The following is a 72,089-nucleotide window of genomic DNA, read 5'->3' as shown; positions in this document are numbered from 1 at the left end:
ACTTCAGAATTATTCCTTGTAATTAGAGAGTCCCCCTCGAACAGTTCTACAATTTACTGTCACTTTTTATTGTTAATGTACTGGACGTTGTGTGTAAACATTTTTATAAACAGCCTATGGTGCAGAGTGAAAACATTTTGTTCATCCTACCTGGTTATCTGCACTGAAAATTTGATAGTAATGATTTTTAATGAAACAAATACAGAATTGGCTTTATACACATAGGTGGTTTACATATTTAGATAATAGATTTATAATCTTGAATGATTTACTGAACAGTTTTTTCATACATTACATGTCAGCAGGTCAGGGGTAAGCAAGTTGGTTTTTAGCTCAGATGATAAGGTAGCTTTTACTGCGCCACTCTCTCTGTATTCCTCCACCCTTCCTTCTCTCAATAGAATCAGATCCGCTGGGATTTTATTTTCTTACAGGGGTATTTAATCACTGGTGGAGGAAGAGGGATGTGGGTGGAGAGGAAGTAGTTTGTTTCCACTGTAGGTTCTAGAAACATATGCAGTGGTATTTCTTTTGGTAGCTCTTTATAAAGGACCACCCGTATCTCACTCTCTGTTCCTTCAGTGTCTTTTCTCATATAATAAAAAAATTAGTTTTCTCTTGAATCTTGAATTTGAATCAAAGCATTAATCAATTAAAAACACATGATATTTAAGATTGTACAAATTAATTGGAAGAATGACTTTCAAAGTGATACAATCAATTGAAAAAAATTAAAAATCTATGAAATAGTCAGAAAAATGTTACAAATACATAAATACGTTTTTCTAATCTTTCACTTGCCTTTTTTTGGATGAACATATAAACTTGCAGCTCTACAGGACAGTGGGGAAAACATGCCTCAATTATGGCCAATTACATTAATCAAAACACAAAAATATAATTTCTGTTGCTTTTGCACTGGAGCATGATTTTCCCTAATTTTTCTCCACCCCACAATTTGTCCTGCATGTCGATCTTAGCCATTGATAAATCCACAGAGCAAAGAAAAGGAAATGAGGTCACATTTAAAATGACAACAATACCAGCAAAACAAAAGCTGCACTAGCATGACTTAACCTGCCTCCATATGACTCTATCTGATAGACAGTAACGGCGTATAAGCAGCACCCACAGGCCCAAAGGAAATACCAATGGCCCGATGAAACAATAAACTCAGAACGTACAGTTACAGCCTGAATAGACTGACATATGGGTCTGCAGGGGAGGGGTCTCATGGGGCTTTCGCCTGCAAGACCCACGTCCACATGATGTCCTCTATGAACTGTACACTGCTTTAAAATGACAGACGGATTTTCAAAACAAGATGGATTCTGACTGTCATGTGCTTCACAAACATTTTTAACTCATGCTGGTTGTTTCTTTTTTAGATCTTAGGGATGGATATTTTCCCCTATAGGCTTCCAATGGTTCTCATTGATTTCACAACATGAAAACCTGTTAGCAAACTCTTTGTCCAAATGCTACAATGACCATTAGACAACTGTTAAAGCTGGGTTAGGTAACATACATTTCTTGAGCGATAGTTCCATAAAAACATTTCAGCATAAAGTAAATCAAGTGATCTGAGAGAAAACAAGACCTCTGCACCTTGGGACAGGAGACTTTGACCAATCACAGAGAGAGGACGTTCCTATTGGCTGTTTTACTAAGCAGCTGCATGTGCAAGACCCTTGAGTGATAAGAGTACCATCGCTCAAATCCCACAGGAAAGGTTGCTGTATCAGCATCGGCAACAACTGCCAAAGCAAACTTAAAACAGGAAGTTGCATAATAAACACACTTACACGTGCATATAGGTCATGTATCGCGTGCACATATGAAGCATTCTTGTTTGATGAGGGGCTCGGGACCAGGAGGCTCCATCCAAAAAATGTTGTATTGAACGTCCCAGGGATGAGATTAAACAATCTACTATAGTTCTATCTTACTGCAGTTTTAAGTTCATTTGATTTTCATGTCAAGTTTAAACACTTAAATCAGTGCCTCTCTAATCTGCTTCCTCACCCAAAGTATCATAAGTTACAAGTTAAAATACATGTTCGATACCCATCCACAACAATCCAATGGTGACTATATCTGCTTCATAGTGATGGCAGGATTCATTCATAAAATTTCCAAGACTTTACACAAGCAAATCCAGTCGTACTTCCAGCGGATATTTCTCCTCAGTATTCCAATATAATTGTGTTTTTTCAGTGCGTCATCAGAACAGTACAGTTCCACAGAAATGCATCAAAGGTGACAAGATGGTGGTTCCAGTGTTTAGCAGCTAATATTTCCCATTAATTGTCAGGATTTCCTGTGTCTTCATCGCGACTGCTTGGAACTGTAATGAATCAAAACATCCAAGAAGAAGTAAATCCACTGTCTCTATCCCAAGTCTGGGGAAAAGTGAGAGTCAGCACACGTTTCAAAGATTCACTGAAGACAGAAGAACAGCCGGAGAAGAGAAATGACCTGGGCAAGGACTATTTCCTGGAGAAAGCAGCTCAGAAGTCCACTAGAATAGACAACCTATTTGAATACGCTCCTTCTAATGATGTTCCTCTAAAAACTCCAACACAGCATCTCTGTGACGTTCAGCATCAATCATTAAGGAACAAAAATAACAGTCTACTGTAAATAGTCGTTTCCGCGTAAACATTATGGTCCTGTCTGCAACATTCGCTGTCTTGGGTTCCCAGATCAGATCATCCCACTGTTGTGGCTGGGCGTTTTATACACCCTTTGTTTTCACATGACTGGCAAAATAAGTCACAGTTTACTGCTTCAGAGGACTGATGCTGGGTTTGTTTGGGCTTTTCCAGCCATGAAGACACAAACATAAGACAACAATTTGTAATGTGATACAAAGACCATCTGAACTGTGTTGAATAACTGGGTCATTTATGTGCTGCTATTTATGTTTCGGTCATATAAAGAGCTTCTGCGACGATAACGACTAATTATGATCACCGCTCCTTTCACTGTCATCCAGTTTTAGTTGAAATTAAAGGTGAACTTGACACATTAATGTCAGTTTACTTATCTCATGCATAATAAAATATCTCAGTAATGTTATCTTTGATTCGGTTTGGAACACACATTTATAACAGAGAAACGTTGCAATATATACTGGGACTGGAGATAAAAAGAACTGCACACACAATGCAGCTGCATCACAGCGGTCTGACAAGGCTGTTCCATTTTGAAGGCTCCTCCAAATGCGTCCTTTCATTCCTGAGGAACTAAGGCTCCAACAGCTGGACTCTTCATGGCCCTGCCAATCCCAGGATTCCTTTCTCATCAGTGATGAACTATTTTCAAAGAGATTGTGCCGGCAATCCGATGATGTCTGATGCTTGACAACTCAACAACTCAACTCAACCAAATGGTTACATGTTCAAAAAAACAAACAAGGGGGATTAAAATGTCCTTGTTGTGTCCAATTGCAGCTCTGTTGCTAGGCAATAAAGGGACAAGTCAAGCTTGTGACGCTGATCACGAAAAGCTGATGTAGAACAGACCGCCTCATTTCAGTTTGAACTTTGAGATCTAGTAAGCTGCGTCCTATGAAAGATGTGGCCCCTGCATCGAGACACAGCTAAGGAAACAATGCTATTAGGTTGCATGATGGGAAATGTAGGCTTCCAGTGTTATGGGGTCTTGAATAATATAGGGGAGCAAAACCACTGCTGCTTTGAATTTTACAGATATATTTAAATTAGTCTGTTGTGGTAGGAGAAAATAAATTGCTGAAGTCTCCCTTTAAATTATTCTTCATCTGTTCTTGAAAAGTTGGTGTTTGTGCCAACTTTTGCAATTCACAACAAGGCTTTGGTGTTACATTGCAAGACAAACAGGTTGTATAATCTAGAGTTCTCCTCCCAGAGATCATTTCAAAGATTTGCCCCTGAGCTCTCTGCTGGGCTAATTACTGATCATCATGGGTCTCTCCCATCAGCTTTTCTACATGTTGCTGCAGCAGATATAGGAGCTCTCTGCCTGGAACAAGAAGCAGCACCTCGCGTGACTTCCACCTCTGCAGGCTGCAGCCTATCGTGCATGACTGTCTGTCATCATTACTATCTTGTAAAAACACCAAAGACAGGCCCGGGGAGGGGGTCGCAGAGGAGAAGCTTAGCTCCCCTTTGAGCGCTGCTTCACCTTTGACCTCTCACAGGAGGAAAGAGATAAACACAAGGGGGGAGACGACTAAGCTTCAGTGACTTTTAATGACAGAGCTGGTTTTGGTTAGAATAGCACTGCTGTCATCATGCAGAGACTAGATGAGATTAGGCCTCATCAGGCAGAATGAAGGAGAAGTTGTAGCCTCTGGTGTTTTTTGCATTCATCTGCATACTGTGTGTGGTTTTACAAATGCACACTTAACACTAACATCAGATGTGAATAATGCCTCTGAGGTGATTAGGTTCACAGCTTCCTGCAGTGACCATTCACAAGTGCACGACTGTTTGAGATGCAGTTCAGGACAAAACTCACATCTGAGGTCCTGAACAAACATTGACTTTTACATAATCCTCCGTTCAGTCCTCACACACAGTGATCCCCAGAAAACACTTCTTTCTTCATTAAAAGCTATTCACATTTGTTTCACTTGTTATTTTCCATAGACTTCTTCTCGGTCTCTTCATTTAGGCCAATAAAACCAACGACTGACGACAACAGCTACATGGACAGAAGCGGGCAAGGCTTTTTTAGCTGGCATGGTTTTGAAAAGCGCAGTCATGCGGGGGAACACGTAATAAGCCTCCCATTCTTTCCAAAGAAGTGCCAACAGTTCAAATGGACTCTGCAGACCCCTGAAAAGGTTTTTCCTCCAGTTACACAAAAAAAATCGGACATGCATGCTGATTCAGAATTCGGGGGGAAAATGCCCTTTTAGTGTGAGAATGGAAGGGGAGACGCCTTCACGGGCTGCTGACTACGCTTTGGCAAGGGCCTCCGAAGCACTTGGCCGGAAAAAAATAAGGCCATACAGATAGAGGTACCTCAATGAGCACTCAGTTAGTCTGCAAGGTCATTAAGATACTCGAAACACTCATTAGCATCATTCTCATGAACTTAGATGGAGAGGGCTGTTTTTTTCCAGCACTGGAAAAGAAAAGAAAAAGCACATGATTTGTGGACTTCTGGGAAATATTGGGGTGGCGGTCGGGGAGGGGGAGTTGTGGGACAGTTTGACATTTGGAGTCACCGGGGTCATTCAGTCGTAATGAGGCGCTCGCGGTCGGACCAAAGTAAAAGGGTTTGCCCCAGCGTTCAACTCTCCCAGACTCGTCGCCAAGCCAGATGACAGTTTGGTTTGGTGTTAGTCAGACCAATCACACGGCGGCAGGTTGATTCATCTCCAATGGAAAGTAATTAACAAGATGGGGCTTTACAGACAATCTTGATGTGTGTGTCTGTGTGTGTGTCTCCCTGTTACTGCATGTGGGTGCATGCACTTATCTATTTGCTCTAATTATTACATATAGATGAACAATAAAATGCAATTTTGTGACACAGTGGATTGTGAATATTTGTGGTCCTATCAACGGTACATTCCATAATTATTTTTATTTTCTTATTTGTCATGGTTGCGCTATGAGCAGTATTACCGTATTTATTTATTTTTTTTGGACACTTGGGACCGTGAAACAAAGAAGTGCTCATATGACATAAGTGGTTTAGCCATTATTAAGTTATCCTAATGTAGGAATGTGTTGTTGTGTTGAATATTCTTTCTCAGTTCCCAATGTGTTGCAGCTCACTAAACTAAACTAAACTTAATTAAAGAGGCTTCTGACTTACTTTTAGTACCTTATAGTTCTTATAGTGCCATTCACATATTATATTTGTTTGCCTCCTAGTAACCTGTTGCATGATTAGAAAAGTGCCGCAGCTCCAGCTACATACAATAACTATGCACACCCGGTTTTTATGTTCTTTTAGTTCTACAATAAATGAAAACAGCTGAACTAAATCTCAACGTATCGACCTATAGACACTCACGTTTCGTTTTATATTAAAGGTCAAAAAACACCAGGATTTTTTCAGTTTTGTCATATTGTCCTCAAAATACATTTTTGTGAGTAAGTTTTATCAGTTCTATTTATCATATAAACGTCCTCTGACATCTGCTAATCTAAACCCCACAGGCACATCAGGACCCAAACCTTTAAACCAAATCTAAGTGTGTTAGCAGTGCAGTATTCTAAGCCTAACCCTGACAAGCCCACAGAGGGTAGACTTGTGTTTAGTGAAGATGTCAGAGGCTTTCCCCTCACTTGTCACCCCTGTGATGAAGCACATGTGCGTGACTGCTCGGCACCTTCAGAATAGCCTTGGGCAGTCCCCTCTGTTCCTCTGTTTTCTCCTGAAGTTCACAGCATTGATTCAGGCAATGAGATAAGCACCGTAAGTACTGCAGAAGGTGCGCAGCTCTTAGAGGTCCTGTTAATGCAATTATAGACATAAATCAAAGCAATGGCCAATTTTTTATTTTGCTCCTGATGACATCACTTCCTGACATGGTTTATTCTGATTTCCCCTGCACATAACTATGCTCTGAATAAAATGTTGAGAATTGTTGTGGGAATCAGACGTGATCGCTGCCCTGCCAGGCTGGAAGTTCACAGTGTAACTGTACCTTTATTGTCTGAGCAAATCATCACCTGCACACACCTTCCTGAGCTCCTCCCTGACCTCCATGTTCACTCACACGCAATGAGCAATTGAGCTGTCAGTCAAGTGGGAAGGGAAACTGGTGTTGAAACTGAACTTGCTCGGAGTGAGGAGCTTTGGGGGCCCAAAGGCAGAGGCCCGTCGGTTGTGGGCCCGCCTACCCGACAGGTTGTTCTGTGGCTGAAGTTGCTGCACTGCATCTTTCAGGAAGATTATGTCAAAGGTTCTGCATCCAAGCACAAACAAGTGTGGGGCTCAGGGCTATTATTGGAGTCTGACATAGAAACTGCTTGGATTCTACTCAGGAAACAGAACTATGAATATTAATACTTGTATTCTAAGAAAGATTTATTTGAAAAATGTATATCTCTTGCAAATACTGTATTACTGTGTAAGGGTCAGTGGCCTAATATTTTATCTCCCTCTACACAGACAAATGATACTTTATTGGGCAGATTTTTGGAATAAAAAGACATATCAGATTTGAAACCCCCAAAAAACTGTTAAAATGAAGGAAATTGTATCTATTTTATATTTAATATTTATTTTTTAATCCCTGGGTGCATAAAAAAAAAAAAATCCACTCCAAATAAAGCACATCTCCCCTGACAAGCCCTTTTAACAATGAAATAGACATTTAATTTCCTGGGATATGGATAAACTTGCAGTAGATTTTTCCATTCAAGCACATGTGGTATTTTAACAAAACAGTTACACCAAGGATCAGGATCACTGGTCCGACCACTGACCCACACATGCACACACACACGGTAAATTTCCTACTACAACAAATAATAATGCAACAAAAACAACAACAACAATAATAATAATAATAACAACCATAAAAACATATATTATTATTATTATTATTCATAACAAAATGAATACAATTATTAAGATATTGTTTTTGGAATTTTGTGTTATCAATATACAATCAGCCATAGAAAATATTAGTTTAAACAATTACTGTTTTGCAAAAATGTTTCATAAGGGAGAGTCAAATGCAGCATGCTCTTTAGGTGAATAAAAGGCTGGGGGACCTGCTGGGGACTGGTCTAATAACTGGGTGCTGCCAGTGAAGGAGGCTGGGACCCGTTGTTCATTCACCAGCTTGTCTCCACCCTCACTGATCCAGTCACTGCTGGAATAAAGCAAGATCACACACTGTCACCTTGTTAGAGGTTCCTCAAGGGGAGGACGACTAGAGGCCCCTGACTCAGTAAGTTTCTGAATTTTGCTCAAATATATTTCTAAATTCTTTGTGAATTCAAAGAGGGAAGTTTTTTTTAAATTGTAAATTAAATAATACTGTTATATTTGGATTGCAATTTAAATGTATTATAAATAATCTGCTGCTGTCAAGAATTGTGTACGAAGACAAATACGTGGCTGTTTTTATGTGCAAAAATGAAGCCATAGGCCACACGATAGTTTAGTATAAACTAAGCATAAGCCTGATCAAACATATCTGTTTATTTTATATATACTCTGCAAACTATAGTCACACCATGGCAATCTAATTGCAACCTGTTCAGAATTGTTATTTTTATTTTAAATGTACAAGGTTAATGTTATTTATAAATGGGAATAGCTTACTTTTACAGGTAAGTTTGTGTAGGCTATTAGTAAAATAGGCTATATTCAAATATACATCAGAGTATTTCAGTATTTCAGTAATGAGCTTCCTATTCTAAGTTTTTTATTTCGTTGTTTTTTTTCTTTTCAATTATAACATTTACTCCATAACTAAACATTTTTCATCATCAAATCAAATATGCTGGAGGGTCAGAGTGCATCATCTTCATCATCATCTTCATCATAATCATCATCATGATAGCCGTGTTAATTCGAGCCGCTGTCCGCGGTGCTGAATCTGGATCCCCGCCCAGGCCAGATCTGAGGGGCCCGGGGACCCAGACATCATCCACAGACTGAATACAAGCACACATACAAACATAGAGAGCAAACCAGGGGGTGGAAGCAGCCGTGAAACACTGAGTGGCTGTGAGGGTCCTCAGAGCACAGGAGGGCAGCGTTGGCTGAACAGGGGCCGATGATTATCTATCAGCTTTGTTTCCAGACTCGCTCGTGATTTCATATCATTATTTTTATTATGAGAGCATTAAAATGAAGTTTGTTAATTATGAGTTAATGAGCTACAACACGGGGTTCGCCTCCTCCTGGTGGTTTGATGGGAAAACGCACCCTCTATTATAATGGAGAGAAACTACTGCAGCCTGTGGCACCAGAGAAAACACACACACACACACACACACACACACACGAAACTAAAATCGTCCATACTCGGTTTTTAGATTTGTTCTCATCCTGTATTACAATATCTATTTCTACCAAGCGATGTCCAGGCTGCATGTGATGTATATCTTCTTTTAATATTCATCCACACCTCGCATCGCCTTTTTAAAAAACTGGAGAAAATAGGTTGAATTTTTCGTTTGCAAGAAAATCTTAATAAAGTTATAAATATGCAGCTTGAACATTTGAATTTGTGAAATTTACACTTCACATCTGCGTCAAAGTGGTGACTTTAAATAAAAGTTAATTTTGAAAATTGGGTCGGATAACCTATAATTTCTGAGGTTGACTGGTGCATGTCGGGCATTATAACCTCCCCGAGTCACAATGTGACTCCGAGCCTTTATTGATGAGGAAGCCATGTAAAAATGGATGTGAACAATTTGAAATAGCAGAAATAATAATAATTATTTTATTTAAAGTGATAATATACTAACAATTATTATTGTTGTTTTTGTTCATGTTTTACCATTTTACATTTACATGTATGCTACTATACTGATACAGGTATTACCAGCTCGTAAAAAAACCCCTAATAATAATAATAATAATTGACAAAAAAATATTTTAACAAACTAAAAAAATCAATGTATTGTCAGCTATGGAAACATGAGTTTAAATAACATTAGTTTTCATTAGGGAAGAGAGGAAAATGCAGCAGCCCTTCACACAGGCAGGGGGACCTGAGTCTGGTCTAATAACTGGGTGCTGCCAGTAATAATAATAATAATAACAATGATAGTAATAATAATAATCATCACCATCATCATCATCATAATAAACATTCCGTTCATACAGATTACAACAGGGTTTCCTATTATCATAAAACATGATTTGAATTGGACAGATCTAGGCCTACATAAAACTTTGTTTTGACTGTGCACCGAGCTACCACTGTCAGTGAGTCCTGTGAGGGAGGGAGACAGCAGCACAGGGAGGTGGGTGGAGGATGAAGGTGGGTGGAGGATGATGAGGGAGGTGGTGATGGTGGGTGTGTGGGGTGACACCCTCCGCTGCAACCCTGCCCACCGTGACAGGGCTCTCTCGGGCACACGCGGGCCGTGATGCTGTGCCTGTGCGCGGATAAATGACTTGACTCGGCGAAGTGGTGCTATAAAGCATGGACAGACTGCGACTGCTCACACACACACACACACACACATACATACACACACACGTACTGTGGATGTTCAACAGGCTGCACACACTCTGAATGACTGTCTTCGTCTGTCTGGTTTTCTAGCACAGCTGTAATTGTTTTGGGGAGATTTTTCAGAATAATTACCAAATATTTTTTGGGATAAAATGTAGCCCATTCATTTTTTTTATTGCTCTTTATTTTATTTTATTTTTTGGGAGACAAAATCACCAGTAAACATTTGGGGGGAAATCAAGCTGATGAATCCAGGACATATGTAGGTATTTAATGAACTTTACATTATACTGTATATGCAGCCAGAGCTTCACCTTTAATGACATGTGCATCTAATGTGGATGGTTTTGTGACATCCCCGCTGCAGGATCCACATCATGGATGTGACAATGGAGGGGATCAACCTGTCGACGCTCAGAGCTGTGTTACTGGCCTGGGTGACTCTGCTCTTCTCCCTCCACCTGTGGCGGTGGCTCCGGCAGCGCTCTGTCCCGGGGCTGCCCGGTCCTCTCGCCTGGCCGCTCATCGGCAACGCGGCGCAACTCGGCAAACTACCGCACCTGTACTTCACGCGCATGGCACAGAAGTACGGCAACGTGTTCCAGATCCGACTGGGCAGCCGCACCGTGGTGGTGCTGAACGGGGACTCCATCAAGCAGGCGCTCGTCAAGAAGGGATTCGACTTCGCCGGGAGACCCGACTTCACCTCTTTCCAGTACATCTCCAACGGGAACAGCCTTGCGTTTGGCACCTTCACGGAAGGGTGGAAGGCGCACCGCAGAATGGCGCAGTCCACCGTGCGCATGTTCTCCACCGGGAACCCGAGCACTAAAAAGACTTTAGAGCATCACGTCCTGTGCGAGTTCAGGGAGCTGCTGCAGCTGTTCGTGGACAGGACCAAGCAGCACCGTTTCTTCCAGCCCATGACCTACCTGGTGGTGTCCACGGCGAACATCATGAGCGCGTTGTGCTTCGGGCAGAGGTACTCGTACGAGGACGAGGAGTTTCGGCAGGTGGTGGGCAGGAATGACCAGTTCACCAGGACTGTGGGGGCAGGGAGCATCGTGGACGTGATGCCCTGGCTCCAGTACTTCCCCAACCCCATCAAAACCCTATTTGACAACTTCAAGAAGCTCAATCTGGAGTTTGGCGTGTTTATCCGTGATAAAGTCCTTGAGCACAGGAAAACAATCCAGTCGAGCACCATCAGGGACATGACGGATGCTTTTATTGAGGCGCTGGACCAACTGGGAGATAAGAGTGCACTCACAGGAGGGAAGGACTACGTGACCAACACTATGGCTGATATATTTGGAGCAAGTCAAGACACTCTGTCCACAGCTCTGCAGTGGATCATCCTCATACTCGTCAAGTAAGTAACTTTTATTTTATTTTATTCAGAACTTTTGAAAACCCTGATCATATACTATTCAACATGTTGGGATATAACAGCAGGCAGTGAGCCAGGCAGCTGAGGCTCCACACCTGAGGAAGCTGTGTAGTGTTATGTAACAGTTTATGTGGGGGAGCTGGGGCACAGGCAAGTACTGGCAGCAGAACATAAAGAACTGTAACTGCACACCAGTGAGACTGAGTCAGGTGCCAAGTCAGCATTTTCACTATACAAGTATCAAAGACCTTTGCCAGATTTAAAATGAGTTCATTTTCTAATCTTGTTTAATTGTTTAATCCCATCAGTGCCCTTGGATTAAACAATAAAACCGACTGCTGTAATTCAACACCAGCCTGAGCTTCCTGTTTTAAATGAAGACAGTAATTCTAGAGGTTTTCCACAACAATGTGAAGAGTTGAGCGATGAAGGGAAAATAAATTAGGTTGTACACATGCTTTTTCCTCAGTCTGCTGCTCTGATTGAGATTAAGAAGACATGCATGTAATGTCCATCCTCTATAGTCGCTTAAACATGCTCACTGTGTACGCAGGTATCCTGAGATGCAGCTACGTATCCAGCAGGAGGTGGATAAGGTGGTGGACCGCACCCGGCTCCCCTCCATCGAGGACCAGCTGCAGCTGCCGTACATCATGGCCTTTGTTTACGAGGTGATGCGCTTCACCAGTTTCGTCCCCCTCACCATCCCACACTCCACCATCACAGACACCTCCATCATGGGCTACACCATACCAAAGAACACGGTCATCTTCATCAACCAGTGGTCCATCAACCACGACCCAGCCATGTGGTCCCACCCGGAGACCTTCAACCCCCAGCGCTTCCTGCACCAGAATGGCGATCTGAACAAGGACCTGACCAACAGCGTGCTCATCTTCTCGCAGGGCAAGAGGCGCTGCATCGGCGAGGAGCTGTCCAAGATGCAGCTGTTCCTTTTCACCGCCCTCATCGCCCACCAGTGCCACATCACCGCGGACCCGACCAGGCCGCTCAAACTAGACTACGACTATGGTCTGACTCTGAAACCTCATGCCTTCTCCATAGCAGTAGCTCTGCGTGGACAAATGTCGCTGCTAGACGAGGCTACGAGGGGCAGAAGTGCAGAGGAGGTCAAAGGCGAGCCCTCATCAGACTCACAAACAAAAACTAAATGAAATTAAAACTATAAGAAGCATAAAAAATGAAGGCTGAAACAAAAAAGACTTGTGCAGACTTGTGTCGCTCATGTTCGTGGGCTAAAACTGTATTTATAACCTGAAATCTGAGGATAAATTCTTATCCTCTAATGTTGAGAGTGATTTAACAGTTCCGATCACCGATTACTGATTTCTAAGTATTGTAGCGCCAGACGGAAACAGATGTGTTTCACAGGAGACATGGTGTGTAGTGCAGACACGCAATGTCTCATGCAAGCAGCAGTTCACCTGGGAGGAATCTCCTCCTACATCAGACGCAATATGACAAACCACTTAGGAAACATAGCATCGTCAATTGATTCATCAAGGTGGAGGACTCAGCTGCGCATCACCAGCAAACAGCCTCAGCCTCGACGCAGGCAAACTGGCCTTACAAGTCTGAACAGCTGCTGGAGAGCGCTGAGGAATTTATAGGGGACTTCATGTTGTTGTTGTACTCTCTATTAACATTTTGTCATCAGATAAGAATAAGGAAACATTTTATCTTTTCAGGAATCCCTTTAATTTAGCCACCATTTATATTCACTTTTTATACGTGGTTTTACTCCAGATCCTTTAAATGTCATTCCAAACTTCTCAGAACAAACATAAAGATGTGATATTTGAAGGTTAAACAGCCAAAACTGGAGTTTCAAGATTTCTTTGTGGCACTTTGTCACCAAAGGTTAGACCGACCATTCAGTGAATCTACATAAACAGGTGAATATGCTCATGTCTACTAACATAAACTACATATATATCTAGTTTAAAAAAAATAAATATATAGTATAAAAGCATAGTTACTCAGGAATAAGGTGTGTGAAACTGAACATACTGTTTTAGCTACAGTGCTTTGTACAGTCATATAATATATTCTGAAACCTACTGTAATCGTTTGACTGGAGTGTAAAGGGTACGCTCTGGTGTGGCATGCACCTATATGAAAATTCTATCAGTGTTATTTTGGCTCTTTTTTTTGTATACACCGATTTGTAGGATGCTGCTCTATGGAAACAACCATCACCCTTCATCATCTAATTTCCATACTCAAGATGCCAGTAACCAAATGATTTGGTCTTCCTGTTGTTCATTTACAGAAACTTTCATGCACTTGCTGTCAGCGAGACTGACGCACTGACTTTAAAGTCTTGGATTTGAGCGTTTGTTAGCGTATGACCAAAGTGTTTTGGAGCTAGAGTAGCACCCAGCAGAGTCTATACCTCTGCCAAGGCCCAACTTCAATTCAGTCAGCTGCAACAAATGTCATACAATCACATATCAGTCCTTTAAATGGACCTGATGTTAAAGAAAGTGAAAAAAATCCTGTATCCATCCCCCCGATTTGATCTGCACCAACCTTAATGGGTTCTTCACTGACCCATGCACCAGATTCTTCCACCAGGTTTTATGGAAAGTTTGTATTTCTGTGTAATCTTGCTTACAAACAAAAACAACTAACCTGAACAGATGGGTGAAAACACAACCTCCTCAGTGGAGCTAATAATGGAAGGCCAGCCTCTTCATTGAAAGCCGCAGAGAGGTCTTCCCACTGGCTCTGGTCGAGGAAAGGGGATGAGTGGTGTAGTGCGCTACCTGGATACAAGTCAGGGCCTGATGTCAAGACCTGAAACACCTGATGACCTCAGGTTAAACACTGACGACGTGTCCAGGCTGCACCTCCAGGTGTGTCATTGAACCAGAAGAGGTTATTCTTCTAAATATCACGTGACTTTAATGGATCTGTTATAAATTGTTTGTATGTCTGAGACCCTTCCTTTAAATTTAGGATGATACCTTCATGGTGATCTAATAAGTTATGATTTGATGGAGTCTAATGAATCTACGACTCTGGCGTGTTGGCCTCTGTATATGTAAGATGTAAGTGTACTGGTGAACCCAGCATGCTCACATGGGTTACTGTACCTAAGCGCTGGCATAAAAATAAAGTTTAAAAGCTAAAGCCCAAGAAATACCTCAAATCCAAACTGTACACTATCTTTACCTCAAATGCTTCTTTTTACAGAACTAAACTTAGATGAGTGAAAGGTTAAAGCTGACCTAACATTTATTACCGCTCAGTCTAGCATTGCAGTACTTTAAGCTTCTGACTACACACATAACTGCTGCTGTGAATTTTGCTCTTCTGAGTATTTCCTCAAGCCACTTGCCTGAAAGTTTGTTTGCAATATTGTAATAAACAGACACTTCCAATATTCTGGTCTCTCTGATGTTGTTTTTGTCTTTGAATGGTTAAAGGTAAAAAACTGTTTTAGCAATTTACAATTTTAGCCACCGAATATATATTCAATTTGGTTTGTTCAAAATCCCTGACACAGATGTGAGGTCGACCATCGTTTCTAACAGTCTCGCTGTGAACACAAACTAAGTGTTGGCGTCGGGCCTGGTCAGGTGGGAACAAAGGGGAAGTGTTTGGGAGATCCCTTTCCCCGCACAGTGTTTTTATCTCGCGCTGCCAGAACATCCTGTACTTGATCAGCGAGAGCCAGCCAGCCAGACAACTTTCAGAGTGCGTGACAAATTCAGATAGAACTCCAGCAGATGATTACTGATACAGCTCTGCCCACGCCCCCTCCCCCCTTTTTCTTTTTTACAAATAGAGAATTAAAACTAAAGACTAAATGGTACCAGTGAAGTCATGTGTGGCAGCACTCCAAGCATAACCTTAAGGAATGTTAAGGAAAACAAGTTTGCTTCTGTACCTTTTGGGTGAAACACTGAGTCGGAGGCTGAGCTGACAGATCATGAAACAATAATGGGCTAAAAATGACAGAGACGCTGACTATGTCGTGGTTAATATGCCTGATTCAGTGGGATAATGACTTGGGTTATAATTACAGACAATATCAAGCTTCAGGGGGTGCTGCATTTGTTGTTTTTCACTCCTTATGTTACAGGAAGTTGCAGAGGGAAGCAGATATACAGCCAGAGAGCTTTCATTGTGCAAATCACACAAAACTGGAGGTACACGCTGTTTAAAAATGACAGGAGAAACGTAATGCGTTGCATAGTTAAGCAGGTGCATTGAATAAGTTTGGCCGACACGCATGGTAAGAAGGGCTGTGGTGGAATAAGCCAGCACTGAGAAAGATAAAATATTGCATGAAGAGGTGGTGAGACAAATCCTGTGTCATTACAGCTTAGACCTGTCAAGAGCACATTAACAAGATTAGTGTGGATCTCTGTATTTAAGCCTGTTTCCTGCACTGGCTGAGGATGAAACAAGCTCACATGCAGCACACACTCACAACAAGCTGCTTCAGCTGTTCAGCAGGAGTTGTGTAACTTAAGCATAGTTGAGCTCAGTGTGTGAATGGGAGGATACATGAAGATCTGAATGAAGGTGAGCAAGATCGTGCAGATGGGCTGTTCACAAGGTTACTGAGAGGCTGATAGGAGTTCAGGAATGAAGCAGCAGTTATGAAATGTCAGCACAGGACAGAAAAACACAATTGTTGAATCAACTTTTTCTTTTTAAAATAAATTTAGTTTCTATTGAAACGAAATTGAAAGTTTTATTAAGACAACTGATTAATGTTATTTAACTTGCTTCTCACCCAATGACAGCTGGGATTGGCTCCAGCTGACAAAGATCAAGACAACCGGGACCGAAGGGCTTGAGTTGTAATCATGCCCAGAGCAGACTGGCAAAGGCAAGGCTCAGAGAGACAGGAGCTAAAAAGTGTTTTAGAAAGAGGCTGGAAAGAGGAGCTGCAGCAGGTGATGTGTTTTCTAAACATTCGAGCACGTAAACCTGCAGTGGTAACCGAAATTTAAATTATGAACCTGAATATAAGCATAATGTCTCCCTTCAATAATAATTCTGCAAATCAATAGCTCACTAACACACTGTATCTTGTGACTTACAGAAACAAAATGTGAAAATAACAATTTGCTTCAGTTTGCAGCTGAATTCCTCTGCAACACTTTTTACCGAACAAAATGTAACATGTTTATTGGTGATTTATTTATTACTTTCAATATATTTAAAGTATGGTATAAAATATAGATAGATATTAATCTTCTCATCTAGGTCTCATCCAAGCAAATAAGCGAAGTCCCTAAATCAGGCTCTGATTGGAATGACAGGAAGAAAGACATTTCACATAGCTTTACGTAATGGGTGCTTCTAATTGTTTGCCCTCAATTTTTCAGTTTTAACTTGTTAAGCACTTTGTAACTATGTTTTCTATAAAACGTATTATAAGTATTATTATAGTTATAATTATAATACATTTTTTGCCATTATTAGGACAAAATACACAACAGTCTACGAGCAAGTGGGACTAAGACAAAGTGGCATATAAGCAGAAGTCCATGAAAACCCCTAAGGAGGGTGGTGTCGTGCCTGGTCTTCTTTTTTTTCAAGCATGTGGACGTCATGAGAAAACCAAACCTATGCAGCAAGAGGTCCTGTCTTGTACGCAAAAGCATGTACAGACAATCAAGATGTGATCAGACAGAGACGTACAGAACCATATGATGCCAGTGCATAAGTATAAAAAAGTTTCCCTCATATTTAAGAAGAAACAGATGTGAGTGACTTTTGCAGCTGTGTCAACTGACAGGTTTGATTGAAGTGCGAATGAAATCAGTTGTGGAGAGGTGAAGTTTTCATGACTGCATAAACAAACACCCGTACTCATTTTGGAGTTATTTAGAGTGGTTCTACCATGGAACAAAATTATGAAACATGACCAGACTGGTGAGACGTTGGCCTGAATCTGATCCAGTAGTTAATTCCCAAATGGCCTGGCACAAAATGTGCAGTCTGGGGAAAGAGGGAAGGGATATGTGAAAACTACACAAACATTTATCCTCATGTAGGAGCGTGCTCGCTACCTTTGTTTTCGTTGATTTGGGATCAAGATCTATTTAGTTTATAATACAATATAATCACAGTACAATTTAATTACAAGTTACTGATGATATAACCTTTTGTGAGAGGGTATTCCTCCAGAACAGCAATAAAACTAACAGGCGCACAAACGAGCTCATGTTTTCAAACAAGCGAGACAAATGAGAATCTGACAATTCGAATCAGGATAGCACAGATTTAATTATAGACTCCAGTAACAATTATCAGTTACAGAACACAGCCTTTGACTGTACAGAATAATCTCTATGTAGTGTATTAGATTTCAAATAGTGTTCATTAATGTTTTGCTTTGGCATTTGGAAAAAAGAAAAATAAATACATTCATATTGCTGGTTGAAAAATTGGTAAAGTGACAAATTTAAACACCTATCATTAAAGTAATCCTTACAACACACAATTAAATTAAATCAAATGTAGTCTCATAGCTAAGACTTTACAATGATAGAAAAACAAGAATCACCCAAAACAAATCCCCAAAATAAACCCAACTTAAGGTTTCATACGACATGCATCACACAACGCTGACGACAAACATTCACATAATAATCTGGAAGGCTTACATTAAATATTCAATCATTACCTCAGATATCAGTGGCGATATCTAACCTGGAATGCATTACATCATGCTAAAGCAACAAGTGTGCCTATTTTTTTTTTAAATTAGTTTAAAGGAGAATGTCAGGTATTTTTCAAACTGGGCCCTATGTTCATAAATGTGGGTGTGTAAATAAATGGTACTTACAAAAATGTTTGGAATCGGTCCAGTAGAGCATCTCTGCTAGCAGCCGCATCTCGACACAGAGGCTACAATGCAATCTTATAGGATAACTTCAACAGCCCACAAAATGTCCGCTAAACATGCTTTTTTTCCATCAATAAAAAGCTGAAATGTTATTCTGGGTCTTTGCTTCAAGTCTGTTAACGTTACTCGTTTATCACTTTCCCCGGGTTGTTGCAAGAAGACGGTGGAGGAAACGTGAGTGCAGGTGAGAGTTGGGAGGAGAGTTTGTTTTCTACTCAGAAAAACCATTATGGCTGAATCTGTTACTGATGTGGACATGTAGTGGACATCTGATGAGCTGTCCCTGTTGCCCCATATGGTTACACTGTAGCCCCTGCGGCTGTGTTATGGTGCGGGTGGAAGGAATCTACCGTACTGATACCAAAAAGTTTTACAATTATCATTCATGTACACACCCACAAAAAAACCGAATTTCTCCTTTAACTTGCTCTCACTTTCAATGACTGAATTTACATGCAAATCAGTCTGGTTTCTTTTTAAACACCCTCATCTAATATTAGTTCTTCATTGTTCTAATCAGCCGCCATAATCATATGTTGTCACTTCACGGAAAAAACTATGTGGACTGGTCCAGGATGTTTTCTAAATTAATAGAAACCTGAGCAAAACTTAAAGTTAACCTCATCTGGGAAAATTAGATGTTGTATATAACCACAGTGAAACAGGAGCTCTCCACAAACAAACTCTTGAGCTTGGGTGGTGTGCTGAGGAAGGCTCTCTTCTCTGTTTGACATAAAAAGTTAAAAATGAAACGGATCAAATCTCAATATTAAATCGGCTTTAGATTACACTCATTTAAAAGTGAGTGTAAGGGAGCCAGAGCTCAAGAGAGGAACAAGTGGGAAATGAAGGGATTTAGGTTGCCACGCTGAAAGAAAACGTTTCCTGAAAATTTTTAAAGGAGTCGGAATGGTATGTTATTTAAAAAACGTCACTATGGGTGCTTATTGTTTAAAAATTCTAAAAACATCAAATAGAGTTGATTGATAAGCAGTAGATTAAAAAAATGTAAGGGATGACGCATCATGTCATAAAAGTCCATTGTGATATATGCATGACTTAGACTTCCGATTAATTCCATAGGGCTTGTTGACAGATGTGTATAACAGCGGTCCAGAATAAACATTACAAACCAACTGCACCCATTGCAAATAGTGTACTAAGTTGTGTCTTCCTGTTGGATCACTTCATAAACTGCAATTAAACCAGAGTGACATTACTGTCACAGGTGCTGAATAGAAGGAGGTAACCAAGCATTGTCTTCAATGAACCGCTGCCAAAGTCAACAACCACAGAACATCACATATCATGAAAGAGATCATAAGAGAACATATTCACCTACGTGTGTTCACCACATGCACACATTATTTTAGAACATGTGTGCTTAGATGTGGCCTGTGAGCTTTAACGTTGGTCTGAACGACAGCAGAGCGAAGAGGACAAGAGGTCACCCAGTGGTCAAGGCGCTCCGATATCTTTGTTTGGGTGCACCATTGTCTGATATGCTTTTGTTATTGCCACTTGAATGTGTAGTGACAGAGAGACAGTCACACAACAACAAAAAAGGACAAAAGAGGAAGGAAGAAGTCCCATAGGACACTTTCACAAAAGTGACATGTCTTTGTTGTCGTAGAAACTTGCAGGAATCAGACCTCAGAGGGATATGTGCAACATGCTACTGAACCAGATAGGAACGGATATACAGACTATCCTAACATCACATTGAATTTACTATTATCCATCCAATTTCTCTACAATCAAAATCAACAAAAACCCATCACAAAGGCTGGATGAAGATTAATAAAGAGATGGAAGAAATTCTCTCACTGATTTCGTACAACCAGGTATGTGATGTTTATATAACTACACAGGATTAGAAACGTCCGATTTAAAAGAACAGAGGGTGGTTGTCTGTTCCTGTTGCTCGCACTGGTGATAAAAAGCTACACCACACCTCCTTCCACTCACAGAGTGAATTAACATGAGGGCCTCAGCACGCACACGCACACACACACGTGCACGCAGGCACACACACGCGCGCACACACACACACTGTGTCATCACACTCCGAGCGCTGGGCAGAGAGAGTCCAGATCCTTTTGTGCATCTTCATCCTGAGGAGAAAATATTTAAAATACAGTGAAATATGATTGTGACTGATTAGGCAGCCACCCATACATTTCTATGTTTCTATTAACGAGACGATTTTCTTGAACTTGGTGGAAGGATGCCGTGTGGGTGAAGAAAGAAGCCATTACACTTTGGCATGGATCTGGACAAAGGAGTTTTTTCACTTTCACATTGCAAGACAGGGCTTTTTGTGATATTTTCACTGATTTCCAAAGGAATAATTCACAAACCTTGATGAGAAAATCAGGCACATTAATGGAGCTGATATCTATGAATGTGTGAAATTTAGTGCAACTTGATTAAGGGGACTGTTAAGCCTTGGTGGAGGTGCTCTCTACTGAGTGACGTTCTAGTTCCTAGTTTCTAATGCATTTTGTGTTGAGAGGATAAAAGGCATGAGGAATCACCCTGTGACGCATAAACACAACCTTGCAATACAACAGTGATGGAGTCTCACCTCTTTGGAGACGGAATTCATTGAACAAGCAGCTTCACACATCTTCTTGGCTTTTTCTCTCTGCCCCAGGTCTCTGTAACACTGTCAAAGAAGAGAAGAAACACTGTCAACTTGTTGAGTCCCAGCAGGATCCGATAGAACATTATGACAAAGTTCCTGGTACTGACCTTGGCTAGATATACATAGTTGACTTTTGAATACCCTGGATGGATCTCCTCAACCTGAATACAAACAGACAAGAAATGGTTATGATTCATTATCAAAATATTCTAGCTCTTTATGAATAATGTGTGAAGGTAATTTACAAGTAAAAAGCTGGTGGTACATTATAGCTGGATTGACAGTTTGATTGTACACCTGTATCTTCTCTACTTAAATAAAGATAGTGATCTGTGTATGTATGTGTATCATCATAAAGGACAACAACAAGAGACATTTTCCCCTGACTCAACCTGACGTTCCAACACAACAGTTAGTCAAGTAAAGATAACCACAGGTTAGGAGCCAGGCATCTGCTGCTGTAACCCTGCAGGATGTGTTAAAAACTCTCTGCCAGCGTCACAAGCAACATGTCATAACAGGACCACTTAAATCCAAACGATGAGTGAGACACACAAGATGTGAGGAGGAGAGAACAGGTATATTGCCCAGAGGCAAAAACTTCCTTTCTCTGCTACATAAACATTGAAAATGTGGCAACACAGATTAAGTCTTTTTAAACAAGGGTTTGGTGTTTGGACTCTGGGCACAGGGGCGACCTGGAGACAAGTTGCAGGAGCATGCTGGACAAACAGGACACTATGTGTTATGTAGCTGCCATCACTTTTACACTTTAGGTTCAGAAGTACTTAGTTTAAACGGTTATTAAAAAAAGTTGATTTATGTCTTTAAAATATTTCAGTTTAATTATGTGCATTTATATTAATGGAATTTACATGATAACTGCTTGACACACATTGATTTGCTTTATGTGAATGTACCTATATGTGTATTCGACATCTTGATGAATTATCCAGCAGTGAGTTTGGGTGATTGTTATTCTGTGCGAGAATGCTCTGTATTTACTAGTTTCATTTTATGATTTTTGTATTTTATTTTGTTAAGTTCTGATGGCATTTTGAAGGAATGTTTGATGGAAATAAATGCCTGTAGCCAAAAGAATGCCCTGTGTTCGTGTTTTAGCTGCAGGAGCTTCATGTCATCTATCAGATCAGTTCAGAGGACGACATGAAATTAATAGAACTGTGTGAAAAACTCTATCAGTCCTAATTCGAGTGCAGTTATTTCCACCCCTTTCACAACTGGGCAACAAGTAAAAAAAAAAGTCAATCATTTTGCAGCTCTCTAAAATCAAAAGGCTTTGCCACTTCATGCAGTGTTTGTGCAGGTGTGCAGAGGTGAGAAAATACACAGAACACTTAGACGATTTATTCCAGTTTGTACGATTCGTGCAAGGTGGATGTTTAGTGTTTGGTGCAACAGTTGGAAACAAGTTTTCATTCCGATGTCAACATGCGGTGACTTGTTTGGTTTAAGAACAGTCCTGTGGTCGAAAACCCTGCAGACTGATGTGAAAAAAGGTAATTTAAACTGTACCTTAAGAAAATTCTTAAGTGCATCTTCAATTGTGGCACTTGGAGGCTCTCCGAATAACGTGGCCGCCACTTTCCTCTCAATCCAAGACAACTGTGCGACCTGCAAAACAAGCAAACACCTGACAATGACAACTCCGCAAATGAGTCTGAGAGTGAATTTACACCAGGATAAATAAATAAACACAATGTATTAACTGCCTCCTTCACATGCTGGCAGTAGCAGAAGCACATTACTGCTCACACCCAGCAGTGATGTCACAGTTGCCCCATGAAGAGACCGGCACTTTGCTGCAGCAGGGTGACGGGTTAAATCACAGGTCGAAAAACAAGATTTCAGGTGTTGTCAAGATTCTCTTTAAGACTTTAAAGAGCAGTTGTGAATAACAGTGGTCATTATCTTCAAACAACACTTTACATCTACAACTATTTTACTGCTGCTTCTCTTTAGATATGAAGTAATGTGGGTGTTATTTTTTATCTTGTGTCATTTTGAGTTTTAATGTCTTTAGGCAAAAACATGTAGAATAAGAGCTTTAGTAGTGTCCTGCCACAACACATTTTGACATCATTTTTCTTCTTCTGTATTTTACATGACCACATGATATGGGAGTTTTTTTTCCACTATCTTTATTTAAGAGTGTGGTCTTTTGGTTTGGCAGCAGGACTTCTGCATTTGTTTTTTTTTCTGCAGAAGGTCTGTCAAATCTCCCCAACCAATAGAATGCCAGGTGTAATAATGATGAATGAAACTGTCCAACCTTCGTTTTGGTTACTTTTGCATTTCATAGTTGCTAGCAACAGAGTTCCAGTGATGTAAAAAACGTAAGATCTTTGATTTTGCCGGTCCACGTTAACCAGCGATCTGTTAGACTCCTGCTCCATGTTGTAGTTTTTCTTCAAGCACCTAGGCGGGCAGCACTTGTCATCACTACACCTGACATTCTATTGCTAAGGGAAATTCAAGAGCAGGAGAAAGAAATCTGAGAGACAATGTTTAACCCACACACAGAAGCAGCGTGAGCACGAGGAGAAGAAGAGCTGAAGTAGGAGGAAAGGAAATCTAAGCACAAGCAGGGTATATTTGAGTGTGAGCGCAGGGATTTGAGTGAAAGCACTACAGAATCTGAAAGTCCTGCTTACAAACTGAAAGAACATGCTCTTGAATAAAGATAGGAAAAAAGGCCATACACGTTCCCTGTGCACTGACACTTGTCTACTGACACCTCAGAGTTGATAATAACCACGACAAGCCTGGGTCAAACATGTAATGTTCCTGTCTCACACCGTTCATCAGAGCTATGTCTAATTGTAGGTGTAGCGTTGCTTTGGCGTCATCGCAGGACCTTTCAAACAGAACCTCTGGCTGAATGCAAACACTAAATCATTGTTGAACATGAGGCTAACACAGAGAAGCCCATAAAACTCAAAGCTGGAAAATATCAGGTGTTACAGCACCACTAGATTTACAGAGTAGCTCACACCTTCTCTAGTACCGACAGCATAGGTGAGTGTTATATGATTTTATCAGGTCAATCTACATAAAAGCCTCCTTCCTTTCTGGAACTTAGTTTGACAACTGGCACCACGTTCAGTGATAAATTAATAATAAAACAACAGCGGAACATCTGTAAACCTTTACCTCTAAATGACAATAATTCATCAACATCATTCACTGTATTTAAATAACAGCAAAGATTAAACAACTGACAGACAAAGAAACAATCAAGAGCTACTTCAAAAACAAACAGCAGCACTGAAAGAACATGAAGTGAATAGAAACAGGATGTATCTCCATGGCACAATATAACATCCCAAATCGTGCAGATGGAAAAATAAACCAGAGGGAAACCTAAACAGTGGGAATGAATGGGGGGAAATTGTGGGTGGGTTAGCAAAGGGAGACAGAGGGCATGTAGACTTGTCTATAAATCCACTGTTTGTGGATGTGAGGAGAGATGGGACAGACGTGTGACGGTCACATACGGAGTAGCACCAGCGGCCCAGCAGGTAGTAGGACAACGGGTCTTGTGGCTTCAGCTCAATGGCTTTATCCAGATGATCCTGGGAGGGGAGGCAGACAGACAGGGAGAAGATTTTCACTGTTGATTCATGACACGGCTGCTGTTTCCACTGCCTTCTGTTCTGACCTGATCTGTCCTGCTTCACCAACCCACAAGTATTTCACAAACACCTCACACACACGCGATATAGCCATGCAAGCACACACTCCTGCTGTCACGCACCCTCTCTCCCTCGTTCTTTTCCCTTCTTCCTCTGACTCAAGTTTTTTTTTAAATATACATATATATATATATATATATATACACACACACACACACACATTTCCCTTTTCAGCTTCTATCTCCTTCTCTTTCACCTGTCAAGAGTTTGCATGTACACAGTGTTTAGGGGAAGCTGCTGACAGAAGATAAAATGCTACGTGCTGTGTTCCACACACATCTTATGCAACTGAATGGCCAAAGGAGTGGCTTAAGTGACATGAGTAACTATTCCCCTCTACTCTAAGTACATGGGAGGAGCAAGTATATATACACAGTATGAACATGCATTTCATTTAACAGTCACAACAAGAAACAGAATGTGCAGTCCAAGACACAACATACGACTAAAAAACTGTTGGTGTTTGACAAGAACGTACCTTGAAGATGTATCCATTCTTTATCTTGTTCTGCACAGTGTCATATTCTGTCATAATTCCACACATGATGGCATACCTGCACACAGAGCACAGTGTTGTTGATAAGGTGGCTGTAGGTTTTAGTTAGGCCCATCACTTGTAGTTTTTACATACTCTATCTGTTGCCCCACAAAAAATAAATAAACAGCACTTGAATTAAAGGAAGAAGAGAAAACAACTAAAAGAAAGTGAAAATAAGTAAAACAAGTTAGACAATAGAGCAACCTGTTCATTAGTAATATGTTGATTGAAGTTCTTTTATATTAAAAATAAACAAAGATTAACTTTAGGCTGTAATTATCAACAGAAACTCAGAGTGGGTTATTTATCACAGTCAGAGGTTATTTGCTTTTATTTATTCTGGCAGGGAGCAAGGCTGTTATATTCCCAGGGTTTCCCGCAGCGCTTTATAGTTAAGGCGGCCGCCTTGACAACAACGGCCCCCCGCCTTGACTACGTCCCCCCGAAAATAAATAAATAAATAAATATTCCGCATCCCCGCATGCATAGACAGTAGGTTAAAATAAGGCCGCATCGCAATGAGGCGGAATAGCGGCATCTGTAGGTTAAATATGTTAAGCCATCTATCATCTGCTGTAACTGCGTGGCAAGGCCAACATTTCTTTTTTATCCGGAAAGAAGCTAAATCCGACAACCGGATAACATGCCTGTCATGCCTGTCTCCCCCCGATCCAACAGGCACCGGAGAAACGCAAACTCTTCCCCCCTCTTTGAGTCCATGGAGGAGACAAACTTTCTGCTTGTTATCAATGTAGTCTGCCATTGTTGACAGTGTGCTTCTGCCAGTGTTGCATCAGAGACGTGTACAATGTTTCTCAATTCAGGAGCAGCATCCTTCCGAGAACTTGGTCTCTGCAGCCAAAACCAGCAGCATCATTCGTCCACCCTTACAGCAGTCGCTGAGCAACTGAACTACGGACACTTACTTGGTTCATTTAAAATGCTGAAAAACGTGTACCATTAGCTGTTCAGTTGATTTGAAGCAGATACTTAAATTTATAAATGAATTCTTCCAGACATTTTTTCTTCCCTTGCTGCTGCCTCTTCAAAAAACAGACACTGATGCGCAATGAATCCTGGGATACGTTGGGCCGGAAAGGATCCACCTGGTGGAGCCTCCGTTGCTCAGGAGTAGAAGGACGGATATAATCTGTCTTCAAATGGAGCCTCTGAAAGATGTGGCCCCTGTGATGTAATGACGTGGCTCGATGGTGGCTGGAGCTCAAGTTAAAAGCAGACTGGTTCTAAAAAGATTTGGAAGTGGAACCAGCTCCAAACCAGCACTGGCTACCAGGTTCACCTTTGTCAAAAAGGGGTTCATGTGTTTAAATGAATAAAGCACAATACATGGCTCCCCGTTATTTGGAACAGTTTGGAACAGCTGTAAAGCTTTTAAGGACATGGACCACCATGTGTTTGGGATCGAGTGTCTTGTACAAAGGCTCCGCTGCCCAGCTGGTTCACAAATACGAATCTTTGACCTTGCCTGACAAGATCACTTCGGTCCTCATTGTGCCACATCTTTATAATGCAGACAAACTTATTGTCACCTCAGCCAAAAAGGGCATGTTTTCATTGCTATTTGTCTGTCTTTTTGTGGAAGTATGCAACAACTCCTGAACTAATTTCATTGAAACTTCCACTTTCTTCAACAAAGGGAATTTCCCAATTAATAATTCATAAATCTTGATGAAAAAAAACACGTTATTGAAAAAACGGGCAGTGAAATTTGGCACCAGCTGGTTCACTAACAATGAGTCAACCTAAGGGGGACTGAAAAAAGAGCCACAACAGTGATTGCTTAGAGAGACGCCTCGATAGACAACATCAGCAGAGATAAGCTGCTTCACCTTTTATCTCACTCTCTAATTAATACACTGACTTGAACAGGTGGAGGGGGAAACAAGGAGTGACTTCAGCTTTGGAATCTGTAAGTCAGCATGACGCTGAGGGTTTGGAGAGGAGAGAGTTGATCAAAGTCTTTTCACCGCAAGGCTGCTTTAATCCTGCTGGTACTTTGTCAAACACCACCGAGTGACATAAACACCCTTTTATTTAAAGGATCAGCCTCTACAGAGGTCATCTGACATGGTGGTGGTGCTGATGGTAGATGGAATCTGCAACTTTGCGTGTGTGCTGAGGTGTCTGGCATGTGTGAATGGATTTTTTTAACAGGGCATGATTTGGAGGTAGGTTACTGTAGTCACTCACTTTTTTTGTGTTTGCAGTGCCTGTTCTAAACCTTGGCTTGGGGTAATTCTCTGGAGCTACTTATGAATTATTTTTTTGTCATTAGTAAGTCCTCCTTAAACAGTTCTACAAATTTCATTTTTATTGTTTGTGGGCTTGGTGTAGTGTGAAGATATTTTTATATACAGTATATGGTGCAGAGAGAAGATAGAAAACTTTGTGTTCATCGCACCTGGTTTATCTGCAATTAAGATTTTTGGGTCAAGGTTTTACATTAAATGCAAAATAATTTGCTTTATTAGTTTTAATGTGTGGCTTTAATATACAAGTTGAATGATTTACTTAACTGCTGTTATTTTTTCATAGATTGCATGTCGACGTATTTTAGGTCTGTTAAGAAATCGATACAATCTTCAGACCCAAGTTGACAACTTTTGAGCCCTTGAACATGTCCTATGTCCAAATCGCACCAAATTCGACACTGTAAGAAAGAGATTTCTGGAATTAGAAGATAAATTGATCTGTAGATGGATGGATAGTGAACAGGCACAGCATGCTCACACAAATTTTTGTCTTTCATTCTGTCAAGTAAGAAATCGTGATTTTACTTCAGTTGACAATGTTCTATCTGGTGGGTGAACCAATCTACATAAGAAAATAAAGAAAACCACACAGATGATTGAGGGGGCTGTAATTGGATGATACAGCATACAAATATCTTTGTGCAAACCCCCATTCATGTGGGTGGTGTGGAAAATGAACAGTGACAAGACAATTACCAGCCACATCACTTTTAAGTACCCTATATGCTCTGCAAAGCAAGCAAAGGCATATGAATTGCAAGGAACTGTAACTAAAAAGATCCATGTTTATGTTCTTAAGGTAGTGCAGGGTGCAACCACTCTGCTGCTGGTTGGCGCTCGATGAGAGCAGAGCTCAACAACATCATAAGAGCAGAGATGCTATCTGCCTGCAGTTGTACTGCCTGGCTTCCAATCAAAACAGACTGTTGGATGTAAAGGCTTTGAGTAAATCCATCACCGGGGACTAAATATCTGCTGAGAGCAAATAGAGCCAGGACACTTGGCTACTGCATTTCAATCTAATTTGAGCTCCCCTCATACAGTATCCAGTTGTTCCACAATCCAGCTACATAATACAATTCAAGTAAATCTGAGTGGAACACATCATTTCATTATCAAGATTTCATTTTTAACAGCTAGGGGACCATTTGTTTGATTTAACACTGTCCAGACTGAGGAGACATTCACAGGACGTACAGTCCCATCTGAACTCTCTGGCTTTTCCTCTTGTACCACCACATTTTTGGCCTTGAGTGAAATGTGTTTTACAACAATTGGATCCATGTTGCTTCTCAGAATAAAATGGAAAAATGTACACTTTCTATATAGTGCCATCATCAGGTCAAACTATCACTTAGTCCAACACTTTGGTTCGACAAAACTAATGACATCCAGTCTGAGCCATGCATTTTGATTGGTTTTAATAAGCAAATGTTAAAATACTAATATGCTAAACTAAGAGGGCAAACATGGTAAACATTACCTCTGAGGCACTGGCAGATTAGCATTTTAATTTTGAGGCATCTCCGCACGCTGACATCAGCATTTAGCTTTATACACAGGTGCTGGAATAGATGTAGACTCTAGTTTATATTGCAGTAATTCAATACCATAAATGAAAACTATTAAAATTATCCATGGATCAACAGAAAATTAGTTGACAACTTTCTAACTGTTAATGAATTTACAGAGCTAAAAACAGATAATGCCAACTGTTCCATCTCTTTACTCTGTTACCAGAATGTTGTGCAGAAAATACTTTATTCTGGTTTTTTGATAACTTGAGCAAATCATCCTGCAGATCGATTTCTAATAGAAAACCTTTAGTAGCAGCTTTATGCAATATTCTGTTCCAACTGTACACTCTTTATTCCTTGAAGTCACCCGTAATGCACTGAAAGTGTATAATGATCCACTGCTACCCAACAGGCCCTTTAAATTCCAACAAGCTGCACCACATTTCACACACCCATGAATATTAGTTCCCTAGATGTTTGCATTAAATTCCATGAATTAGTATGCCAAAAAATTGTTGAAAAAGGTCCCATCTCACAGTGTTTGATCCACCCCATGATCTGAGTATCAGCACCAAAATGTTATGGGTTCTTCTCTGACACATACCACATCCTACCACAAAGTTGTTTTGTGTAATCTTGCTTACAACAAAAATTTGAAAAAAAAAAAATACCCATGAAAACCAACAAACAAAAGGACAGGGGTGAAAACAGAACCTCTAAGGCTGTGGTACGTAATGAGTGCAGCTAGCTTTAATCTTACTTGAGCAGTTATGCTAACCAGTCAGTAACCCACCAGCATGTTGCTATATGCTGATGTGGTTAGAAGCAATAAATCTTAGCATTGTTGAGATGAGAATATGGACAAGGGCAGAATTCCACAGAGTAACAGTAATCATAATTGATATTGAACATTTCCCAGGTGTGGACTGTGGGACAGATTGCTCAACTTCATGCTACCGCAAGACATATTTCTACTTCCCTCTGATTGGCTCGCTGTCACATTATTCAGCATGTGGCAATTCTGGCAGTGTTTACTGAGAAGTATGTAAACCCAAGAGTGCCAGTGGCAGAGCTGCTCGTGATTGGAGCAGCATATAATAGTGTTGGCTCATCTCGGCACCTGGACTTTCCCCAGTGGAATTAGACTGGGTGGAGATGCCAGTTGTTAGTACATCAAAGTACATTATCCTCCTGTGTTTCTGTATTCTATGTCTGTAATTTACAAACAGATTAAGGATGAACTTTTCTGTACTCTGCAGGAGATGTTGTTTTGGTGTTATGCAACATATCTATTGTGCGTAACTGCAACAGGTCTTTAGCGGAGAGGCAGAGGTAGGGGCGGAGAGAAGTGAGGGGAGGGAGCGAATGAGGCGAAGTGATGTGAAGGTGTGTCTAGCCTCAAGGGTTGTACTTGCTGTTGTTAATCTTTTCCTTTCTTCTCAGAGTTGAAATACTATCTCTTCGCTGGCTAAGGCAAGAAAAAAGGAAATATCAAGAAGAGGAGGGAGGAAAGGTAGGCGGCGGCAAAACATGACAAGGGGGGAAGATGAGAGAAGGACAGAACACTTAATTGTGCAAGGTTAGTCCTAGTTTTTCGCAGCGGCTCAGTGAAATCCCCCACTCTGCTGGGCAAAAACAAAAGGGCCTAAGTGTCAGCTGCTTAGCGGAAACAGCAGATTGATTTCAGCCTTCAGATCCAAACATAGACAGCTCATTCAAAGGCAGAGAGGGCCGGGCAGGACTCCAAGCTAAAACATGTACAGAAACAGGAGGAGGAACTTGAGGAATTCAAGGACAACCTGTGTGAGACAATGAGTAGGAGTGTGTGAAGTGCTCTGATACACTTAGCGCATGACAGAATGAGCCGATGGTGTTTTCTTTGGAGGGGAGGTGGGATTTGAGGCCGTGTGTCAAGTGTTCCCACAGCGATGAGCCAAGGGACAGTGAGGGCTGAAGTTTACACACACGCAGGGTTTCCACAACTACTAGGAACACAATGCTGCCACGGCGACACTAACGATGACCTTGGCAAACAGAGGCACGTGTTCGAAATTAAAGTTGTCTTTGTAAGGTCGAAGTGACCCCATTCTCCCTCCGTTGACCGGGCTCCGCCACAGGCTGCCTGCTTAATCCATGGGCCTTTGTACCATCAGAGAGGCCCTATGGTCAGGGATTTACACGGGCTGAATTCCCATGGAGGGATAAATGAAAACGCACCTACAAACAAAGCCGGCGATACACGAACAAATCACAGCTTCCAGCCATCAGCCTCTTGAGATTATACAAATAGGCCTCACACTCACTGTCACGAAAGCACCTCATGTAATGGCATGCATACGTCTTCCTCAAACACACAAAACACATCTTACAGTATGTTTCTTTCTGCTTCCTTTTTCAGAATGATTTACCAGAGAGTTCTACAGCAGACATGATATTAGTGGAGAGCTTTTAAAGCATGAAATCTGAGTGAGGAGGTGTCTCCTCTACGATAAACTGGGGATAAAAATATTTAGCAGGTGACAGCGTAGAAAGCCGTAGAGATACTGACTGCATCCACCACACCAGGGAAAAGCACAGAGATTTGGTGCATGACAGAGTTGGAAAGTATGTGTAATCTCTTGTGAAGTGATGACAGTTAAACGGACTTCACATTCATTCATCACTTCAGCTCTTTAAATGGACAGTGAACAAGTTTGGCTGCGCATGTTCACAACTTCCAGCTGCATGTAAACAATTGTCAATAGGTAGGCTTTGAGTTGTTAAAGTAATGCCAACATCTATGATAACAGTCTGAGATCTGTCACTATGGCCATAGACTTGGCTCTGAACAAATAAATACAAACCTCCATAAATGAGCTTCATGGTTTCTAAAACTGTGAATGTGTACACTAGAGCCTGACGGACGCTGGACTTTTGGCAATGCCAGAACAAGCACCAATATCAATGCTACAGTGTAAAAACAAACCCAAAGAGAATACAGTAGAAGTTAATAATTTTAGAAATGTGCTACTTATTGTCAGAGATACTGGCAAGACACTGTGCACAGTTGACCATCATAATATCTGCCCTTTTATCAATATTGATCTTGAGAATGTCTCAATTTAATTAAAATGAAAATGTAGAGGAGCTAAAATCTTCAAAGAATTAGTGCATCAGTGTCATCTGCCGTATATTTGTAAGGTAATGCAAATATGATGAATACATAGACTGAATATAAAATGGACATAGAATCCAGGTCAGGAGAGTGAAGCCAACAGGGAAGCGCCTGTATTGTCTCAGATGACCTAAAGACCAGACTGACCCTGCTCCTCTTCTCAGGACAACTTGACAGAAACTCAACTGCTGCAATTGGAATAGCCTGTGAAATGGGACTTTGTCATAAAGATGTTGTTCTAGATTCTGACATTTTCGGGACACAGCTACAGCGTTTGTATCTTTCACAGAGAAACTGTGATTGATATCTGTGGCTTGCCCTGCAGTGGAACAGATTCAGCAGAGCAGGTTTGTTGACAGCCCTGCTCACCCTACCAGATACTTTGTCACTCAAAGATCTGAGGGGAAATGCATTAGGTCCCGGGAGTTAATCAGCTTCAGTTTGAAGATCTATTGTTGCTCTATAAAATGACTTAAGCAAATTTCCACAAATTAAAGTTTATAAAATCATTTTAAAGATCAAATGGGATATAAAATTAATTATTCAGGTCATGAACACTAATGAGACACTTTGCGTAATTTAAAACTGGTTTAACACATCAGTGTCACATAAAAAAACTCTAATTACAACTGCCTTTTAGGATTTTAGCCAGCTTTGTGGTACCGTGGCATGAAGACTGAGCCAGAAGGCTCATATCACATGATGTGTGAGGTTGTTAATGAACTGTGTAAAATTGGTAAATTATGACAATAACTGGTCAGAGCTAGTTGTGCATCAGTCACTGAAAGTCTATACAAGTAGTTTCAGTGGCAGAGCAGAAACCAACTTGAGGCGCATCTTAACAACATCTGTCATATTGTGACAAGCTGGGCGGCATTCTGGGAAACAGGTGATAACTTTTCTCACGGCGTTGGAAGACTAAGTAAACAGTTACCTCAGACATAAACTTCCTTGCAACACTGCCTGGCACCGTCCCCAGTCCCTGCCTCCTCCCTTCTTAAAGTGCGGCTTTACCTACTTTGCCCTGTCCATTCAACTTAGACAGTGTTTCTGCTCGGTTTAAGAATCTTACAAATTCCATTAGTGGATATAGGATTAAGCATTAAGCTTTTTTAAAGCTGTTGCTCTTAATTAACTAAACAAACACGGCCTTCTATTTCACTTGACGTCTCAAGTGCTGAGGTATGTGTATGAGCTAATACTAATTATCCCCTAATGAACAGAGCAAACAGGGCTGCTGGCTCGACCAGCCAGTTTCGGTCTGTTTGCCAGGAGAAATCTTCACACGCAAGCATACAGAAAGTAGCCACATGATCTCAATTACACAGGACACTAAATCAGGGAATGTACCAGTAACAAATACGTACACTTTGGAGATCTATCATATAAACATGCAAACACACCAATGTTAGCGGTTCATATTTCCAGGCGCAATGTTGAACATGAGGTACACAGAGCTACTGCAAGTTAAAGCTGCCTTTTATCATTCTATTGAAGCTGTATTGGGAGCAGACTTTGCAGTTGTCTTCAAATCAGAGCTCAGACTTGCATCTGGTGCAATCATCATCTCTCTATTCAAGCCAGGGATTCCATGTTTGATCAGCAGTCAAGTTTTGACATGAGCAGTGTTTCAGAAGGGGAATGCACCAATGTGGCCCTGCACTAACGCAAACGGGATTCATCTCACCAGTTCTGATGCACGGCTCTGAACAGATAATTAAAAGCAAGAGTTTTCCCTGAGTCGCTGAGCAATTGGGGGAGATAAACCAGGGGAGAAGAGGCTCAACTCATTTAATTTGTCTGAGAATGGCTTGAGGCTGCAAAATTTCCCTTAACTTAGTTTTATAAGAAGGTCCACACATAGAAATCTGTTATTCGCTGCACGAGCTACAACCAAAACCACTTTTAAGATACCTTTTTAGTAATATCAGGACAAGTCTTACAATAAAGCACAGCTACAAGATGACTCCACATTAAATACAAACATACATTATGATCTGGACACAGGGTATCACCAGAGTAACCTTAAACACTATATATGTAAAGCTGTAAATATGCACAGCTTGTGCAATAACAGAGGACCATTAATTACATGCATTATTCCTGTGCAACTGTCAGTCTATCTGAACGAAGGTTACCTAGGCTTTGTTTACATTCCTGGAAGTTGATCTGATGCTATCGGCTGGAGGAGGGGGTGATCTGCAGGACAGAGTTGTTTGGGAGGCAAGCTGTTATTATCTCAGAAATATGCACGTCTGCAAAGCATGTAGCAATGCTCTGCTGAAAACACCCTTTTCCCTCTTATTTGAAGAAATATGCAACTTTCTTTTTATATGTTGGTCTGTCTTGGTTTGCCCCAAAGTGTAAAAGACCATAATGTACTTTTAAGTAGCTCTGTCATCTACCCATGTGGGCTTTCTCAGAGTTTCCTTTTGATTTGTTCGTTTGCTAAACTCCCTAAGAAAAGCACAAGTCCACGATCCAGTCAAACACAGAGGAACAGTTGCTCCAGGCAGACATATCACTCAAAATTACAGCCCCCCCAGACCTCTTAACTAGGGAAAGTACCAGTTTTATGCTTTTATTCTGTCTAATTCAAACATCAGTGATTCCCATAATGGAGCTAAATGACAGCAAGTCACATGCCATCAAAATGTATTATCAAGTATGCTTGATTGATTTGCTTTTGAAATGGCAGCTGGAAAGACTTAAGTGAAAAGGAAAAAAAGCAGCTGTTAAATGATAAAATGAAGGAAGGAGGGAAACAGCTCAAACGTACCACCGATGACTGTCAGCACATGTGGGGTTCAGGCTCACCGCCTCCTCACCAACTTTCTTCCCTGAGAGAAACCGAAAGATAGACATACAATGATACTCGGCTGAAACACAAATTAAATGCACACAATTCACTCCGGGCATTCTTGTTTACATGACAAAAGAGGAGCATGAATTTGTGGAGTCAAAGGGTGTGTTACCTGAGAAAACACAACAGGATATAGAGTGCATAAATCAAGAAACATCACCAGGCGCTGGATTAAAAGAATAATAACAGAAGAGATATGAAATGCATTCCAGGAAGAAGGAACAGTTTTAAATCCTTCATCACTCAGTGGGAAGTGTCTCATTCCATCTGCTCTATTAACATCTGAATGAATGTTAAATATGATGCCCGGTTGCTTTAAATATCCACATGTCCAACAATGTCGGATGCTTTGACAAAGGTGTCTTTGCAGGAGGCACCTGGCCTGCTCTGAAGTGGCTCATTGATGAGGAAGGATCACAGAGAAACAGGTAAATCCAGTCTGAACCTCACAAGTGCAGAATCACAAACCATCCGCTGTTAATGCAATAAAAGCATTACTGTCCACTGCACACAGTAGTGTAACACAAGACAAGTGCATTGTCATTATAACCTAAAGGGTTAGGTTAAAGGGTCGGTAGCAGAAATATGTTTTGTATTCAAGAAGTTGACCTAAAGACTATATGGTTTATCCAATACCTATTTATGGTGTGTGGAAAAGACATTCTGTAAAGAAAAACAGTTCAGTGCTTAATAGTTTACCAAGACCTAACAATCTCAAAAGCTCAGTGTATGTTATACTGTGTGGGCTGCTTTAAAAGATCTGTCTCTGACTACACTAGATGAATGATTAGTAAATCTCTGCCTTTTACTGACTGACAAACATAGATTTCTCCACAGTCCTCTAGACCATCAACTTTAATTACCGACTGCAAAAGGCTGCACCTTGTAAAGAGGAGTTTAAAATCTCAATCTGAATTTGTTGCAGAGTGCTCACAGGTGACCCTTTAATTCACACGCACTAGGCTATAATTTAAAATAGCTACTATGATGTGGTTTGGTTTTGTTTTGACCTTTGACTTGACAATATCAGTCGATAACTAATGATCAGAGGGTCAAAAGGTGACAGCTAAATACTTTTCTTATGGTGGCACTTGGTTTCAATAGTGGTGATATTTATGCAATGAAATCAGGTAGCCTATATATAGATTTTTATAGATTTCTCTTTCTACCAAATTGACGGTGCAACACGTAAAGATAACACTCGCAGTTAATCATATCTGATCCACTGTGGGATATTACCATGGGTAATGTCCTAGTTTGGTCAACACTTACCAACATTGTTTCTGCAAATTCATTGTGGGTCACCGACTAAAACCAGCTGACCGAGGTCACCGCAGGATTGCATGGATGTGAGTTTCGTTATGAGACACTGTCATTTGAGGTTTGTCTTGTAGAGCTGTGGTTGTGACAATATAAAGTATCACCTCACATCTAGGTCAGATCCTGAGTCACATCCTGCTCTGCTCACATCTAGTCACATCACATGCTTGGTAAATGAGCAATTAAATTAAGTAGTTTGGTAAATTACCAGTTTGTGCAATGGTCTTCTTTTCCTCTAGAGTGGCACTGACATCATGAACATCACAGTAAGCTCGGACCAGCCGCCAGAGAAGCATCGAGTTCTGTCCAAACTACATAGGTACAATACATCAAGTGTTAAAACACAGAAACCTCTATGAACCGAATATAATCAGTTAAAAAGCAATTTAACCTCCTCCTCTCTGTGCCCCAAAAGTATGTTGAGACTCTCTCTTTTTTCAGATTCTGTGCCATGGTGCAAAGAGTCGATCCTCTCAAGGAGAATCGATAACTTGTCCGCAGGCTGTTCTTCCTCCCTCTGTTCTTCATCACTTAGCTCTTCATCCTCAGAGTCTGTAAGAGCAGTCATATACCTGAAAAAACAAAAAACACAGAGAACATTTCAATAAAAGAAAAGGTACAGTTTCAGTTAGCTGTCGCAATTTGCTAACTAAAGACCTTGGTGTTTCTATCACCAGGCCGGCAGATCACCATGAAATTGATCTCAGAAGCATGAATAAACAGCCTGAATGTTATCAGTTTATATAAAGATGATGGCCTGTGTCCCAGTAACTCAATCCAAAAACCATTTTCTACTTGTGAGGGCGACTTTTTCAGAAGAATCTACATTTTTACAGGTGGTTTTCTGCCAAGTTCTGATTATAAAGGATCAATCTTCACTTCCTGTTCACACACATATCATTGGTTTACATAAGTGGAAAGCTTAATTGTTTATAAATGCTAGCTGTAAAAAAAGTCTTGACGTCTTAACGTGAAAACTTGAAAACGTTTGCGTGAAGGGAGATTTGTTTGTCAGGGTGACGCACGCAATGTTCTCATGAGATGTTTTATAATACCCTTTCAACTATTGTAGTTGTAAGAGCTAACACCCTCAGCTAACACTTAAGAAGCAGCAGTAGAAAGAATAGCCAAGCAATATTAACAGTTCAGGTTTAAATGAAAGACATAGACATGGGTAAAAATATGAAAAGCCTCTATTAAGTGTTGGCAGCCGCTGCTTGTGCGTCATTGGTGGTTAAGGAAAGATTTTGGGCTGTGAGCCATGGTTCTGGAGGGACTTGTCAGAGCGGGCCATAGACAGAAAGACTTTAGGCCCAAAAGGTGCCTCGTGCTAAAGGCTCCTTCCTCCCCACCCATAACACACACCTCCAACGAAATGCCAAGTACCAGATAACCATAAACAGTGATAGAAATTTCAGTTCTGTGTATCGGTTCCTAAACTGTTCTGAAACTTATGCCGAAAATGTCCACAATCTCATACTGCGGAATCGCAATACTCCAACCAACTGCCATTGTTTCAGGAAGTCAGGCCTCCTGAGCTGTCATTACTTAAATGATGCAACAAAACTTTCAAAAAATAAATTAAATAAAAATAAATAAAACTATAGCACACATGTACATACTATAGACAGTATATATAGTTTTTTCACCTTTATTTGTGTGTTTATAAGTTAGCAGACCTGTGAAAAAAATAGACATATTACTACGAAACTAAGAAGCTTATGAGTCAGAAAAGAACCCATTAAATGTATGTGCAAATACGGACAGATTCCAGCTTTAAAGAGCAGCTTATAGATAATAGTTAAATATATTAAATACTTGTTTTTCACATTCAATAGCCTAATAGGAAACAGATAAACAGCATACCTTTATGAGAAACTAGACTTTGGAAAATATTTATTTTAATCTTCATCTGTTTTTATACCATTATTTTAGGATCATGCTCCAAAGCCTTTTTACAGTTTGTTCTCTGCACTAACTCCTGAGTAAACCATCAAACTTAGAGAAAAAGCTCAAACCATTTATTGCCCAATACACCCCAGCTTAAAACATGTGAATGGGTGTGCTTTAATGTTTACTCTGACTGCTGTGGTCTTTCTATTTAGTCTGATCACACCATATTTTAGAGCACGGCCTTGCAATACATAGACTAGACATTTAACTGTTGCATCGCAGTACTGAACTTGTGTCATTCATTCATCCCAATTCATTCATCCTTTTGTTCTTTCATTCATGCAGCAGTCTGTGTTCCCTCCCTCGCAGCAGTTATTTACTCAGTAGAGCTGGAGAGACAGGCAGCACTGACTGATCAGCGCATTCCTGTCACGCCATTCCCCGGCTCATGAATGACTTGAGTTGAAAGAGAAAAGAAGCTAAGGGTCCATTTAGTTGTGCTGTGTGTTTATGCAATGTATATCTGTACAGCAACCCTTATTAACCTTGCACTGTTACAGTGCACAGCTGTGAAACAATCGCTTCTTAAATAATGGAAGAAATTAAATTATTTTTCTTGGGATAATTCAGATGGAGGGCAGTAGAAAATAAATGATGTTCATTGTGCTAATTCAGTGGTACCAGTTTTTAATTACATGATATTTGATACTTTTGACCCATTCAGATGAAAGGAGTGGTCAAACCATGTGTTCCTTCAGTGACAAACAATCTGCCATTGTTAAATAATTTAATTGATCAAGATAGTACACATTACTGTTTCACAAAAGTGAGCGGATGTTTGCTTTTCTTTTTTGTTCTTAAACTGCTAATAAACTAAAAATAAACTTATTTCCATTTTTGAGTATTAGTGTGATATTATTAAATTACTTTTTTCTAACCAAACAGTCTTAATCCAAAGATGTTTATTTAACAAAAAACAAGCAAGCTCTCTTCAAACAAATGTTTGGCATTTTTGCATAGTAACTGTCTAAAACGTACTTCGTTATTCAAATTGATGGTAAATGATTCTCTGTCGATCAAGTAACCAATCAAGACAGGCAAGTAAAGGAATGGAAAGGAAAGTTTTATGTTGAATGTATGATATTTCTTGAGGATCTGTGAGTAAACAGCTGGTAATGCTCACATTGGCTATATAATAATAATACTTACACATATCTTCATTTTGTTTTTAACAGGCTGTGAGCTCAGTAAGTGAGATCATCCTTTCAGTATACAGACCCCAAAGGGCAATGAGGAGATCTCTCAATAGGGCTTAGCAACAGCAGTCTCTGAGGTTACATTGTTCAAAACAAACCAGTTACCATCCCAACATCAGCAGGTCTCAGAACATGCAGCCTGGTTCATTCAGTGCCTGTAGCTGTGGTGACAGGACCAAAGAAAGCCTTCTCTACAACAATGGCTGATTGACTGACCCAAAAGGCTGGACAGGGTGTGAATCTTTAATCTAACTTTCACTTCCCCACTGATCAGTTGCTGAGCCACCTGTTGACAACATGGCTGGGTGTGTGTCGAACTGTCCTCTCTTGTGGGAAGCATTACAGGTAGAAACTAAAGACTGGACGAAAAAAAATCAACTGTCGTTCATATCTTACAGATACATGATGACATTGCAAGTCAAGAATGACATCAACAATTCATCTTGTATTTTCATGCAACCGCTTTGGTTCAGATGTTGTAATGCTTTGTTCTTAAAATAGCACAAGGAAGAAACTAATTTGGAAACTGGGGTTTGTACCAACTCAGGGGTGTGGTTAAAATATATTATTATTCTTTATTATTGTAGTGGTTGTCAGTGGTTAATTTTATTAATGTTTAGTTATGTAGGATATAATAATATTAATAATATTTTAACTCTAATTCCAATGTCAGACTGAATATTCTTTAGAATTGAGTTCATTACTCTTTGAAAGGGTGTTCTTGCATGAGTATGCTAAAACATTATCACTATACCAGTGGCTTAAAATGGTTTCACATTTCACATTGACAATATCATTCATCACAATAATCTCTTGGACAAAATATCATTAAAATATCGTTAACTATATATAATAAATAATGCACTGTTAGAAGTTTCCTTGTTCAGTTCAGTTTAGTTGTTTGAGAATTTCTTTCACATCGAGACAAATTGGTATTGTACAGTGAAACCAATGTATATATGGGAACTGTCAAGAAAAGGTATAATAGGTGTATTACTGCGGTGCCAAAATGTGGAATGAAAAACGTTGACTGGTTCTGTGAAAATCGTTGGTGCAAGATAGCAACGTTCGTATCTAAGATATTTTGCCATTTCTTCTGCATTGTGAGAAATTGAGACATCCTGGTACAGTTTATGATTGTGATATGAATGCATCTGTGTGTCATAGTTGTTTCACAAAACACAACTCCATCATTGCGAAATGTGATTGATCAGCTCAGAAGCATACCATGATGGTTTCGTCAATTTAGAACCAGTTTCAAAATTGAACCAGTTCCTCATTCATGTGATCAATTGCTTGTATAAAAAAATTATAGTGATATTAATTAAATATTGGTTATAGTCAATTTAATGGTTTAAAAAGGTTCAGTTTGATTGATGCAAATCGTTTCCTCAAAAATACATTTAAAAGAGAGACTGACGTTAATACAATTTATAAAGTAATAATAATAATTTAATATTTATGGCCTAAAATTTTAATAATTTGATTTGTCAGATAATTACATGAAGGACCTTTTGCAGTGGAGGTTGTCGAACCAATGAATATGAATAGAAGACGTGGGTGGTCAGAGTCAAATTCAACAGTTATAGGTCAGACCAACTGACTTGGACGAAATAAGCATCATAATGTGTCTGTGCTGTGTACACATTCACAGCTCACTTCAATAAATGTTTTTGTTTGGCTGAAAGCCTTTCACTGAGGTATGAATCTGAGGATATAAATCTGAATGTCTTCAACACTGACAGCTGCAGGAGCAACACGTACCATCAAATCACAGAGGAAAGCTTTTAATCACAAATTAAACAATGAGCTCCTTTTTCTCTGTCTAAACATTTCTATGTGTGTGTTGATCAGGCTTGCCCGTCACTAAACAAAACTGCCGCCGCTTGAATCTGCTTAAGTCAACCACTATCCAGTGCCATAGATGCTATTTTTTGGAAAAGGAAAAAAGAAGTGGTCATGTCCTTGAGCTACAGAGATGTGTGGTGAATAATAAACATAGTGGGAACTGTTCGAGGAACTACAAGTTCCTACAACACACTTTTAAATGAGCCCTATGACAGTTTGGCACCCGCATAGGGTGATAGATGGGTCTCCTTATCTGCAGAGCTCTGAGGAAGCAGTTGTGACATATGAGGAGTCAATGAAGTAAACAGCTGGAACAAGTGGATGGGTCTGCATTTACATTACATCTCAGTAATTGTTCCTGTAGTGGTGAATGTTTCTACAGAAGTACTGCATCATGAGTTGTCTTATCAGACAAATTGCCAAAACTGGTTCCACTACCAAGATCTCGGCACACTACCAAGATCTCGGCACAGATTTGGAAAAATTGGGTTATTTAAATGATCTGCTGCAAAAATCCAAATTTAAGCAACATTCCAACACGTTGCTAAAAAGCAATTAACTCCACACAGTCATGAAAACATACTTGTATGATGCCCCCTATTGGAAAACTGCTGCCCGACTAATGATATGTACATTAGTGATATTTACAATTAACAATTAATAATTAATCAAATCAGTTGTTCATTGCTATTATAATAATAGGAGATGAAAGTTTAAAATGAGTTCAACCTGTCTCTGATGCAGCAAAATCTTAGACTGACATGTTTGCACGTTTACATTTTGCACAAAGAAAAAGATAAGCCATTCTTACTTATTTAAAATATATTATTAAAGCCTTAATTTTATATAAAAACAAACAAACTATGATCATGTCCCAGTCTTGAGAATTATGACTGTTGCAGAGATATTGTGTGGAGATACTGTGGACAGATATTTTGCTCCTAACACTTCCAATCAAGCCAAACACACACAGAGAGCCCTTTAAAATGAATGTGCTGGTTAGGGGCGTAACTGGCTCCTCTGGGGGAACACTACTCATTCCCTGAGGGGCTGGAATTTCTTCACTGCACTATTCCCACTCACCCCCAGACCCTCTGCTCATACAAATAACAGTGCGGCAGGAAGTGCTCTTTAATTATGGGAGGTGTGTGCGTGATGTGATTTCTTTTAAAGCATAATAACCCGAGCTGTAATTAAGAGCATTTGATGCAGCCAACGACTGTCACTCTGTGAACCAGAGTGAACCTGTGAACCAAACCGGCTAGAGGGCTGTCTTGCACCTCCATCTGCTCCTTTGGCAAATGAGGAGGCTGATGGTAACATAAGTATGGGCAGGGTGACTTGGTTACCCGTCATGAGAGAAAACGCATATGATATGGTGTTATTACCCATCGAGGAACTGTCTGTCTTCTTTTGCCAACAAATATGACCTGAAATACTTTTATCGTGAGAGCATGACTTCTTTATATGTTATTGTTGACACAACAATGGTGAAATAACATCTTCTGCAGGAAGACATGAGAACTCTACAGATGATACACGAATGCCAAATGCCTTGAAAACTTAAATAGGATTTTTCTCTTTTTTCTCCAGTTACATGTGTTTATCCCTTCATGCATCAGTTTGCATCTGAATTATCTCTGGAATCTTGAACACTGTGTAACAATTGACATTGGCTTCTTACCTGAAAAAAAATAAATAAATAAACACACACTCAACCCAACCTCTGCATGGAATATAATTCATAAAGTACACAGACACAGTGGATTGGATTAATCAGATGGCCTCATTAATGTTGCTTTAGTTGTAAAAATCACTTCAAGGGAACTGATCCAATATTGGAAGGACAGTGACAGAGGTGGGGAGGAGCCATTCGGGTCTGATCTAAGCTTCATTGGATGCAAGAGCAGCTGCACAAAAGGGATTTTAAGTCTTCTTGGCATTCCACATGCTCCACTCCCTTCAGTGGTCAATCCAGGTTAATTACTCAAACAGCAGATAAGGATCCTCTTCAAACCTGCATAGATCTGCATGTGCTACAACATTGCAACCTCTGATTCGCTCCCTAGATTTGTTACAATGTCTGAGCCACGTGTTGGGAAAACACAGAAGCCTGCCTTAATCATTGTTTCACTGTTGATATCGGTTTTATAACATGAGATTTGAATTGGTAGTCCATTCAAAAGGAACACATCTGTTGTTTATGTTACCCAAGGCTGGCACGGGTTCAAGGCATTTAGCTGAAGGTGGAGGCGGATGACTCGGCATGCGGTGCTCGATTAGTCTGCTGTTCTCTGCAGCACCTGAGGCTAATGTACATACTGTCAAAACTATAATTTACTGCATAAAATGGGCAGGCAAGTTCCACTAGTACAGTAGGAAAGTTTTCATCCCCACACTGATCAGTAGATGTGGAAATTATTGAAATAAAGCTAATTTGCCACCAAGAATGATTTACATGAAGAAATAACTAGGGTCTGCTCTGAGTTGGTGGCCAATGCTGAAATAGATTATAATATATCAGCAAATATTATCATAAATGTTGATGTTGGTGATCTGAAGAATGAAACAAAGATATTTTAATGAAATCTTAAAGGATTTTGCAGCAACTTCTCCTCCGCTGTAGTTCTGTGTTGACTCTTGAGCAGCAGCAGCAGTTTCTAAGTATTGTAAACAGTGGAGTCTGCTGGACAAACCATGTAATGATGACAGTGACTCTTAAGTATTACAAGCACCGTTTCTGCACAATTACCTGAAAAGGTGTATTTATTTACTATCAGCATCAATATGTGAAAATTATATCGGACCAGCCAGGCTCTAAACTTCATTAATTTTACAATTATCAATATGTAAAATGGTTTGTTTCATTACTCATCACTCTTTTGATCTAACATCTAATGGAATCTAAAGCCTAAATCTAAACACTTTATTGGATTAGATTGACAGAAAATCACACAATTCTTCTAATCTGGTCGAATCTGCTTTTGTAGCGCAAGAAACAACTTTCATCTACTCTGCAATCATTTGACTGACTGGCTGTCACACCAACTGTTTCATGTTTATGTTATTGTTTTCTCACCTCTGCTCTGTCGCCCTAACAGTCAATCTAGACTTCTATTTGGAAACAGACTATACTGAGGTGTGCGTGAGTGTAGCCGCCTCCGTTGCTTTCTATTTTGCTGTGATATCAAATTTGGTGTCAAGAATCAGGGAATTTCAATGGTATTAGTACCAACTACCAATTTTCTGCTGTTGTGTCATCCCTGATCTTTACTATGATAATGTGTAATAACTATTCATCATAGGAGAAGAAAAATACTTATAAAGCCTTATAATAGGCAGCCACTGTTGTGAGACACATCTTATTGATACTGTAGGTGTCCACCAGAGATGCACTACACTTTGCTGTCATTTTTAAATAACGGCCACTGACAGACTCACTAGGTATCTTGCAAAAAACAGAGCTGTCAGTCTGTATTATTTATATTCATGTTGTTGCATTATGTTCCACTTTTTTTTTATAGGAAAAGGTACGTGTAGGAAGGGGGATGTTCTTTTTCAGGACATCTGAGAGAGAGGAGATGCTTTCATATGATACAAGTAAAAAGTGTGTGTGTAAACATTTTCTCCTTTAATAGGAGGCTCTAAGAATTTTTTAATGCTTAGTTGAACTAATGGATTCAAAAGGGTATTTAACAAAATGCAGGTGTGTCACTGTGAGGGATGAGGATGAAATGTGGCAGTATTACTCTTGTGAATAGCTCTGAGGGGATTCAGAAAAATAAACTACTGGCATAAAATCTCAAGTGTGTCTGGGTAACTTGAAAGAACTATGCAAGGATACATATCTGAGACATTACTCCAGATTTAAAACGACGTTACACGGACCATTTAACGTACTCACCCTCCCTCACTCTCTGCCTCTTCTGAGCTCCGAGCCTCAGCTCTGGTGCCACTGATAGCGCCCGCAGCTCTTTTCCTCCGTGTTGGCGTGGTTCTGTGTAGGGGGCTGGCTCTACGTGCTTCATCACGCCCCCTCAGCTCCTCCCTGACTTGCTCCTGCAGTGTAGGCAGAGCAATCTTCAATGCCTTCATCTCATCCTTGAGCTCAGATACACACTGGAGCAGGGCCTCGAGGCGCTCCAGCACCTCAGCCTGACCCTCTGGCAGACCTGGACCGTCCACCAACATGATGCCAGGCCCATGCTCATTAGTGCGGTTGAGGTATGGCCCTGCCCAAGAGGCTCTTCGTCGTGAACTAAAGCCCTGGTAACACATCACAGCCAAACTGACACCAGCCACTCCAGCCAACGCTCCCAGAACCAGCAACTTGCCGTCTGCCTGGGCCATCCTGGATCTCTGCAAAGATCATTAAGAAATAAAGTGTTTTAGGTCATTGATGTCAAAAACATTCAGCTTAATTTCCATATACACATACAAACAGATACAGATATTTAAAAATGGATTTCACAGATAAGACATTTTGGAGGATATAAAAAGAGAATTAAATCAAGTGCTGAAAAATAGAAAAAATTGAGATCGGGGACAAAAGCCCCAGAGATCAGAGGAAAAACTATTCTCTATCACTATTTGACTTTTTTGACTGTTTAAGTTCTGACCCAAAAGACTCACCAATGCATCATCGACGCCCAAAGAGAGCATAGCTGGAAGTAGGGGTTCAGAGGGTATGACAGTCCTCTTTATTGATTTCTTCCCTGAATCAAACATTTTTTTGTAAAATAAAGAATTGCGACATAAATTTGTCTAATTTATTAATTTTATATTTCTGTATAACATAGGTAATATATTTTTTCACAGCCTATGTGGTTGTCGGAAATGATAAGCCTGGCTCCATAGCCTACTTGCTGACCCTCAAAATACTCAGGTAACAGGTCAAAGTTAATATCGGAGAAACTGTATTTGTGGCCTACATTCTTCAGAGTTTAACTATAGTTTTAATACACCTTTAATGGAAGTGAGAGTGTTTCTGATTGACTGCAAAATGAAAAAAAAGTGTGATTCAGACTTATAAACCATAACACGCTAATTTCAGTTAATACAGAGTAGATGGTTGTAATGAAGGTATAGATGGCATTATGGCAAATGTAGTCATGTAAAAGGCTTAAAGAACGTCAGTAAAATGTACAGTTGTGTCTAAATATGCAAGGTTCTACCCACCAGATAACAACTTTTGATTTTGCATTTTAAAGGTTTCATGAATGATATAAGCATGTGTAACATAAGTTATGACTCTTTGACATGTCCTATCACTAAAGATGCTTTGAAAACATCCAAATCTTACTTTCTATATTGATAGCTTTCTAATTCTTAAATTAGTTGATGAGTCAAAGGTACAATTATTGCAGGTGCTGTCACTGCTTATTTCACTGGAAACTTTAACTTGACAGAGCCTATGAGCCTGTGCTTCTCCTCTGCAAGTCAAAGTATCTGCTGTGAATAAAGCCTTTGTAAGATACCTAAACTTTGTAAGAATAAGCATGACAAACTGGAGACACATTACATGAGAAGACATAGGATCCACATTTTAAGTTGCATTAACGACAAATTTTCCAAGCCTCCTCCATGTAAATGTACACTATATATGGAAAACTATTAACTAAAAGGAAACATTAGGTATATTCCCCTTCATTTTATTAGGACAATGTTTAAATTCTCTAGTAAAACCTGTTCTGCAGATAAATTCATGTTGCACACAGAGATATACTACATCCACACTGCAGGCTGTCTTAAATATCCAATATGTGCTCATATGTGTAATGATCAATCGTCTCAACTTTTGAAAGTGTACAAAGCATGACTATTTCAAATTCCTGATTACAAGGTAACAGGTGGTGTGTAGTGACCAGTAAAGCAATCTGATGACTAGAACATGTCACAACTCAAGGAGAAGGTCAGGGACACAGCAACGTGTGGCTCCTCCAAAAAGAAAACACTAAACTCTTATCTGTGTTTATGCATCATGCTGCCTGTGTACGTCCTCCAAATGTAACTGTTGTTGTTTAAGTCGATCCAAACGTATATACAAAGTTGGAGGAACACAGCAGGGGCGACTGTGGCTCAAGACATAGGGCAGGTCGTCCACTAACCAGATGGTCAGGGTTGAATTCCACTCCCCACAATTTTTAAAGAAAATAATCAACCCCAAATTGCCCCTTAGCCTGACGACTGTGCCACTAGTGTGCAATTGATGTGTGATTTAGCACTGCAAATAAATGTACTCGATGAATGTGCGTGTGAACCTTTATATATAGTCTATGACGTGATCAGGTGAATGGCAAACCTGCCCTGTGAAGTGTTTTGAGTGGTCATCAAGACTAGACATTTACAACAGGAGATGAATAATAGCTTTTTAAATCTTATTCTAAAAGTTGTGCACAGTAATTCTAAACTTTACTCTGTCCTGCTTTGGGTTTAAGCTCTTGTTGTTTAAGCATCTACCATAAACAAAACCCTCTATGAGACAGCAGACATTTGAATGTGTTGGTGATTTCTATCGTTGTTATTGTAAAGCGTCCTTGGGTGTCCTGAAAGGCGATATATAAACCTAAGTTATTATTATTATCATTATTTATAACAGGAAAAGAGCTGATAGCATTGATGATGGGTCTGTTCTGTGCACCAGCGTTGCAAAGTACCAAGACCCTGAAACCAAAGCAGCTAAATGGAATCCAGCCTTAGTTCATGATATAACACACACCAGAGCTTTTCATCCGACGTGTCACAATGACTGCAGAGAGAGAAGCCAACACAAAACCATTCACACTGTGTTTACAAGGAACTGGCTGCTCACCCAGCTTAGATAATTGGATCAACGCGTTTCTAAGAAGGCGCATAAACTAGGCTGCCAGCAGACACTTTTTACAACGAGAGAGTCGAGCTTCACCCTTTGGCTAAGAGCTGTTTTCATCCACACGACTGGTTCAATGAGCTGCCAGTGACCCTGCTGCTGCCACCACGGTAATGCTAACACCATCACACTGAGGCTAACACTGAAAACCCAGTCACTCACCGAGGCTATGGAGTTAAAACTGTTCTCACACAAAGCACAAGCACAGCACACATGTACACACGGTTGTTATTTTTAAATACCGACAGAACAGACGACATTAGAGACCTTACTGTGCAGCTAGCAGCCTCCTCTGTTGCTTAAACAACTCTCTCTGGTGCAACCGCCTAATGGTTCCGGGCGGGATCACGCGCCACTATGAGGGGTTCCAGTGACGTGATCTTACGCCACAAACAGCCGTTCAGTGGAATACTGACCTATATTATTATGTATTATAATAGGCCTCACTATTACGTTGTGCTACAGTATTACGTTGCCAGTGTATTATATTTATAAAAGATAATGTAATAGACACAACAATTTCCCAACTGGGATCAATAAAGTTCATCTATCTATCTATCTATAAATGTGTGTGAAATCTAGTGGCACCTTCAACACGTTTAAATCTTTTGCACCAGAATTATCTTCTTTCAGAGGAGCTCTCATCAGTCTTATCGGCGCAAAACACCAGTGAATAATCTGAGGCCAAAGTTCGAACAAGATCTACCGCAGTGCAAAGAGTTTGTTGTTAAAAAGTAGCAACATAGACATGCAATAAAAACTGTCTCTAAAGGGAGTAATATGTTGTGTTTTCCTTTTAGAATATTCCCAGTCTCATCTGCATCTGTTATAGCACATATACTTATTTCTGTCTGAGTAAACAGTATAATGACGTTTCATATTACTAAGAATACATATTATACGGCTCATAATCATAGTTCCATAATAATGAGCTCAAATAGTGACTCACCCTTTAAGATTTGCTCCTCTCTCAAGTTTGTCCCTGCAGTGGACTTGGATAGAACATTCCACAGGATTTAAGAAGTTAATAAACACATGTATTATCACATCAACCTTGGACCTGCAGTCACTGAACAAAGACCTACTCTGGCAGATTTGTATTCAACACATCACATTTGGCTGCAGAGGAGCATTAGAATGGTTAACTAGAGGTTCCATATGTTCTGTGTGTTCCACATTCACATTCAATTGTGTCCATATATCTGATATATTTATCATGTTATTGTTTATTTTTTAAACATTTATTTCTTTGTAAATGATTTTCACCAGATGCTTGAGTTTAAACACTTCCTCATATTCATCAATTCATCACATTAAAACTAAATTGTGATGAAGTATGTCTGTGGAGATTCTCAGTCATCCAGGTCATGCTATATATAGGAGGCCATCCCCTTTATTTACGGATTCCCCAAGATAACAAGGAAGGAGTCCCACTCAGACCCATCAGCAGCAGCATCAACTCGGTCACATACAACATTGCCAAATACCTAGCCACCATCCCCTCTCATCTGGTTGGTAACACCCCACACCACATAAAGAACTCGCAAGATTTGAATGGAAATTAATGGAAAATCAGACGAAACCTGACGAAATCATGGAATCATATGTCACGTATGTCACATATGTCACTTTTCACATGCATCCCCACCACAGAAGCAGTAAAGACTTCAAGGAAACAACTGCGATAGGACAATACCTTTCCCAGCAGAACCAACCTCAGTCCAGCCCACATCTGCACCCTGACCTGTGCCTGACCACTACCTATTTCCAATTTAATCAGGGCTATACAGACAAAACACGGTTGTGCCATGGGACCACCAGTGTCTCCTATAGTGGCCAATCTCTACATGGTAGAGAACAGAGGCCTGAGCTCCTTCATAGTAACCACTCTCACCCATTGGATCAGATACATGGATGACTCCTGGGTTAAAAATTAAAACACAGGAAGTGGAAGCCTTCACAAATCACATCATACAGCGGACAGCAACTTCAAATTCACTCTGGAAGATGTTAATGGTCTGGCCTTCTTGGCCTGTGCACTGAATATTGAAGGTGATGGACACCTCATCATAGAGGTATATAGAAAACCTACACACACATATCAATATTTACAATCTGACTCAAACCACCTACTGGAACATAAGCTCGGGGTTATCAGAACCCTGCACCATCAGGTTCAGTCTCTGGCCACAAAGTCAGACAGTAAAAGAGAAGGAACAAACACATATCAAAAGAATCTTAAAACATGTGGTTATCCCAACTTGGCCTTTGCCAAAACCACAAAAAGGAGAAACAGAGAGGGAGGAAAAAAAGGATCAACGGACCAACGTTGTGATCCCTTATGTTGCAGTATCTGACAAACTCAGGAGGATTTTGCAAGGTTTTGAAAGATGAGTGAAGAACGCCATCTACATCAAACTAGAGAAACCATCTTTGAACAGAGGAGGACAATACTTTAAGACACTATCTTTCAGCCACATACAATACAGTCTTGACTTCCATCCCCAGGACGTTTCATTACAATTCACACCTTAGGACAGATGACTCACAGGGGGTGGGTGGGTCAATGACTCTCAATGATCTGCAAATGACTCCCAACAAAACCAACAGCAGGGTGGGTCCAGGCCTCTAAATGACTCCTACTGAAGTTAGATACCTGAAGAAGAATGCCTCTTGGATGAGAGCTGAAACATCTGAAAGAAACTCAACCCAGTCCAGCTGACCTGTTTCTAGCTCTTGGATACATTGTGATTAATAGACTGGAAAATATTCTGTCGAACAAATAAATACATTTGTTTAAAAAAAGCACAGTGACTTAGTTAAATAAATAGTTATTGTCTCTCCCTGGGGTAACCGTGTGACTTTGCAGAAGCGTGTGAACTCTAACTGAAAGATAGAAAGGTGTACTACTATGGAAACAAGGATAACAGGGAGTTCCCTTGCATAATACGATGTGGGGATCGCTACGTGCAGTTTCGACCCTGCTCTCTGAACACAGTATTGTTCCGTAACCCACAGCCTGCATTCTGCCTGCACAGAGAACAAAAAGCCCACCTGAAACCTGGAGGCATGGCAGTGTTTAGAAAAAAAGCTTGGCCAGCGGCTGTGGGTTGGCCCCGCAGACATAGACTTGGCGATAAGGGAGGCGCATCCAGCCGTGGCCTTGCTCCCATCAGGTCAAAGCCAGCAGATAAGCAGATATTGTCAACACTATCGTTTTTATCCACCCACTATACATCTGCCTGAGCTACCACACTACAGGGGGGAAAACAGCCTCAGGTTTGCCTCTGTGCAGAGAAATAAGCCCATTACAGATGTCAAACAATACATGGGAGAAGAATCGGGGTGAAATAGGGCATCACTATCAGGACTGTACAGAGCGTGAAGCCCAATTGTTGCCTGTCAGTAATGCAGGAGTTCATGTATGAGCCGACTGCCTCAGCGGAACAAAAGCAAACCCTGTTTACAGATAGTTTAAAGATTCATTCAGCCAGAAAGATTTGGCAAGTGTTGCATAACAGAACTCACAGTATTATTTAACTATATAGTGTTTGAAGGGAACTGGAACAGTCCAACCCATAGGCCTCCAGGCTCTTTTGATTTGTATCTTGTCTGCAGGCACTCGGTGTTCTTATACTTAGGCCAAACAAGAAAATCAGCTAGTTCTTCATTCACTTACAAATATATAGAAAAGAGCAGTTTATTATCTGACGCTGCAGTATCATAGCTGAGGTAGAAGATGTAGATAACTAGAAACTTTCACAACCAACTCTTCTTTTCATTAGACTGTAACATTTAAAGTTTTTCTAAAGCAATCCCAGTTCAACATACTGAAGTCTGACATAGCAGTTCCAAAACGTTGAAAGATCAAAACATTTTGCATCATCCATATCTGAATAGATTCACTCTTTTGCAAGTAATATTAATGAGGTAGTTATGTAAAAATTTTAAATTTTCCGAAATATAAGTCATAAATACCTAAATAATATTTCTTTCTATACTTTAACCATGTCATAGACTGACAACTTTCTAACTCAGTATTAATGGAACAATCTCAAAGTCAGTTCAATAAATCTACAAACAAACAAAAGTGACATTGAATTAATAAATTAATAAAAACATTCTGAAAAAGAATTTAAAAAGTTCAAAATCAGCAATAACTTTAAAGGTCCAGTGTGTAAGATTTAGGTGAAAGGGATCTATTGGCAGAAATTTAATGTAGAATAATCCTCATGATATTTTCACTAGTTAATTTCATCTAAATTGTATGAAGTGTAGTTTTCTTTACCATAGTAATATTTAAATACTTACAATATCAATATTTACATTCAGGGGGTCCTCTCTACGGAGGCCGCCATGTTTTTTACAGTGGTACAGACTGGACAAACTAAACACCTTTTGAGTTTTTGAGACAGCTGTAGCTACCACAGGCACACACATAGACACACACATAGACACACACACACACACACACACACACATACACACACACACACACACACACACACACACACACACACACACACAAACACAAACACATCCGACCTACCTTATTGAAACCCTGTGTCCCTTGTCTGACAGTCACTGTCTTGTTAGACCCAGCATATGTTATATGTTCTGAAACAAGAATTGTTACGATAACCACATAAGAACTTTCAAATAGCGGACAAGAGTTGCATAATATTATATTTTTCAAAGCATTATTAAAATATTTGCTGTGCAATGGACATAGATGAAATATAAACTTAACTATAGGTGAATGACAGATGCAGTCAAATTTGAACTACACCAATGTGTTTCAACTCAGTTATTCATTTGACTTCACTATTATCTCAAAGCCCATGTTATACTGACATGTATGTTCAGTTGAAAACAAGGGAGTGGAGGGTTCCTATCAAGTCATTTTTATATCCTTCCAGGGCTATTCTTAGTTATTAAGCTCACACTTACCTCTCTGATGCAGCCACTGGAACTGCTTTTCTTTAGCACGGTGTCTGATGTCAGATGGTTGTGATGATGCTTCTCGAAGCTGGTTTCCAAGTCTTGAGCAGAACCGAGTCCTTGCAAGAGTAAATTTTGAAAATAACTGCCCACTGTTGCAGGTCCTTTCCAAAAAAGATGCAAACTTCAGTGCACCAGTCCTCATAATTGGAAAATCCTCAGGAGGTGCACAGACAGTTCATACAACTCGAGCAGAGAGAAGTTGCTGAATCTCACTCAAACTTGTTGCTTTGCAGCTCATATAGTTGATGCAAAATGCCTGAAGCATGTTTTTTTCCCATGCAGAATAGGAGCATGCGGTGTTTGCACTAGTTACTTTTAGTTTGTCTGGTTGTAGCTGCTCCACAGCAGCAACAAGGTTCCTTCACTAATTCTGCTTTGAACGAGGTTTAAGCTTCTTTGCTATTAGCTCAGTCACCACAAACCTGCCTGAATAACATTGTCTTGTCTTGTTGGTGAATGTGGTCATGTTAATTCTACGTGTTGAGCATTAACTTTATCCAGTTTTAGTTGCATGTTTCTAGCTGTAGTGGCGTTCGAGATTGACCTTTGGACTGTGACCACATCCCAACAAACTAGAGACACTGACTTGTCTTTTACTACAGCAAAATGTAATTTTCTGTTGGAAAGTGCAACATTACGTATCTACCTTTCTTTATCTTGACTGTGTCAGGCCTCAATGAACCAGGGCTGAGCCAGAAAAAGCTGGGTCCTACTTCAGATCTGTTTCCAAGTACTGCTGTTGTATTGCTTTGAAAGGGGGTCTTATTATTATTTGGTTCTATCAGACAGCAACCAAATAAACAAGAGCCTGTCCGGACAGACTGAAAAAAAAATCTACAAGAGTATCCTATTTTCTGCTGAGTTACTTCTGCTGCAAACTGACCGGCAAACACATGGCGACTTCAAGTGGAACTGGATAAAGGAGCTCGGTCCAGTGTTGGCGATGGGGTTGCAAGACCTAAAACATCTTTCAGAAAAAGCAAATGGTTTGAAAGTTGCCACAGTCATTCAGATAACCCAATGAGGCTACTGCTGTTGGTTCATTGAGAGTCATTGTGGGTGGTTGAAACCCCCCCACCCCCCGTTAGTCATATGTCCTAAGGTGTGAATTGTAGTGAATGGGAGTCAAGATTGTATTGTTTTTGGCTGATAGGTGGTGTCTAAAACCTCCTCCTCTGTTCAGAGATGCTTTCTCTAGTTTGATGTAGATAACTTTCTTCACTCCTATTTCACACCATCTGTCTTCCCTGGTCAAAGTGTAGACATTGTTGTCTTCAAATCAATGTTCCTTGTCCTTTAGAAGTAGGTGGACTGCTGAGTCCTGACCTGTGGAGCTGCGTTCGTGAAGGGGTTGTTTAGTTTCCCCAATGTACAGATCAGTGCATTCCTCAGAGTTTTTTTGTCTTAGGGATGGACCAGTTTCTGCCTCAGTGTGTTGGTAGGCTTGAAATGGACTGGGATGTGGTCTTTGCTGAAAATCCTCCTGAGTTAAGTGGATTTCTCCTGACCTCTCCTGTACTGTCCCATTTACATTAGGGAAACTAAATAACACTTTAACAATATTGTGACCTCATAGTCTTCGATTTCCACCCAGTTGAGTTTGCATGGATAAACTGTGATACAAATGCTTTCCATTATCAGATGAACTGGTGTCAGGTAAACCCAAACTTTGATTGGATTTGATGTTGGCGTAGCTTCCACCCACTGGCTGAACCTGCACATCATCACCAGTATCTCATTCTGTCATAGTCGATCAGAACTGTCCAGTCATGCAGGGATTTTTTTCACTTTAAAATGGAAGTGGATTTTTTGGCGAAAGGGAGAAGTGGGGTTAGACCTCTGCTTCTGATCTGTTATGGTTTTGCATTGTTTGTCTGCTTGGTGGTAATCCCTGTTGTAGTTTTTCTCCCTCTTGCTTGAACCAGTCTTTTTTTTCACCATTAATATATTTCTTTCTTACTTAGGTTTTTGACTATTAATATCTTCAATATGCTTTATTGTTATATATTTTATCTTTTCTTATTTTATGGTATCATGTTTATAAATTAATATGCCTCGACTATTCATTACATTTATACACCAGGTTTATTTATTGTGCTTCCTTGTTTTATTTGGATGTGGTAGTGGTTCATCCTCTAGTTCATGTAGTAGGGTCGTTCCACAGTTTGCTTTCTGTTCCCTGATGCACCTGCATGCTCGAAATTGATCCCTCTCAGTCTTTCATCCAAGGTAGAGGTGCTAACTAGCCCTACTTATGATGGGCCTGCTCCGTGTATCTTCAGTCTTGTGGAACAGACAACAAATGATTTATTTTAGCTAAGTTTGGTACCTATTGACCTCGGAGGAGTGAGGGCCTTTCATCAGACAATCAATTATAGGCAGAAAAAACAGCTTCTGCCTAGCATTGTTCTGAAGCACAGGCAGGTTCACCCAGGTAACAGGATATGCCTCTCTCAATGTCGCAGTGACCCAGGGCTGGACCAGAAAAACCCTTGGCCCTTCTCCAACATTGTGTGTCCATTCAGTGCTGTTTTAGAGTTCACTGGAGTCAGAAAAGCAATTAAAGACAGCCCCTGGAATTATCTGCAGTGCATTGCAATATGCAGTAGTTTAAGAGGTTCTATCGGACAACAACCAAAATAAACCCCAGCCTGTCCGGACAGACCGATTATATCTGCGAGAACATCTTCTTTTATAGGGTGAGATTCTTGTGGAGTCTCCATCCATCTTTTCTGAGATCAACTCTTTTTTTCTAGCAGGTACTTCCTGCTCCAGCTGTGGTACTTCCTGTTTCCATCTATGGTATCTGACACCATTATTTCAGGGCCTCACTGCATGTCCCTTTAAAAAAAAAAGTTCACAGGCTCAGCAGAGGACATTGGTTATAGTAAATAATAAAGTAAGTTAGTGAACAATGCTGTAAATTAAATAAATAAATAAATAGTAGACTATTGTAAAAAATGTAAAGGAAGTGAGTGGCCCAGAGGTCAAAGGTTCCCTACGTGCGGGATATTGTATACATGCTGTATATGCTAATTCAAATATATATAACCCATTGGTTCCTTTTAGTTTATATTCATGTTCATTTTGCTGCAAATCGCAAAAATTTGGTCAATTAAATATTTTGGAGATATTTTTAAAAACAAAGAGCAGTTTTGGATTAATGGATTTACTGTTTATTGTACATAAATAAAATGAAATGGACAATTTAAAGAAGAAGATATACAAAATTAAACTAGAACAGTGTTGTTCAGTGGGCCCTCTCTTTTGGTTCAACGAGCTCCTAGAGTACAGACTGCCTTACATCGCCTCACTGACCATATATAGATTGCACTTCGACATACAGAAACTACAACCTACCACAGCTCAAAGAATGGTTAGAGCGATAGAGTGGTGACCACTGGTGATTGCTTGGAAAGTCTCAGACGGACAGATTACATCAGGGACGTCTTGGTTAACGATCTCTTCCTTCCTCTCTGTCCTCCTCTGCACGTATAATTAGTCATGTCATCAGACATGATGCATTCCTCCATTAACAGATACACATCGCTTACCCAACTCACAGATTTTAAGAGATCTTTGTCCCTCACAACAAAAATGAAAGTTGAAACTGGAACATTTGGTGAAAGCACAAGGTTGCCAAACATTAGACAAGAAAAAACAACTCAAACACATTCCTTGAACTTTGGTCAGCCCCCCAAGTCCTCTGCCACAAAGTCAACACACCAGTTTATAACATTTATCTTATCTGATCAGTGTTCCCACATCATTTAGCTGGAAAAATAAACTGTCAGCTGATTTTTAAGGCAAACTAAATGAAGGCCATCTGAATGACCTCTCTCATCATCATTCTTCAGCATTCAAATCCACATAATGAAAGACACTTTTTGTTGCAAACACAGCATGACCACCAGGTGGCGACTAAACAATGGGTATTGAGATCCTCCTGTGGGGATTAAGTGAGGCTGAGGAGCACAGGTAGGATTTAAACATGATGTTTGACAAGCAGAGATGTTGCTCATCATCCTGCTCAGCACATTCTGCACCGTGTGCAATAATCAGCTCCATCAGTAGTCAGCATCGGCCAAGACGCAACAACTCCTTGTGGTTTGGAATAAGCCAAAGATCAAGATAATCTGCTTTTAAACACAGTCTGTGTTTGTCGGTGGTACCAGACATGTTACCCAGGCTGCATCGTATATGAAGGTGAGGAAAGCCTGAGTCATGTCTATAAGGGAAGTTACATTACGTCTGCCCTGCTCTGGTATAAATTCACTATTGCCAAACAAGACTGATTGAATCAGGTGGGGCGGTGTGAATAATAGGAACGACAGTCACTATGATGCAATACAATAATACTATTCAACGCAAGCAGCAGCCTACATAATATAATAATAATAATTAATAGTATTATTATTTGTTTAACTTTCACACTAACATTTATTTCTATTTTCTTGATTTAACCTATTAAGATATTTTAAAACCAAACAAACTATTAGTAAGATCAGAGCAAGATTCAAAGTAAATAACTTCACCCCCCATCTAATAAGAAAGCTCATGTATAAAAATGCATCTTTAACAGATATTTAAAACTTATTAAGTCTGTTGTATTAGATTTATAGCTGTGTGCATCTTATAAACTGGCAAATATACACTATACACAGTATACACTGTCACTCTGAAATCTCTGTTCACCCATATCATAAATCAGAGGATGAATACTGTTTAATAACTGATCAATAACAATTACGAATGCATTTAAACAGAAGTTGTGGACTTTCAAGACTAAAACTCCTTTGGAATTATGTGTTTAATGGTTCTTGAAGGTTACTTTAGCCAATAAATCAAACAGATCCTTTTGAACTTACTGGGCCACTAAACCAAATCCTAGCAATTAACCAAGAGCTCAGATCTATGAGATGAGAGCTGCCGTTAGCGGGTGTGACTGACTGATGTATCTGATAAAAAGACGGTTACTCAGTTAGGGGCTTTTTCAGTGGAAGCAGGACAGGCCCTTAGATGTCGGCAGATAGAAAGTAAGTGTGCTTCCTCGCCACCAGCTTCATCGGTCTTATTTGAATGATATTCTCTATAGGGCCATGAACTCTAACCCTTTAAAAAGAGAGCTGGTCCACACACCCCTGTACTGAGGCAACACTGGGATCTAACAAGACCTTCATCATTTTAACTAAATAGTAATAAATGTTAATAAACGATAAGTCTTAAGCTATGGTCGAATTTAGGCACAGTGGTGCTTTGAGCTCAGTGCTAATGTCAGTACTTAGCCCCAAACACAAAGCAGAGCTGATGCTGATGAAAATGATTAACGATGATTAGTCTTTGTATATTTTTGAAGTTCTACTTAACATGATACTCGATTTTAGTTCTGTGACATATCAATGTGTGCAAAATCATTACGGAAATCTATCAAATAACTGTGAGATATTCTCTGGACCAAAGTGGTGGATCAACCGACAACAATGCCGTTCACGTATCAATGCTGCCAACACGTCTGGTTAAAGTCTGTGTTCTCAAAACCAGTTGCAACTTACAACAAACATAAACTAAAAGATAGCGATAGAGAAACACGCAGCTCAGAGTCTGTTGCGGCCTCCGGAGACGCTGCTGTAGAACATCCTGCAGCTTCAAAGAGAAGCCGCTTGTGTTCCTTCTTTCTTCATTTTCTTTTGATCAATGTTTAATGATTTCTACAAGGGGGGAACCAGTACGTGTCCAGCAAATAAAAATGAGTTCACTCATAGATGGTGAAATACTGTCTGCACTTAAATGTCACCCACTACTTTTAATTCTCATCAGTGAAATATCTTTTTCTATCCTGATGGGACATGGCGGTACAATGTAGGAGGTAAATCTCCAGTAAGCAGAGCTGACTGACCTCTTTAAAACAGGCGAGGGTGAAGTCATACTCATAAAGCAATCTTCAGTGAGGTTATGTCATCAAGTTACTGAAAGTTCAGTAGGAGGTTTAGAAGATGCTTTATTGTCCATGACACAATGAAGTGCTTCAGCTTCCAACACAGACTCATATTGTCTGCGAGCAGTGAGGCCTCACAGAGGAAACATTTGTGTTCTTTTGAAAGCACGAGATGGTAAAAGTTTCAGGAAGAATTACGAGGAATAGAAATCTAACATTTCATGGAAGCTCAGCAGAATAAATCTGCGTATTGTTGTATGGAAGATTTCAAACATTGCCGCTCATGATGTTACAGGTATTAAACTTTCTTCCTTTAACTTCAATTTTGTTTTAATATTATACTGAACTGTATAATTTATAATATATTATATTATAATATAATGCTATGTCGTCAATTAACAGTGTACATGGATGACGCCATTGTGGAGTGATTTGTAACAACGGATAAAAAACAGATGCTGCAGTGTGGTCATAGGAGGCAACAGCACAACCAAGAATTATAAAAGTTGCACCGTAAAATCCACAAATAAATTACAAGACACTTAATTAGAAAAAAACATAGTTTCACCATTAAACCCAACATTGCAAAATTATTTTGGCCCACATTGTCCCACTGCCACACTGTCATAGGGCTCACATACCACATGGAATGATGACACATGGGCGGGCCGCTCCTGATGTTTGCCAGATCTTGGCCACAAGTAAACCATAGCAATGCCACATGTTAACTAAAGTGCCAAAGGTGGCCTGAATTGGTTTTGTGCTATTTGGGCCATATTCACCATTTACCACATGGGCCGCTTTAGGTTCACATCCAGATTAATCGTTGCCAAAAAAAGGCCCACATTTGTTTTGTGATATTTGTGTCACATTTGCTGTTTTACAAGTGGGAAACTTAACTCACAATCAATTTTGTGCGAGCCACAAGAAGGTCAGAAGTGCTGCATAATTGCCTGACATCTGTAGGCTTTCTGGGGTGGCCCCAATGAGAAGAAACATAAACTAGTGAAAACAAGAGAGAGAGGAAATTCGAACAACTTGTGAAGTACAAGCTGAGAAAAAAAAGTAAAGTAGCAAGTGATTTTGCTTGTGAATGAGAATGTTGTTTTCAGTGTAATCTATTACAGTTTTTAAGTAACTTTTCAAGACTCGTAGAATGTTGAACCCTCAGAGGATCATGATACTTAAAACTGATTTGTTTATTTACCTATTTACAACAAATTTCAACCATCACAGGCACAAAACTACATAGTTATTTTTGGGGAAAGATGAAGGTTTGGAATAAAATAACCACTTAGCTGCTGGAGGTCACCTATAACAATAAAACATAAATATGGATCATAATAAGCTGCTTGCACAGATGACCTTTAGGGTTTTTTAAAGAGCAGACTTATACATTTCACAGAGTATAAATACAGGAAAAGAAAAAAGGTAGAGGAAACCCTTTCATGCGATGCACACATGTCAAGTCAATTTTAGGTATCAAGCACATTTAAAACATCCAGAGTTGACCACAGTGCTGTAAAATAAATACAAACAAAGGGAAATACAAAAATAAAAGGATACCCTCAAAGGATAAGCAGAATGGATAACTAATGGATGGAAGATTACAAGTCCCAGAAGACTTTTTCCCATGCACAATCAAAAGAGACTAAATTGATAGGACAGCCTAAGCATGAAATGTTGAGAGACAGTGGGGAAGACATGTTGCAAAGGGACGGGTCAGAATCGAACCTGCAGCTTCTGCAGAAAGTATGAAGCGTGCCAACTACCTCACCAGGTATCAAATAAACTTCATGTTTAGCCAAATCTTGTTTCTGGTTCAACTTAGATCTACCAAACCTGCTATAGTTGTAGTTTTTTGCAACAAAAGTACCACTAGTTTGTATACTGACTCTCTGTGTTATTTCCAGATCACAAGATTTAGATAAATTGGCTATCTATTGATTTAGGCACTTGCTTTTGGATTACCTCTCCCAGTCAGATTTAATTGTTGTGATATTGCCATATATTGCGACATCTTAGCACTTCTTGTGGTCAGTAATGTTATCATAACTGATGGAAGTGACAGCCAAAACAACAAAGGGTGAAATCCAAGTTAGAATAAACTGAAATTATGCTTTAAACATGCTTTACTGCTGTCGCTGATGCCAACACATTATAAACAGCAGCTGGATGTCTTTGTCTTGGCGATGCCGCAGTCCCGTAAATCAGCTAAAAAAACTGTGGCACAGCACATGGTAAACAATGCATATTCTTCCCTCCTCGCCTGAAGCTTCAATTTCCCATGTTTTTCTCTCGCAGGCTTTACTTGTGCGGTTGCCGAGTGAAAGCCACCACAGTGGCAGAGAGGCCCAGAATAGCCGAGGGTGGGGAGAGCCAGCCGACTTGCATGTGGGCTGCTGAGCTGTGAGCTCTGTAGTGTCTCTAAACCATCCGCTGGCCGGTGGAATGGAGGCTGCTTCCTCATGCATGCCAGTGGTCAGAGCCGGGCCTGCACACCCTAAACTATTTCTGTCCTCTTCTCTTGCGCTTTCTTTTTTTTTCATTTTCTCTCTTCCTCTCTCTTTTCTCTTTTTCTTCTCACAAATAGCCGCCTTTTAGAGTTATACAAATTTGGAAATGCAGTAGAGGCAAACAGAAAGGTGAAAGTTATGGAGAAAATGTAGTTGAAGGATAATAGTTTATATATCCCTCTCCTCTGATTTCCACTATATAATTCTCCTAAAATATGTGCAAATATCTTAAACCTGAATATATATTTTATATATATTCCCTCGATTCCCACTTTCACTATTTTATAACTTAGTTTAGAGTGTTAAGAACTTTTTTTGACTTGTTTGTTCCCCACACAGGCTGTTTTATGTATTTTTGGCTGCTGTGCTGTAACATAATACTGGTGACACAAGAATATGCATCTGTTTTTTCCCTCTTGTTGTAAACTGCTGTGAGGAAGGAAATGTTTAATTGTAAATAGCAGTAATAATATATGCAATGATTTAAATGGATGATGCTATTTCTGGATTTTAAATTGCAAGCAGTACGGGAAAAAGGATAAACACGCCCCGTGGTGCTGTTAACACCGACATTCCTGGGGCGTTACTGCAGCCGATCACACAATTATGTGGAGCTGATTAAGCCTGAATTCAATGACTAATGAATGTTTAGCTACCTCGAGGCAGGGCAGTTTAATCTGAGAGAAATGTGGAGCATTCCTTTTGTTTGGAAACTGTGAATGTGTCGGTGAACTGTGCCGCTGGGAAATATAAATTCAAAACAATGTAATGACAGCCTGTTGATGAACTCCTCCGTCATGCACAGAGGGGTATTGTTTCAGAGGAGGCCTTAAGTTAACATTTGTTATTCTCCGGCTTTCTTTGCTGACTTAAATGTGGTGTTCAGCAACACAAAGGACCATGAGTGAAATATTGCCTGTTTGTCCAGATGGATTCCAGGCACCTGGTGAAGCACAAACACACATACACTCAGTGTAGAAGAATGCTTCCACTGAACACTGTATAAAACGCAACCTGCAGCTGTATCTCCCATTCAAACACTCTCACTCCCTCTGTCTCCCCCACTTGGAAACATGCCAGCTAGGCCTACTGTATTTATCTTCTGTGCATTACACACACGACACACTGGAGAGGCCCACTGTTTATGGTTTGGTGACGTATATAGCCCACACTGTCAAATCCAACACATTTCAACCCAGAGATGCAAAGATATCATCCTGTTTTCCATCCCCCATAATGGTAAATGGTCCGTATTCATATAGAGCTTCTCTAGTCTTGCTACCCTCTCTAAGTGCTCTACAGTACAAGTCTGTCACTCACCCCATCACACACACATTCATACAGTGCATCTATGTGCAGCACTTTCTGTATCACACATCACTCACACCGATTCAGCCTACAGGGGAAATTCTGGGGTTCAGTATCTTGCCCGAGGACACTTCTGCACATGGAATGGGGGAGACTGGAATCAAACTGTTAACCCTCTGGGTTGACGACCCACTCTACCACCACATACTCTAATATTACATCAATACACCTCTGTCTTGTCGTCACAAACACTTCTGTCTCTACCTGAAGGCTGACAGCTCTGATTGACGGCTTGACTTGGCTCCGCTGAGTTAGAGATAAGCAGCCCCAGATGGGACGGGTCGGATATGTCTGCCCCACATGATTTAGCCCCTTGTCTGGGACAGTGGAGGGGACCTATGCCGAGCCTGCACCCCCACCCCTAACCCATGTCAAATGCATACCACATGGGAGAGGTGTAGATCACTGTTTGATCCGTCCTTTGGGGGAATCAGAATATCCAGACAGCCCTGGTGTTTTCCACTGCCCTCACCCTCTGTATGACCCAGCTACCATCATCGGGCATAGAGACCATTTACAGTGCAGTGGATGAAATATGCGGCCACTCATTATGTCACAGAAGAAAGCTAAAGGACCATTTCTCCATGACCCTGCTAGCTGGGAGCGTTGGAAGATTGCTTTACACTGGGCTCAAGTAAAATAGAGCGGATTGAGGAATGACTACAAAGGAGATTAATCATGGCCCAAGGAACTGAGGCAGATGGTATCATGTAAGAAAAAGTGTTTCTGTCTGACCTGGTAGATTGAAGGTTTAGAAGATTATATCAATTATTTTCTAGTAAAATATGAGGGATAACAAGTCAGTGTAGGTGGTGACAGAAACAGAAAACAAAACCCTAACCCATTGGCCACCAGGTTCAGTCTTTATAAAGTACAAAACAACAGCTTCTAAAAAATACTTCATCCCTTACAATAACCTTACATGCATTTCACAGACTACATACCCATAAATCATCACTGCACACAGTTGAATAAGTATATCACACAAGCCTTAAAGATAAGACTATATTTTAGTCGTAGTTGGCAAGTGTATTCTCAATGCAAACCACACATCTCTGTAATAGTTCAGGAACATTTACTCCCCCAGTATCCTTCAGCTTAACTGATGTTTAAAGAGTTGATGCCTGAAGTTGTACATGCTACCATTATGGTTTACAGTGATGTATCCACTGTTTTAGCCTGTGAGTCAGGTGGGAGGAGCACCAAAGTATAGTTTCTCGCCAAAGATGAAGCCAAGCATAATGGAATTGGTGTAGATTAATAAGTGTACAACAAAACTAAATGCTATGTGGTCTATGCAACCCGTAAAGGAGGCGGCTCTGATGGCATACACTGCAAAGGCAAAAACAAAATGAGATGATCTGGTCTATGGATGATTTCCTGCTCTTGCGGTTGCATTATTAGCCACTTTGAGTGGCTGCGCTTTCTGCAGGTAAACCACCCAGATAGTTAGCTTTGTCACAGGTGCGCAATGAATCCTGTGATGAGTTGGCTAAAGAAATGATCCACCCGCTGGATTCTTCCTTGTTCAGAAGTTGAAGGACTCATTTGTCTGAGATTTGAAATGGAACAGCCTGAATTGAGACACAGTTTAAAAGCCATGCAACTCTGTGAGACTGCTCCTAGAGCCAACAGTGAGTGTAGTTAAAGGCTACCACACTGACAGATATAACATGTGGATGTTTTAATTTAGTAAGTTATCATGGAAATGTTTCCTGATCAGCACTAACGCAATACAAATTAGGTTAATGGAAATATCATTAGTTTATTTGTTCCTCAACCAAAGCAAATTAAAATGTGATGAGGCTTGGTGAAAAAAATTAATGGACAAACATTTTCATTCAAAAAGACAAAATACACATATATTAATGAAAAAATACTGTAACTAGAAGGAAACTTGGAGAGTAAAAACCTCTGCCAAGGCTTTTTGGCTACTTAAACACTATATTACATATGCAGATATTGAGATTATACCAGGCAGACAGACATTTTCATATTCATATTTACATATCAATGTCATATTCTCATTATCGTAGCTAAGTTTGTAGTTGTTCCAGGTTCCCATCTCTATTTCTACCATAGTGACTGAATAAACATCACCCTTGCATAATTCACAGAAAACTGTCTGCATCTGCTCCAAATTTCAACTGTTCATAAGAATTAAACTCGAAACTTGAGCTTGTTATTTCTTGAGAAGTTCACAAAATATTGAAATATTGGCCAGAAAGTGAAAGAAAACAATCATGTAGCCACCCCCTTAATCAAATTTGTTCCAAATGAGGATATTGGGTTCTTCCTGAGCACATGTGACACACTTCCATGAAGTAAAATCGGTTGTGTAGTTTTTGTGTAACCCTGCAGACAGACACACAAACAGCAATGAAAACATAAAATACACAACTCTCTTTGGCTGAGGTCACAATATTTGTCTAAACTATGTTGCTAATTTAAACCAACATAAGACATTTTATTTCAATATTACCAGCATGACGCTAATGTGTGGGTATACTTCTGAATTTTGGGGAATCTCCCTTCCAGACCTTTGTTTGCATTCATGCAAAAATAACTCAAAACCTTGGTAAATTGATCTTGAAACTTCTCATTTGTTGGCTGGAAAGATATTTGAAAGATGAATTTGTTGGTTAATTCAGTTATAATTCAGTTGTAAGCTTCCAATCAAAGTCCTCTCGCACACGATCAGCTCTTTTATGTCCCCTCTGTGCCTCAGTTGTTTGCATGTGCTCAGTTTCACTGCACACGCTTGGTGTCTGTACACGCTCAGTGGCTCTGAATACAATCAAGCCTGAGGTATCCCTGGTATTTGTCTAGCCCCCGCAGCATCTCCCTCTGCCTTTGACACAGGCCAGGGTTTCTGGGGGAGAGGCCATTATTACAGGCCTCTGCACAATCCTTTCTGAGCTAATTTCTGTGTTTGAGTAAAGAAATGCAGATGTGTGGACTTCATCTGGTCAGACAGACAGTAACCGAAGTGGTATCAAGTTAGAACGGAGGCTGTGTTTTTCCCGTCTGTTTACAGGTTTGGACAAGTCGCCACCGTGTTACGACCGTCAGCTTTTAAACTACAGTGTCAGCCTTGTGTAACAGTCGTGGCAGGTGATAGTTGAGAAGTTGCGTTACACACCTTTGTCAGCACAAAGGTTTAATTGACCTTTAATCATTTAAATAAATACTACTTGCACTTTCCAGAATTAAGTTTTTTTTCTTCACACCATCTCTGTGCATCGATATTAAAGTTGCTCAAATCAATATTTTAAAAGTGTCAGTGAATAAAATGACTGTGTAATGTCAAAGGGTTTCACTGTAGAAACAAAACCAAAGAAAATCATCAACCTTTTGTGGTTTTACTGCCCACAACTTAAACGTTTTCATGAGTCAACATCCTTTCCAGTCAAAGCAGGACACTGTACACTACCAATCTAACAACACAACACAATGGCAGACAGACAAAAAACCACTAGATGGAGAATGTAGCTGAGCATGACACAGCTAAACAGCAGTGGTCCACTGGAGATTGAAACCAAAGCAGAGCTAAAATAAGAGTGAATATATAATTATTTGTTGACATTTACTGCCAAATCGCTTAAATTCACAATATGCTGCTAGAGGTCTCTCAACAAAAACAATAAGAAAATACTTTAATGATATTGTGAAGCAGTGTGGGATCATGGGAGTTGTTTTTTCCACCATTGCCGATGAAAATCTACAGGTGAGTCATTAGTCATTACATTAGGTAATTCTCAGTCAATTTTTTGTTCACGTTATGCAGGAATGCATTAGCATGATCTATTATGAGTGACTCAACAGCTGAAGGAAAAACCTAACTATCCAGAAATGTGTTACTCCTTCATCATACATCGGAGGTTATAGCAGAGACAGACAAAGTCACGGGGGAAGTGGGCATGACGCGACCAAAATAAATAAACTGTTGCGTTAGCTGTAATAGAATTGTGTATTTCTCTGGGTTTGAACATAGTTGGAAACATTTTGGATAATGTAAGTACACAAGTAAAGAAAATATATAACATAATTCTAGTGGTTTTATAGACATTTTAATGAAGCATTATTACACATTATATCTTTAATGGAGCCTTAAAATATCTGCACCCTATTTAATACAGTGGCCTCACTTACTTATTGATGCTATGCTAATGTGTATCAAGTTAAGGTGAAGGCTTTTTGTATAAAGCTCCTGCCCAAGGTTTAATTAAGCAAAGCTCATTTACTTATTCAAACTGAATGGAGAAACACATGGAACCATGTGTCTATCTGCATCAGAGGTTAAAATTGTACCATTTTCCACATGTAGACATGATGTATCATCAACTATCACAGGTTTTTATTGTGTATCATCCGGAAAAGAAAAGAAAAGGACGGATCATTTGGATCTAATCAGGAGAGATCACAGCTGCACACTAAATTGAATACACTATTAAAAAGAGTGAAATTCTCAAATTAAAGCTGTTGGGGTAAAAAAAGAAAAGTAGAGCAGATGGTCTCTGGGTAACTTTAAAAATCCTGGCTCAAATCTTCTTCTCTGCCGTTCTGTGCACAGCGATGTTTTGGGAACCAATCTTTTGCTTCACTGAGGGATGCGTGCCACAAAAATGAGCAACAGTACAGAGAAATCCCCAAGAACTTGTCTCTAATTTCAAATAACACAATTTAGCAATTTTATGAGAACTATAAATGCAATCAACTTAATCAAAGTGCCTCTAAGTCACCAGCGGCAGCTGGAATCCTCCAACGCCTCTAATGAACTGAGCATTTGGAGATAATCTCACCAGATGTTACGAAGCAAATTCGTGTTGCTGGAAATGAAACCACACATAGTTGTATCCAAAACCGATGGAAGACTGCCAATACACACTCACTCTGATGATGTAGAGTTCTGCAAAACACTCCCAGAAACCATAACTTTATTATTATTGGCATTATCAGTTCTGCCATATGAAATCAAGGGCATGGCGTCCTGTCAGTCTCTTCTCTTGAGCTGATGCTTTCAATAAAGTCGATGTTTTTAAATGGACACAAAAAAAGTGGGAGTCACAAAGAGAAAGACTTTTTGTTGCTTCAACTGTGGAATGTTATTTACTGAACACACAGATAAGACATGTAGAAACCAAACTGGAGCGACACATGGATTCCCAGTGGAGATCCAAGTAGGCATGAAGAAAAACAGGAAGTAATCATTTGTTCAGATTGGAAGAAACACAACAACGAATGGTTTCAGCAGAGGTCATCCTCCCCTCCCACAGTTGTCATGCTACGACCATTTATTATATTCCAGCCTCAGAAATAGAACTGAGCAGCTATTCAGCCAGGGTCTCACGTGTATCTCACGCGGAACGCTGAACGTTCTTCCTCTTCTACCTCGTGAGCTAATAAAGTCATTTCTGATAACCTCACTGTCCAGGATGTTGCTTGATAGTGTCATCTAACCATCAGTTTACTCACATCCTCTCCTCACATGTGAAGCCATTATATTATATAACTGTTGCTCTGTACATACTCCAAATTCCAACCTGGTGGAGCTAGTTCTAGAGCCTGAAACATGTTTCTAACGAGGAACAGACCCTGCCAGGGGCTAAAGAATGAATCTGTTAAGGACTCTGAATGTACAGTACACTGTGTCTCTCGGCCTATCTGATGATCTCCACAAGCACAACATGAGATATCAATGAGCAACGCAGGAGTTACTATCCCCCTCGCAGCCAGTAATATGAACGCAGCTGAGGTTCAGGCCTTCGGCTGAACTCAGCCTGACTCAAGCTGGTGTCCTGCTCCGCTCACCAATCTATGAAAACAGTTCTCATGGACTTTACAGCTTTCTGGTGGTGGATGGAGCAGGATATATGCTGGTGGAAAGGACTGATTTGCAAGAGACTGGCCTTTTGTCTCAGGCAGTTTGCTGGATCCAGCTGCCTGATGATATTAGGAATGCTCCATCCAGCAACTTTTAAATCCAGGTTTAAAACTTTTTTATTCACAAGTGGCTTTAACCAAGCCATTGTATAAGGTCATACCATCATTGTATTTCATTCTAGTCTTATAAATATTATTCTACACAGTTCTATTTATTTTATTTGTATTAATTTTCCCAACTTATTTTGTAATCTCGATACAGATGTATCCTCTTTATTCTTTTACCTTTTAAATTAATTGTATCTCTTTTATACCACTCTTTCAGATCTTTTATATGTTTGAAAATTGTTTCAAACTTTCAGATTTTAAATTTTTTTCTTTTCTTTTGGGATCTTTTTTAATGTCCATAAACAGCACGTTGAATCTACCTCTGTGCTTGAAAGGTGCTTTATAAATAAAATGTCCCGTGGCACATGTGAAGAACATGCATGAGATTGTCACTGAGTCAGACGTGTTCACAACAACAGGAAAACATCCGGAACATTCAGGTGAGAGATGGCGCTTAGGTAGATCATGCAGGAGGCGAGACATTGCGTATCTCCACCGGGGAAATCACACGTTTTTGTTAACAGCACATCAACACTGACCACTGCCCTTATCGTTAAAAGCTCTCGAATCTCAATGTCTTTCTAAGTTGATATCTTTGTCTGTGCCTCCTACGTTCATGGCTCCTCTCTTTTCATCCTGAGATATTTGTTTTTTTCAGTTTTGCATCTTTAACGTGCTAGAAATTAAGGCCCCTACTTGACCTGTTGCAATTGCACAAGGGATATTAGGGACATTTTACAAGGGGGCCGCAGGAAAAACTCTGAAGAATGTCCACAGCTACTGACTCAGACTTTTGCAATCTCCCCTCCAAGAGCCCCTCCAGAAAATTCAGGAAAAGGTCCATCTACTGACATACTCATTCCTACCAGTAATACACAAATGTGGCAATATTGATTAGGGCTGGGATAATTTGGTTATTATTTACTTATTATTTAATTTAATCATTTCAACTCCAGCTGACCTAAGCCTGACTTATTCATCTATGATATGGGCGAGGGCTAACCGCCAGTTCTCATGGACGAAACAGCACTTTGGTTGTGGATTGAGCAGGATAAGTGCTGGTGAAAATGGACAACCACAAGCTGATTGCAATGGGGTGGCCTGCATGTGGCACAGCTAGTGGAATTCTAGTGGGAAGACTCACCAAGGGATGCATCACTTGCACTCTTTCCGAGGAAGAGAGCCAGACATCAACACCCCTCCTGCGGATGTGGTCAGATGGTCTAATTGTAGAAGTGCGTTTGTCTCTGTAAGGTTAAGGAAAAATTCCTCCTTGGATACTGTCACACTATCACCAGTCTGAGATCTTTCATGTATTTACTTGTCGTACACTTTCCCTCCTGTTTCCATCTCCTGAAGAACTTGTCTCAATTTGCTGCAATCATCTGTGGTTCATACATGGAAATCACATCAGTGTCGAGATGCACAACAGCAATAACAGCAGCAAACATCAATGAGTGAGTGTTGGGGAATTTTTTCCATCAACAAAATGAAAGAGTCATGCCCTTTACTACTAATGCGGAATGACTGTGGCTGCACTGCATTCTTGTATTTTGAGGCTGTCAGTGGTGAAGTGTTTGGTATCTGTTTTATATTTGAGATGATTTCTTCCAGTTCGAATGTTTAAAACGGTGATGATTTGGAGGGGGGGGGGGGGGACCAAGGGGCAGTGGAACAACCTGTAAACATAAAATAGACCTTTTAAGGATGGCATTTGTATTGGGTCAGCTAATGATGAAAAGTGAAATATTCATCCTCCTCTGTCAGCATCAGCTCCTGAAGAAGATATCTGCAGCTGCTTGACATCTTTCTTCACCAGCTGGTCTCTAACATTTTCAGTGAACCAGTTTTTGTTTTCGGTTTGGTTTGTTAAACGCAGCTGCAGTCAGGATGAAAGCAGAGCGACTGAACCAAAGCACTAAAGCTGTGAGCCAATGAGCTGAAAGACGCTGTAAAGCTTTGTAGAGCTGAGATGAATTCTGAAGTCCAGAGACAATAACCTGAAAATCATGGAGGAGGCAGGAGATGATTATGAATCTAAATGTCACTGAAGAAATCATATGTTTTTGCAAACAACACATCAACACCGATGTCTGCCCCAATTGTCAAAAGCTCAAGAATCTTGTCTCTGATGTGTTCCTGTGTCTTCTATATAAATTGGTGTGCTTTTTGTTTTTTTCAGTTTTGTGTCCATCACGTGTTAGAAATTTCATCAATGCAACAATTGCCTAGCTGTTTATTTCCTAGACATTTTCCTGCTCTAATCTCACTCTGACATTTTATTAAGAGGCTGCCAGGAAAAGCTCTACAAAAGGTCTATAGCAACTGACTCAGACATTTGCATTATAACATACAACAAAGTTCTTGGACACAAATATATTGAAATACTCATTGTTGTTAATTTGGTTATTATTTAATATTGGTTGCTTGCTGTGCATATTACACACACAGACACACACACATGTAACATTGGTATCAGTGTTTCAAATTCAAGGTTTAAATTTGACTGTAAAATATTTGAAACCTTGACCTCTTGCTGTCCTTACTCTTGAACTCCACCTCTCACCTTTCGCCAAGTTTTGCTCAGTTGCTAAAATAGACACAAAAGCCGAGGTGCTACCTCTGGTGCGTGTGGTCTGTTTTAATTCAGGATGGTGCATTGCCCACACACAAGAAAAGCATTTTGGGATAAGGCCACAGAGCAAGACAGTGTTTAGACTACCCACAATCCCCTCCTCCCCCCCCCCCTGCTTGGCTGCACATCTCCCGCACTCAGAACATTGGCCAGTGCCCTCAGGTCCCTCCCTGCGAGCTGCCTGCGAGGCTGAGAACATTGTGAAATGTTTACTGTCAGGAGCAAAATGAATGTACAGCGAAAAAGTACAACCCTGAGAGAAAGCTTCGATAAGAGCGTAAATGGAACAGTTGTAGATGAGGCCTT

The 72,089-nt window shown here is 40.1% G+C and overlaps 2 protein-coding genes across 7 annotated transcripts; one reads left to right on the top strand and one right to left on the bottom strand.

The window, feature by feature from the left end:
• Nucleotides 1-7,770: 7,770 nt before the first annotated feature.
• Nucleotides 7,771-14,955, top strand: cyp1b1 (cytochrome P450, family 1, subfamily B, polypeptide 1). 3 transcript variants are annotated; one of them, XM_069538871.1, is made up of 3 exons: nt 7,771-7,906; nt 10,524-11,528; nt 12,100-14,955. In XM_069538871.1, the coding sequence occupies exons 2-3, from the start codon at nt 10,534-10,536 to the stop codon at nt 12,719-12,721; spliced, it is 1,617 nt and encodes a 538-aa protein (XP_069394972.1). In that variant the 5' UTR covers nt 7,771-7,906; nt 10,524-10,533; the 3' UTR covers nt 12,722-14,955. The 3 variants fall into 3 exon arrangements, with proteins under 3 accessions (XP_069394972.1, XP_019942382.1, XP_019942372.1); XM_020086823.2 differs by lacking the exon at nt 7,771-7,906 and adding an exon at nt 10,034-10,422; XM_020086813.2 differs by lacking the exon at nt 7,771-7,906 and adding an exon at nt 10,050-10,418.
• A 2,845-nt stretch (nt 14,956-17,800) lies between these two features.
• LOC109635895 (regulator of microtubule dynamics protein 2) lies at nt 17,801-53,553 on the bottom strand. 4 transcript variants are annotated; one of them, XM_069538892.1, is made up of 12 exons: nt 53,285-53,553; nt 52,884-52,951; nt 45,371-45,825; nt 36,861-37,041; nt 36,678-36,780; nt 35,066-35,126; nt 25,283-25,358; nt 24,607-24,684; nt 22,625-22,723; nt 21,196-21,249; nt 21,029-21,109; nt 17,801-20,555 (listed from the first exon to the last, which is right to left on the bottom strand). In XM_069538892.1, the coding sequence occupies exons 1-12, from the start codon at nt 53,478-53,480 to the stop codon at nt 20,502-20,504; spliced, it is 1,506 nt and encodes a 501-aa protein (XP_069394993.1). In that variant the 5' UTR covers nt 53,481-53,553; the 3' UTR covers nt 17,801-20,501. The 4 variants fall into 4 exon arrangements, with proteins under 4 accessions (XP_069394993.1, XP_069394994.1, XP_019952935.2 ...); XM_069538893.1 differs by lacking the exons at nt 52,884-52,951; nt 53,285-53,553 and adding an exon at nt 49,284-49,422; XM_020097376.2 differs by lacking the exons at nt 52,884-52,951; nt 53,285-53,553 and adding an exon at nt 48,607-48,718.
• Nucleotides 53,554-72,089: the final 18,536 nt, after the last annotated feature.

Source organism: Paralichthys olivaceus, chromosome 14 (genome assembly GCF_024713975.1).
Source record: "Paralichthys olivaceus isolate ysfri-2021 chromosome 14, ASM2471397v2, whole genome shotgun sequence".
Lineage (NCBI taxonomy): Eukaryota > Metazoa > Chordata > Actinopteri > Pleuronectiformes > Paralichthyidae > Paralichthys > Paralichthys olivaceus.
Note: the sequence above shows the minus strand (reverse complement) of the source record. Positions and strands in the feature narration are given on the sequence as shown.

What these genes read in the sequence shown, in the direction of transcription:
- cyp1b1 (XM_020086813.2), top strand. An exon ending in ATCATCCTCATACTCGTCAA is followed by an intron (nt 11,529 to 12,099) that starts GTAAGTAACTTT and finishes CTGTGTACGCAG; the next exon opens with GTATCCTGAGATGCAGCTAC.
- LOC109635895 (XM_069538892.1), bottom strand. Translation starts at nt 53,480, where the DNA reads ATGAGGACTGGTGCACTGAAGTTTGCATCTTTTTTGGAAAGGACCTGC. An exon ending in CCAGTGGCTGCATCAGAGAG is followed by an intron (nt 52,952 to 53,284) that starts GTAAGTGTGAGC and finishes TTCTTGTTTCAG; the next exon opens with AACATATAACATATGCTGGG. An exon ending in GAGGCAGAGAGTGAGGGAGG is followed by an intron (nt 37,042 to 45,370) that starts GTGAGTACGTTA and finishes TTGTTTTTTCAG; the next exon opens with GTATATGACTGCTCTTACAG.